General features: G+C 43.0%; 1 protein-coding gene across 1 annotated transcript; it reads left to right on the forward strand.

The window, feature by feature from the left end:
- The first annotated feature begins 22,467 nt into the window (after window positions 1–22,467).
- LOC141112902 (vomeronasal type-2 receptor 26-like) lies at window positions 22,468–40,723 on the forward strand. The gene is made up of 4 exons (XM_073606006.1): window positions 22,468–22,561; window positions 23,198–23,634; window positions 36,669–36,792; window positions 39,819–40,723. The coding sequence occupies exons 1-4, from the start codon at window positions 22,468–22,470 to the stop codon at window positions 40,721–40,723; spliced, it is 1,560 nt and encodes a 519-aa protein (XP_073462107.1).
- The last annotated feature ends 31,366 nt before the right edge of the window (window positions 40,724–72,089 follow it).

Consider the following 72,089-nt stretch of genomic DNA (forward strand, 5'->3'; position numbering starts at 1 on the left):
TCCCCCACCACATCTCCCACATATTGGAAAGAGACATCTCCATAGTGTGATTCCGTTTTAAATCACATTTATTTTTACATAAAAGTGGAAATGTACTCACATGGATTCAAATGCATATAAGCCTTTTAACACAGGAAGCCGGGACGATTCACGCTCAATTGCCTGAAACCGGAAATGATGCAAAGAAGCTAGATGCTCCGCCCTATGCGTTTCCTCATCAAGACGTCATCTTGCTACACCATCTGGTTTAAATAGCATGTGGTGATCCCTGATTATTGGTCATGTGGCCGCGGCCATTTTTGGTTAGTCCATCTATAAATTAATACAGGTGCCATCTATTATGTTATTATCCTTCCTGTTATATTAACTTTTTTTGCATGAAAATAGTGTTTTGATATATATGAGTATCACTAAGGCACGGTTTTGAAGAGCACCTGTCACTTTAGCATTTTTTTTTTATTACAACACACTCATTCACTCTTGCATATGTGTATTGATAGCACTTGCACACACTAGTATTTGCACTAGGCATTTGACACTTTAAACTCTGATATTTATTATTTTTAATGGGCGTATAATATAGAGATACACAAAATGTCACACAGGGGCATACATTATTGTACCCTAGAACAGCGCCACACCTACCTTTTTTCTTATTTAACACTTACATCCCACTTAGGTGGTTGTACCAGTAGGGGCAGCATTTCTTTTCCCAACCCATTCATTGCCATAAGCACAGGGCTTATTAAATTTGTTCTTCTCCTCGGTTTTCACAAAGGAATCGGGGGCTTCAGTAACCCAAACTGCAGTGTTTATGCTCATGACACATCACAGGAAGCACCCTCATGGCTAACAGAGGACAGAATTAGAGAAGTCACCAGAACCAGATGGCTTGCATCCGAGGGTCCTTAGGGAACTCAGTCAAGTAATTGCCAGACCATTGTTCCTAATTTTTACTGACAGTCTACTAATGGGAATGGTACCACCTGATTGGAGAAAAGTCAATGTAGCACCAATATTTAAAAAAGGGCCAAAATAAATCCCTGGGAAATACAGACCAGTTAGCCTAACATCAATAGTATGCAAGCTCCTGGAGGGGATGATAAGGGACCATATATATGTAGATTATAAGATTTTAGTAAAGAAAATGGTATCATTAGCAGTAATCAGCATGGATTCATGAAGAATCGTTCTTGCCAAACCAATCTATTAACGTTCTATGAGGAGTAAGGATGAGCCGAACACCCCCCGGTTCAATTCACACCAGAACTTGCGAGCAGGCAAAACATTCAGACGAACATACGAAACACCGTTAAAGTCTATGGGACACGAAAAATAAAAAGTGCTAATTTTAATGGCTTATTATGCAAGTTATTGCCATAAAAAGTGGGGACCCGGGTCCTGCCCCAGGGAATATGTATTAAAGCAAAAAAAATTTAAAAAACTGCAGTTTTTTTGGGAGCAGTGATTTTAATAATGCTTAAAGTGAAACAATAACAATGAAATATTACTTTAAATATTGTGCCTGGGGGTGTCTATAGTATGCCTGTAAAGTGTCGCATTTTTCCCATGTTTAGAACAGTACTGCAGCAAAATGACATTTCTAAAGGAAAAAAAGTAATTTAAAACTGCTCGCGGCTGTAATGAATTGTCGGGTCTCGGCAATATAGATAAAACTCATTGAAAAAAATGGCATGGGTCCCCCCCTAGTTCATTACCAAGCCCTTTGGGTCTGGTATGAATATTGAGGGGAACCCCAAACCAAAATGTTTAAAAAAATTGCGTGGGGGTCCCCCTAAAATCCATACCAGGCCCTTAATATTAAGGGGAACCCTGCAACAATTTTTTTTAAAAAAATGGCGTAGGGGTCCCCCTATAATCCATACCAGACCCAGGGTCTGGTATGGATTTTAAGGGGAACCCTGCGCCAAAATAAAAAAAGGCATAGGGGTCCCCCCAAAATCCATGCCAGACCCTTATCCGAGCATGCAACCAGGCAGGAAAAGAGGGGGGATGAGAGAGCGCCCCACCCTCCTAAACCATACCAGGCCACATGCCCTCAACATGGGGGGGTGCTTTGGAGTAGCCCCCCAAAGCACCTTGTCACCATGTTGATGGGGACAAGGGCCTCATCCCCACAACCCTTGCCCGGTGGTTGTGGGAGTCTGCGGGTGGGGGGCTTATCGGAATCTGGAAGCCCCCTTTAGCAAGGGACCCTCAGATCCCGGCCCCCCTATGTGACTTGGTAATGGATACATTGTCAAAGTGTCAAAAATAGTAAAAATTACAAGAGACACCCTGGGACAAGTCCTTTATTAAAAATAAAAAAATAAAATGTCCCACAATGTAAATCCATCTCACGCCGCCTGACGAACCGAAGAAAAGGAAAAAAAAATAGTGTCCTCTATCCTCCATAAGTAGTGTCCTTTGCCCCTTTCACTTCTTCCCTCCCCCACAGTAATGTACTCTGCCCCTCACATACAGTAGTGTCCTCAGTCGCCCCCACACAGTAGTGTCCTCTGCCCCCCTATTGAAGTGTCCTCTTCCTCCTTTACATCACCACCCCCAAAGCAGTGTCCTCTGGCCCCCATAGCAGTTTCCTCTGCCCTCCCCCCAGCCACAGTAGTGTCCATTCCCCCCCTCACATCATCGCCTGACACAAACACACAGCAGTGTGTGGGTAGCACTCTCCTACCTTATAAAGGATGTACAGCAGGGGGGGGAGAGTGGGAGGCAGCACAGTACTGGACAGAGGGAGAGAGCGAGCTTCTGGAATTACCACTGCCTATTATCAAGCTGGTGGCCAGTTGCTAGGACCATCCAGTGTCCTAGCAACCAATCACCTGCTATATGTAACCTCCGGCAGCTCCTGCCATTTTCTTTTGTAAATGTGAATGCTAAAAAAAAATCACTGCTGCTGGCTGTATTGATTAAAGAAATAAAATTACATTGGTATATGATCCCCAAGGCAGTATTTTCTCCATGTTTTTTTGACACCCCTTGCAAATTAGCCCAAAATAATTTGACAGATTTGGCTTCCATTGATTTCAGAGCAGTTCAGGGTTTGTATCTCAACTTCTTCACAGTTTGATGAACCCTCTGCTGAACTGAAGTCAGGGCTGTTCGGTTGATAGCTCTTGCCTTTGCTTTGATTTAAATCGCTGCTTACCACCAAAAAAGGTTTTGCTTTGGTCCATGTCCTCTCAGGGCAATGCCCAGCCCCCCATATCATTTGTTTAACCATCCATTGCCTATTAACCGAACAGTGGCCATTATTGTTTTCTAACATTTGTTTCCCATTGAGTTCGGAGGGGTTCAGAACTGGCACCTGAACTTTAGTAATGTTCCCCAAACTGAATGGGGGTACCTTAATTTCATTACTAGTAGTGAGAAGGGGTTTCGTTAATTTGAAAGTCCCCCAGGGCAATGCCCAGACCCCCCCATGCCAATTGTTTGACCATCCATTGCCTATTAGCCAAAAATTGGCCATTTACTGTTTTTATTAACATTTGTTTCCCATTGAGTTCGGATAACACTGGTTTAGGAACAACTAATTTTAATGTCTGCTGATAACAGTTAAAAAAAAAGACTCATCTACAAATGTTTGTCTTTTATTTTCTTCTCTTTCTTCTATTCAAAGATAAAGTCTGACATTAACAGAAAATAAAATGGTTATATGTAACCATATTGCAGCTGCACAGCACTCTATATAAGAGGATGCAGTTTTATTCCATAGACATGATCTGTAGCCTTGTGTATTCCCAGATAATGTTATACCGGGTTATAGTGACCTCCCTTCATCTCCTTGCTGTTGTATTGTGTAGATTTATACTGACGTTTCATACACAGATTGGAGAATTGTGTGTGCTCCTTCTATATGTGACACCTTGTACCACTGACACTGAAAACCCAAGATCGGCATCAACCTACATAACAGAGGCAGCCGCTGTATATGAAGACTATGAGTATTATCAGGATGGAGACGTTATAATCGGAGGGGTCTTCACTGTCAATAGTCTTTTAAGAGGAGTATACTATGACTCTCCAACTATACCCAGAATTTTTTTTATAATGTGGTGTTTGAAGTGAGTATCCTGCCTCATATGTAAAAAAGAATCTCAAAAAAAATGTGTGACGATGCAGGAGAAGAATTAGGAAACAGGGACAGATCTTTCTACCCCATAAATCCCTGAGCAAGGACCTCCATGGCAGGATCACCAGGCTTTATTTTAATTAAAGCTGCAGATCTACAAAGACTCAAAATGACTTTTGACATTAATATAAAGCTTCTATGAGATTTTAGTGATTGGGATCACGTCTATTTTTAATATAATTTTTAACATCAGGTTATCAGGTTACGTCTGATTGCTTTCCTGTGTGTGAAGTCTAACACTGCATTGCTCTAGTTTCAGCTCTTTCATTGTATCCTCAGCATTGATCCCGGCTTTGTCTGCTTTGTCTTTGATCTCACAGCGTGCGGGATTTCCAGTTACGGCAAACACCGCACCGGCAGCAGACAAGTGTCACCACAAACATACGCAGACTCCTTTCCTAAGTAGGGGTTTTGGTTTGCAGAAGGTCGGAATTTCATTAGATCTTAAGTCTTTCTGTCAAACAGTGCACCCAATGCCGAGGATACAATGTAAGAACTGAAACTAGAGCAATGCACTGTTATGCCCTGTACACACAGTCGGATTTTCCGATGGAAAAAGTGCGATCGGATTGTGTTGTCGGAAATTCCGATCGTGTGTGGGCTCCATCTGACTTTTTTCGTCGGGATTTCTGACACACAAAGTTTGAGAGCAGGATATAAAATTTTCCGACAACAAAATCCGATCGTTTAAATTCCGATGGTGTGTACACAACTCCGATGCACAAAGTGCCACGCATGCTCAGAATAAATTAAGAGACGAAAGCTATCGGCTACTGCCCCGTTTATAGTCCCGACGTAAGTGTTTTACGTCACCGCGTTCAGAGCGATCAGATTTTCCGACAACTTTGTGCGACCGTGTGTATGCAAGACAAGTTTGAGCCAACATCCGTCGGAAAAAATCCAATGGATCTTGTTGCCGGAATGTCCGATCAATGTTCGATCATGTGTACAGGGCATTAGACTTCACATACAGGAAAGCAATCAGACGTAACCTGATATTAGAATAGACGTGATCCCAATCACTAAAATCTCATAGAAGCTTTAACATGTTAATGTCAAAAGTCATTTTCAATCTCTATAAATCTGTAGCTTTCATTAACCACTTAAGGACCGCCCCATGTACATTTACTGCGGCAGGGCAGACCAAAGCGCAAAATAACGTACCTGTACATGATTCCTGTATATAAAGTGACTGGTGCTGCGCTGCTACAAATAGAATAAATACATAAACATTAAAATCTTGCTGCAACAAACAGTGATGATTAGGGATGAGCCGAACACCCCCCTGTTCACTTTGCACCAGAACATGCGAACAGGCAAAAAATTTGTTCGAACACGTGAACACCGTTAAAGTCTATGGGACACGAACATGAATAATCAAAAGTGCTAATTTTAAAGGCTTATATGCAAGTTATTGTCATAAAAAGTGTTTGGGGACCTGGGTCCTGCCCCAGGGGACATGGATCAATGCAAAAAAAAGTTTTAAAAACGGCCATTTTTTCAGGAGCAGTGATTTTAATAATGCTCAAAGTGAAACAATAAAAGTGTAATATTCCTTTAAATTTCGTACCTGGGGGGTGTCTATAGTATGCCTTTAAAGGGGCACATGTTTCCCTTGTTTAGAACAGTCTGACAGCAAAAAACTACTCGCGGCTATTAATGAATTGCCGGTCCGACAATCCAAATAAAAGTTCATTGATAAAAAACGGCATGGGAATTCCCCAAAGGGAACCTCGAACCAAAATTTAAAAAAAAAATGACGTGGGGGTCCCCCTAAATTCCATACCAGGCCCTTCAGGTCTGGTATGGATATTAAGGGGAACCCCTGCCAAAAATTTTTTTAAAAATGGCGTGGAGTCCCCCTCAAAATCTATACCAGACCCTTCAGGACTGAAGGGCATGTGGCCTGGTACGGTTCAGGAGGGGGGGCACTCTCTCGTCCCCCCTCTTTTCCTGTGGCCTGCCAGGTTGCGTGCTCAGATAAGGGTCTGGTATGGATTTTTGGGGAGACCCCACGCCATTTTTTTTATTAAAGTTTGGCCGGGGTTCCCCTTAATATCCATACCAGACCTGAAGGGCCTGGTATGGAATTTAGGGGGACCCCCACGTCATTTTTTTAAATTTTATTTTGGTTCAGGGTTCCCCTGTGGGGAATTCCCATGCCGTTTTTATCAATGAACTTTTATGTGTATTGTTGGACCAGCAATTCATTAATAGCTGCAGCCTGCGAGTAGTTTTAAATGACTTTTTTTTTCCTTTGAAATGTCATTTTGCTGTCAGACTGTTCTAAACACAGGAAACATGCGCCCCTTTACAGGCATACTATAGACACCCCCCAGGTACGAAATTTAAAGGAATATTACACTTTTATTGTTTCACTTTAAGCATTATTAAAATCAGTGCTCCCGAAAAAACGTCCGTTTTTAAAAAAAAATTTGCATTGATCCATGTCCCCTGGGGCAGGACCCAAGTCTCCAAACACTTTTTAAAGGGTGTTCCGCGGCTTTCGAATTTGCCGCGAACACTCCAAATTGTTCGGCGAACTGGCGAACAGCCGATGTTCGAGTCGAACATGAGTTCGACTCGAACTCGAAGCTCATCCTTAGTGATGATCAGTGAAATAAAAAAAACTTAAAATCTTCAGTAATAGAAGTGATATCTTATAAAGGTGAAAAGGCTCTTGCACAAAATACAAATATTGAGGTGACATAAAGGTGGGTGTCTTTTCTTTCTTGTGCAGTGACACCTAGGTGCAAGATGGCCTCTTACTTTACAGCTGTAAAGTAACAGCGTGTAGAAAACAATAGATGTCCTGGACGATCTTGTTACAAGCTTTTATGGATAGATACCAATGGTTTCCTCTAGGTGGCCTTTAATTGAAAATTCCTGCAGAGATAGAGTGTAAAGATGTACTTCTTAAATTGAGTGTGTGTTTTGGGTACCCCTCCCAGGTTCACCCATGAAGATATGTGGAAGAAAAAGGGGGTTCCAAATAGTGTGATAAGGTAAAAACAAAATGTACTTTATTCAGCTTCGAGCTGGGGTACTCACATGACCAAAGCAAGTTAAAAGCATGTAAACTACGAGCCGCGAGCTTGTGCACAAAAAACGTCACTTCCGGTAAGCCTGTCTGTCCCAAAGCGTAGCGTCACGCCCACGTGACTTCATCAGGGTAACAACGTGATCCCTGTTGTGATTGTACAAAATATTTTACAGCGCACACATACAAGAATGACATTTCCTGCAGGGCTAGTTAAAAACACCTGAACATATTTAAAAAATACGGGGGTTTGGTCACACTATATGGTCATATAGTGCTAAGCCCACTTACTGCGACAAAGTACCCCAAATTAGTGGGTCCTACACTAGTAATAGAATGGAAGATCCTTTGCCTCAACCATGGGAGCTGAACTCCTCTATGTGGGAGAACTGAAGGGGATACATCCTAAACACTGGTGGCCACTAATAAGAGGTAATGAGGAGGGGGAGGGGTGCTCCAGCCCAAAAAACCTGGTCAGGGCCTATTACAATATACAAGAACATATTTGGGGGGCACACCATACAATGCGTTTAAATTCAAGATGGTGCTGCTATAAGACCTACAAACAGTACAAAATATTTTACAGCGCACACATACAAGAATGACATTTCCTGCAGGGCTAGGCTTTGTCGCAGTAAGTGAGCTTAGCACTATATGACCATATAGTGTGACCAAACCCCCGTATTTTTTGAATATGTTCAGGTGTTTTTAACTAGCCCTGCAGGAAATGTAATTCTTGTATGTGTGCGCTGTAAAATATTTTGTACTGTTTGTAGGTCTTATAGAAGCACCATCTTGAATTTAAACGCATTGTATGGTGTGCCCCCCAAATATGTTCTTGTATATTGTAATAGGCCCTGACCAGGTTTTTTGGGCTGGAGCACCCCTCCCCCTCCTCATTACCTCTTATTAGTGGCCACCAGTGTTTAGGATGTATTCCCTTCAGTTCTCCCACATAGAGGAGTTCAGCTCCCATGGTTGAGGCAAAGGATCTTCCATTCTATTACTAGTGTAGGACCCACTAATTCGGGGTACTTTGTCGCAGTAAGTGGGCTTAGCACTATATGACCATATAGTGTGACCAAACCCCTATTGTGATTGGACACAGCGGGAGCCAATCAGCGGGTCCGGTGGCCACAATGCCCGCTGTCCACCCGCGATCATTCGTAGGAGAGGCAGAACAGTGGTCTGCCTATGTAAACAAGGCAGACCATCGTTCTCTCAGACAGGAAGAGAGAGATCTTGCGTCTCTGCTGATCAGGAACACAGATTTCTTTCTTCCTCCAGTCAGTCCATCCCCCACACAGTTATAAAGCACCCCCTAGGAGCACACTTAACCCGTTGATCACCTCTGATGTTAACCCCTTCCCTGCCAGTGTCATTTATACAGTAACAATGCAGTCTTTATTTTAGCACTGATCACTATATTAGTGTCAATGGTCCACAAAAAGTGTAAATTAGTGTTAGAGCTGCACGATTACTCATTAAAAAATCGTGATCTCGATTCAACCCCGCTCACGATCTCTATGGAGAAATTCCCAATTCTTTCATGTAACAAGTGTAGAGAGTTCTCTGCTCACTCAGCTGTCAAAAGATAAAACCCGGGCAGCCTGCCAAGTATTTCACAACATTGTCCACTTTAGTAGATTAACTATAAACATTGTAGCTTTTCGTTGTTGGATCAAAGGGATGAACTTCTGTGTGTAGATGAGCTCATTTTAGCCAGAATCGTGCAGCTCTACTTCTAGTGTCAGATTTGTCCGCCGCAATGTCGCAGTTCCACTAAAAATGGCTAGTCACCACCATTACTAGTAAAAACAAAAAAAATCTAAAGTCCATAAATCTATCTCAAAGTTTGTAGACGCTATAACTTTTGCACAAACCAATCAATATTTTTGCAATCTTTTTTGCCAAAAATATGTAGCAGAATACGTATTGGCCTAAATTGATGAAGAAATTTGATTTTTTTTTTTATTTATTGAAAATGTTTTATAGCAGAAAGTAAAAAATATATATATTTTTTTCAAAATTGTCTTTTTTTTTGATTATAGCTCAAAAAATAAAAACTGCAGAGGTGACCAAACACCACCAAAAGAAAGCTCTATTTGTGGGGAAAAAAGGACATCAATTTTATTTGGGTACAGCACGACCACGCAATAGCCAGTTAAAGCAAAGCAGTGCCGTATCACAAAAAATGGGCTGGACAGGAAGGGGGGTAAACCTTCCTGAGCTGAAGTGGTTAAAATAAAGCCTGGAGGTCCTTGCTCAGGGTGTTATGGGGTGGTAAGCTTTGTCCCCGTCCCTAATTCTTCTCCTGCATTGTCTTCCCTGTTACAGAATTCAGTGAAGAAGTGGCTTTGATAAGCTATGAATTGTCTTTACCATTACATGAATGAATGTGACTATGACTAGCTATACCGTGACCTGAATAAATGAGAACCTTCACAGACCTATTACCCATAGGATTTAAACTCGTGGTGCAAGCGTATATGGTAAATATCTCCTAAACTGTGCAGGTTTAGGAGATTTTTACAGTACCTACGGGTAAGCCTTCTTATAGGCTTACCTGTAGGTACAAGTGGTTTAACAGGGTTTACAACCACTTTAACCACAATAACAAATTATACAAAGATAAAGGTGGGCAGCTCAAAACTAAATGGCAGCCTACTACTCTATCTGTGTAGGTAATGATGTTGGGTATACAGGAGTGGGTGCATGGAAACAAGGAGAAAAAATCACAGTGCAAATACACCATAGTGTAGTAAGTAATAAAAGCATATACATTTATGAAACAATAAAACTGCACTCACAAAGATGACAAAGTACAGGTGGGTATTGTGAGCAATGGTGGAACATCAAAGTCTCACAAGGAAAGTCTCTCCAACTTTGGCCACAGGCATGGGACAGCCTGGATGGTGGGCACCGATCCCATTGTGGAATCCCCTGGGCACGGGACCTGAAAGAGCCACCACGGACACAAGGAACTCCCTCATCTGACGTCACATTCTGGGCATGCGCAATAGAAATGCGTTTTGAGGCATGCTCACCTCTTCCTCAGCCTACTACTTTCACTTTTAATGTGCAAAGCAAGGATGAAATGTACTAGAAGTCAAGAAGCACAGGTTGGAGTTTTACTACAAGGATTAATATACTGTAGAGGATACCGCAGAGTAAAATTGGGCAGTAGAAGAACAGTTTGAGTTAGGGATAGTAGGCCTAACTGGCATATGTCTAACTTTTATTTTGTCTATTGGAACAGGGGGTGCAATGAATGTGAGTGATATAGTGTGAGATGGTAAAAGTGTACACTACTTTTACACAGTTGTTCTTTCAAATGATGTAGCGGTGTGCTGCAAACAAAAGACATCTTCAAGAAAAGATGGTAAGCAACATGTGAATGCTTTGCTTTGACTACCCAAACTTAAATATAGGCCCCATCAATATAAAACTAAACTAAACTGTACTCTAAAATGAAGGTCCTTTCTCAACATAAAATAAAAACCAATATACCCCCAAAATAACTGAAAACCCCAAATCATACTTTTTTTTGTTTTGCAGTCCTCAGCCACACTTTTATAAGGATCTGTTGACTTTTTTTTTTGCCATTGAAGAAATTAACAATAACCCTACAATGTTACCAAATATTACTCTTGGATATCACGTATATGACTCCTGTCGGGAGAGCAGAAAGGCGATAAAAAACACATTGCAGATTTTATCTGGACCAGGAAAGATGGTCCCAAATTACTCTTGCAGAGAACGTAAAAAAATACTGGGCTTCATTGGAGACCAGAGCTCTGAAACCACCACATCTATAGCACAGATATTGGCTTTATATCATTATGTACAGGTCAGTAAAGCATTTTTTCTTTTAGAATTTAGGTTGACTCCATTAAAACAGTTTATTGTGAGAAGGTCTAAATTTCATTTTCAAATGTTCAGATCTGATCATATAGCAATGGCCTTACCAGCCAGAACCATTGTAAATGGTCTTCAATATCATCTACATATAATATTTTAACAATTCTACACTGGCAATTTGATAACGATTAACACTTATAGCTATATGACCGGAGTAATTATTACCTGTTCCAGATGCCATGGCACCATAGGGTTTGGATTATGTAATTAGAACACAAACACGTCCCATCATGTTCTGGGACAATCAGCATCTGCATTGACACCCTCCATGGTGTTTGATTCTGGGTGATTAAGTGACCCATGTGGAAATAAATGATGGGGCTTCATTCTGTCATTCATTATAACAGAGGAAGCTACTTGGATAAATGTCAAAACATCTTTAGTGTTATAGAACAAGTCCAGCTCAATGTGATCAATTAATACTATGTAAGTGTAGCAAGGTCCCAGGCCTCCTTCAGTCTAATGAGAACCTCCAGGGCCAGAGATAGCTGACATCCTTCTGTATATGGTGGGTTGCATGGCATAGTGGGTGTAATGCAAGGTAGATTGATTGGGCATCAGACACTTCTTGAATTCAAAAGAGATTTTATTTCTCTTAACAGAACTTTGGGAGAGAATAATTGGCAGACTCTGAGACTTTAACAGGAGAACAGCCATTCAGGGAAAGGTATCCAGCAAGACACCACATCTGCATGTATAGGAATGCTGTCTCCCATGGCAACAGTCTTTAACAGTTCCTAACACAAAGTGTAACAGTTTCTTCGCTTCCACTACAATCACTTCTTGTAGTTCTTCAGCCCTCTGAACTCCCAGTCTCTCGCTAGACCAGGTGATTCACTGTCACTAAATCCCTTGAGCTCCTCCAATCTTCAGGGTACATAGCAAAGGAAGTTTGGGACTTTAAATGAAGCAGTGGGAAGGGTAAGGGTAAAAAAGTATTTAATTCGTAACATAGTAGTCAATGAAAAAGGTTTCATATAATATGCACACATATAGATAGCACAAAAAATAGGCATGGTAGATACAGAGTACAATCAAGAAACACATATCATAATGGGTACATGATAGTGGGGTAGTTGCATATAAAGCAATAGTATAGCCTACAAGTGCCAAAGGTGGCATGCCGGATAACTATGTCTGTGATCACATGATATGCAGGTATGTCAGGAGATAACTGATATGAATGTGGCATCGGATGTAACTCATAGCTCGACGCGTTTTGTGAATACCTTCACTCGTCAGGAGCAGATGCGACAATTGCCTGTAGAATATATATATATATAGATATGGTAAACCACACTCAATGTAGAGGAGAATAAAATAAGTAGGCTTTTACTCAAAGTGATTGGCCAAGCACACTTACCAAGTCGGGCAGCTGATAAAGCGTGCAATAAACGTCACAAGGTGAGCCAGAGAATACAGACCTCTCCACAGGGGCTGAGGTGGCATGTATACAGGATTGCAGCATAGGATAGTGTGAGAGAATACATGAGTGTAAGGATGATATCCATGTATACACAGTGGTGGTAGGTGGCTCATCAAACAGGAGTATCTGGGAATGAATATTAAATATAGTATGTAATACGAACAGCAGTAGATTATTTTGAAGTAATTAATAGACAATAAACCCAGTATGGATACATGAAGTGATGGTGTGGGGAAAGGTTAACTGGATGACAAATGTGCATGTTGCTAAAAAAGGATATTAATAGTGTTGGTGAAAAAAAGGCTGTAATTGATAAAAGAGAGATGTGGGAAGTAGCAGGAGACATAACAACCAAAATGAAGAGATATAATGAAATAAAAGAGTGATACCAATAAACCAAGGGGCCCTTACCCAATTGCTGCATCCATGTCATACCAGCGGATCAAAAAATGGTACGCGGAAAAACCCCAAAAGGATACCAGCCGTGTAGACAGCCTGCTCCAAGTGGGGAATATAGAGTACACGTCACCAGTGCCACGTGCGTGCACATCAGGGGGGACGGCATCCGCACCTGAGCTCATTAATTGCTCAGCGATTGGCGCCAGACCTCCCTGACAGGGAGCATGTAGATGGATACTCAGTACATCAGTGTGGTGGCATCGTGACTGATGTCACATGCACAACGCAAGGAGAGTGGCGCCGATGCGCTGAGGGGCGTCCCCCCCAAACTTCCCGAACACTCAAAGGTGTAAGGGGAGGAAGGGGGGACCCACAGAGCGCATCGCAGCCCCCATAGAGAGGGAAAACTCCCCAGCACCACCATGAAGCCCAATAAACCACAGAGGCATATCACACTGGCGAACGATAAGTGTGCAATAAACAAAGTTGTTGGTAATCATGTGAGAACACAAGACCGGTGCCCGAAATGCCATCTAATAATGATATTTGTAAAAATAGTGAATGCATATATGATTAAACACAGTATTTAGATTATCCTAGATGTACAGATCCCGGTGGGGTATACAGACATCTTAAGAGCAATCCTCACACGTGGATGGCAGGGGAACACTGTCAATCCAATTTCCGACTGCTTCCATCCCTGTATATAATTTATAATGTGGGGGATTTGGGACTTTAAATGAGGCACGGTTAAGTGCCTCCATCCCTATTTCAGATACATAGCAAAGGAAATTTGGGACTTTAAATGAAGCAGTGGGAATGTGGAGGTAAGGGTTAAAAACTATTTAATTCGTAACATAGTAGTCATTGAAAAAGGTTTCATATAATATGCACACATATAGATAGCACAAAAAATAGGCATGGTAGATACAGAGTACAATCAAGAAACACATATCATAATGGGTACATGATAGTGGGGTAGTTGCGTATAAAGCAATGGTATAGCCTACAAGTGCCAAAGGTGGCATGCCCGATAACTATGTCTGTGATCACATGATATGCAGGTATATCAGGAGATAACTGATATGAATGTGGCATCGGATGTAACTCATAGCTTGACGCGTTTCGTGAATACCTTCACTCGTCAGGAGAAGATGCGACAATTGCCTGTAGAATATATATATATATATATATATATATATAGATAGATAGATAGATAGATAGATAGATAGATAGATAGATAGATAGATAGATAGATAGATAGATATGGTAAACCACACTCAATGATGTAGAGGAGAATAAAAGGTGAGCCGTCCAATCTTCAGGGTGGTATCTTCCTCAAGCATCACCCCCGCCTCGCTGCTGGGTCCCTAGCTTGGCACTCAAGATATTTCTCAAGCTTCACCCCACTGGCCTGCTCGCACCCCTAGCTTGACACACAAAGCTGGCTTCAGCTACTCACTGTGGTCCCTGGTAACAAGGTGGTTGGTCCCTTAGTGGCAACTGCTTTCCCTTCTACCTCCGACCATGACAGGTTCTCCGGCCAGCACAACCGTCACTTCTGATTGGACTGCAAGCCACAATCCCAACCCTGCACTGTTCTCTTGCTTCTGGATAGGCCCTCAGACAGCCTAGCAGCTAGATGTGCCCGGGATAGGCCCAAACTCTGATCTAGCAGCCTGGGAAATACAACACACGTCCACCCAGACAGCCGTAAACAGGAATGAATTCTAGACAGCCGCACTCATAAATTAGCCTTGTTTATTAAAGCGGGGGTCCACCTAAACCGCCCCAAAAAAAAATATTAAAAGCCAGCAGCTACAAATACTGCAGCTGCTGACTTTTAATACGTGGCCACTTACCTGTCCCAGGGTCCAGCGATGTCAGCAGGGGATGCCGAGAACCCGCTCGGTTCTCGAGCTAGATACCAGACCCTTCCGAAAAGCGGAAGTTCCATTTTTGTGTGGAACTCCGCTTTAAGAAGATGCACATCAATTACAGGATAACAGCAGACAGGAACAGAGCTGACGTTTCGCACTACGTTAGTGCTTACTCATAGCTGACAAACACATCACAGGAAATCGAATATATGCTGTTGCTGGGAGTTAAACACACGTGGCTAAATGATTAGATTGGAACTCAAGCTCTTTAGTGAGCACAGGTGTAAAAGAGAAAAAAAAAATCATTAATTAGCTATCATGGGCAGCAACACTGAGTGAAAATTAACAATCCAATTTCACATGATCGATTGTGATTGTAAAGTGGAGGACATGGATGTGTGAAAAAAAATATACATAAAAGAAAACACCAATGAGGTGTTGTAAAAATGTGTAAATATATGAAACATGTATGGATAAAATAGATATATGTGTGTATATATATATATATATATATATATATATATATATATATATATAAATAGTGAGAGAATAGTGAAAAAGGATAATGAAACAAGAAATGTGAAATAAATAAGACTTGTATTGGTGCTGAAAAAGAATGTGAAAAATAAAAAAATATAAAATGAAAAGCATAAATAATATACATATCGAATGTATGATAAAGAGCGCATGTGTATAAAAATGAGTATAAATGTGTAATATAAAAGAAAAAAACTATTAATATCTAATAAATGTATATATATATATATATATATATATATATATATATATAAGTGCTGTGAGTAAATATTAAATTATTAAACACTTATTGAAAATTATTGAGTATGATAAGGTAAAATAAGAAAGTGATAAAATGTAAAAATAACAAAAAGTGGCGTAATATTACAATAAAAAGACCAATGAATGAATCGCACGGTGTGGACGTGAAGATGCAATATAGGAAGTGATGGGATAAATTAATATGTGTGTATAAGTGAATCCAACATGTGGATATAACCATTACTGATTGTTCACAGAAAATAAAAACTAGCAATATAACCGTCCATGTACGTACAAAGCAAACTTTATACCAACACATTTATAATAAATGTAAAATTTAGCTATAAGTCATATAAACATATTAATGAGAGACTACATAAGACATTACGCTTTAAAAATATATAAACGCATATATCAAGGTTAAAACTTAACATAGATAAACACCTAAGAAAAGAAACTCCCGGGCAGTAGTACAGGGTTAAAAACCACTCTACCCAGACAGCCGCCCAGGTGGCACAGAACACCGGACTCCACCCAAATATATAGGTTCTCCCAGCAGGCCAAGGGATTCAAGAAAACCCCTGCCCAATAGCTGGGATACCCCATACACCCATAATCTGACCTTGCATTGCCCTTCTCATATCTAATACCACCAAGTACCCGGCTACCTAGCGGCAAAAGAGAGAAGTGCAGCAATTACAGACTTAAAGTGAAATGAATTGCTCCTTAACAATTAGCCATGGCAGACAAGGCAGCTATACCTGGCAGGTAAATTTAGGAGTAGGGATGAGCTTCGAGTTCGACTCGAACATTGGCTGTTCGCAAGTTCGCCGAACAGCGAACAATTTGGGGTGTTCGCGGCAAATTCGAATGCCGCGGAACACCCTTTAAAAGTCTATGGGAGAAATCAAAAGTGCTAATTTTAAAGGCTAATATGCAAGTTATTGTCATAAAAAGTGTTTGGGGACCTGGGTCCTGCCCCAGGGGACATGGATCAATGCAGAAAAAGTTTTAAAAACGGCCGTTTTTTCAGGAGCAGTGATTTTAATAATGCTTAAAGTCAATCAATAAAAGTGTAATATCCCTTTAAATTTCGTAGCTGGGGGGTGTCTATAGTATGCCTGTAAAGGGGCGCATGTTTCCTGTGTTTAGAACAGTCTGACAGCAAAATGACATTTTGAAGGAAAAAACGCATTTAAAACTACCCGCGGCTATTGCATTGCCGACAATACACTTAGAAGTTCATTGATAAAAACGGCATGGGAATTCCCCAAAGGGGAACCCCGAACCAAAATTAAAAAAAAAAAATGACGTGGGAGTCCCCCTAAATTCTATACCAGGCCCTTCAGGTCTGATATGGATATTAAGGGGAACCCCGGCCAAAATTAAAAAAAAAAAATGACGTGGGGTTCCCCCTAAATTCCATACCAGACCCTTCAGGTCTGGTATGGATTTTAAGGGGAACCCCACGCCAAAAAAAAAAAAAAAAAACGGCGTGGGGTCCCCCCAAAAATCCATACCAGACCCTTATCCGAGCACGCAACCTGGCAGGCCGGAGGAAAAGAGGGGGGGACGAGAGTGCGGCCCCCCCTCCCTCCTGAACCGTACCAGGCCACATGCCCTCAACATTGGGAGGGTGCTTTGGGGTAGCCCCCCAAAACACCTTGTCCCCATGTTGATGAGGACAAGGGCCTCATCCCCACAACCCTGGCCGGTGGTTGTGGGGGTCTGCGGGCGGGGGGCTTATCGGAATCTGGAAGCCCCCTTTAACAAGGTGACCCCCAGATCCCGGCCCCCCCCGTGTGAAATGGTAAAGGGGTATGTAAGTACCCCTACCATTTCACGAAAAAAGTGTCAAAAATGTTAAAAATGACAAGAGACAGTTTTTGACAATTCCTTTATTTAAATGCTTCTTCTTTCTTCTATCTTCCTTCATCTTCTGGTTCTTCTGGTTCTTCTGGCTCTTCTGGTTCTTCCTCCGGTGTTCTCGTCCAGCATCTCCTCCGCGGCGTCTTCTATCTTCTTCTCCTCGGGCCGCTCCGCACCCATGGCATGGGGGGGAGGCTCCCGCTCTTCTCTTCTTCTTTTCTTCTCTTCTTCTCTTCTTCATTTTCTTCTCCGGGCCGCTCCGCAATCCATGCTGGCATGGAGGGAGGCTCCCGCTGTGTGACGGCGCTCCTCGTCTGACAGTTCTTAAATAACGGGGGCGGGGCCACTCGGTGACCCCGCCCCCCTCTGACGCACGGGACATGACGGGACTTCCCTGTGGCATTCCCCGTGACGTCACAGGGAAGTCCCGTCAAGTCACCGTGCGTCAGAGTGGGGCGGGGTCACCGGGTGGCCCCGCCCCCCCGTTATTTAAGAACTGTCAGACGAGGAGCGCTGTCACACAGCGGGAGCCTCCCTCCATGCCAGCATGGATTGCGGAGCGGCCCGGAGAAGAAAATGAAGAAGAGAAGAAGAGAAGAAAAGAAGAAGAGAAGAGCGGGAGCCTCCCCCCCATGCCATGGGTGTGGAGCGGCCCGAGGAGAAGAAGATAGAAGACGCCGCGGAGGAGATGCTGGACGAGAACGCCGGAGGAAGAACCAGAAGAGCCAGAAGAGCCAGAAGAACCAGAAGATGAAGGAAGATAGAAGAAAGAAGAAGCATTTTAATAAAGGAATTGTCAAAAACTGTCTCTTGTCATTTTTAACATTTTTGACAGTTTTTTAGTGAAATAGTAGGGGTACTTTTGTACCCCCTTACCATTTCACACAGGGGGGGGCCGGGATCTGGGGGTCCCCTTGTTAAAGGGGGCTTCCAGATTCCGATAAGCCCCCTGCCCGCAGACCCCCACAATCACCGGCCAGGGTTGTGGGGATGAGGCCCTTGTCCTCATCAACATGGGGACAAGGTGTTTTGGGGGGCTACCCCGAAGCACCCTCCCAATGTTGAGGGCATGTGGCCTGGTACGGTTCAGGAGGGAGGGGGGGCCGCACTCTCGTCCCCCCCTCTTTTCCTGCGGCCTGCCAGGTTGCGTGCTCGGATAAGGGTCTGGTATGGATTTTTGGGGGGACCCCACGCCGTTTTTTTTTTTTTTTTTTGCGCGGGGTTCCCCTTAAAATCCATACCAGACCTGAAGGGTCTGGTATGGAATTTAGGGGGAACCCCACGTCATTTTTTTTGTAAAATTTTGGCCGGGGTTCCCCTTAATATCCATACCAGACCTGAAGGGCCTGGTATGGAATTTAGGAGGACTCCCACGTCATTTTTTTTTTTAATTTTGGTTCGGGGTTCCCCTTTGGGGAATTCCCATGCCGTTTTTATCAATGAACTTCTATGTGTATTGTCGGCAATGCAATAGCCGCGGGTAGTTTTAAATGAGTTTTTTCCTTCAAAATGTCATTTTGCTGTCAGACTGTTCTAAACACAGGAAACATGCGCCCCTTTACAGGCATACTATAGACACCCCCCAGGTACAAAATTTAAAGGGATATTACACTTTTATTGTTTGACTTTAAGCATTATTAAAATCACTGCTCCTGAAAAAACGGCCGTTTTTAAAACTTTTTTTTGCATTGATCCATGTCCCCTGGGGCAGGACCCAGGTCCCCAAACACTTTTTATGACAATAACTTGCATATAAGCCTTTAAAATTAGCACTTTTGTTTAATCATGTTCGTGTCCCATAGACTTTAACGGTGTTCGTGTGTTCGAACAAACTTTTTTCCTGTTCGCATGTTCTGGTGCGAACCGAACAGGGGGGTGTTCGGCTCATCCCTATTTAGGAGCAACCCTGCCTAAACACCAGGGTGCTACATAAGTGGTCCATAAAGGGAACTTGGAGATGAGTTATTAAATTTTAGGGTCATCACAGAGCACAAGGGGGCATTCTTTATGTCTTGAGGAAAAGAGATTTCATCTCCAAATATGGAAAGACTTATTCATAGTAAGAGCTGTGAAAATGTGGAATAGACTCCACCAAGAGCCGGTTCTGGCCAACTCAGTAGATTGCTTTAAAAAAAAAAAAAAAAGCAGTGATTATTTCCTAAATGTACATAATTTAACTGAATACTAATTTATAGTTGATCCAGGGAGTATCTAATTGCCTCTTGGGGGATCAGGAAGGATTTTTTACCCTGCTGGAGCAAATTGTATCATGCTTTATTTAGTTTTTTTACCTTCCTCAACTGTGGGTACAGAATAGTGTATATATGGAGGTTTTCTATTTGTGTGTGTGTGTGTTTTTTTTTTTTTTTTCGGTTGGTTAACCTGGACTTGTGTCTTTTTTCAACCAGATTAACTATGTAACTGTGTACTACTTACAAAAAATAATGAATTTTATTTTTACCTTTTTTATTTATTGTTAAACAAAAAAAATACAAAATATATATATTAGCTTACTTTTGGGTTATTTATTTTTTATGGTTTTATCACATCATCTGTAATCATGATAAGTAGAAAAAGTGAAATTGGAAAACAGACTTTAAGGTCTGCCACTATAATCCCAATGGGGAAAAAAGGGGGTACTCAAAAGTATAAATAAAGTATCAACATTTATTCAATATCTTCATAAAAACATGTCACAAAGACAAGTGCATAGATATGTCACTATACATATACATTCTCCGATCTTTAACAGATATTGCTAAACAAGGAAACCTGTACGAGTGGCATCAAAAGTATTGAGTGTATTCCTTCACAATAGTCTTCTATCTGAAGGCCAACCGACAGGATCACAATGCCAGAACCAATAGATCACTACGTGTTTTGCCCAAAGCATCCTCAGGGGATCCTATTGGTACATGACCAAAATATGGGAAGCACGAGGCATCCAAGCCACCGTAAAGGAGAAGAGGGGAAGGGAGAGAGAAAATCTTACTTGACCGGCTCCAAGGGGAGTATAGAGAGGCACTAAACAGCCAAATGAAGGGCCTCTTTCATGAATAGCAGCTTTTAAATGCACTTTTGAGTAGTGATATGAGATAGGTTACAGATGGTGAGCCAAAAGGCTTCCATCCCTTTAACAAGCCGGATAGGGTATGTGGTATAATAAGTCCAATTTAGGTATTTCAAATGATCAAAGTAGTGTATATGCCCTACCTGACAGCGCCTGTGGTTCCCTGGGTGCCGGTCCTTGTTGACAAACAAAACTCCCCACCACGGGGTAAATTAGACTTATTATACCACATACATAGATTAGGGCACCAGACGCATGGATAGGGGGGCGGCGCCCCTGCACCCCTAATGGATGGGCCGCCACTGGCCCAGATCCTCTTCTTCTCTGGTCCCAGCTTCTGGCCCTCCCTCCTGCTGAGTGCCCTGTAAGTGGGCACAATGATTTATGTCAAATGCCGTATATATATCATGTAATAGTATTTTAAAAATAATAATGAGCCAAGCTGTTTTTTTTTCTTTGTAAATGTACTTTTTGAATTAGGACATCCTACAGCAAGAATAAAAAAAACCCCAAGACATAAGTGTAGAGATTACCCCCCCAAATGCATAACAGATCTTTTGAGTCTGATTAGAATCTTAACACCTTAACACATCTTAATGTACCTAGTGCTCTAATCCCGACGCGTATCATCACGTCATGTGACTTTATCAGGGGACGTGTCGATACGCGTCGGGATTGGAGCATTAGGTACATTCACATCTGACTGAAGGAGACGAGCTCGCGCTCATGGTTGGCTGTATTTCGTATCATTACAAATGTGAGTTTGTTTTTTTGCTTTGTTATCACAATAAATTGTTTTAAATACGGGATTATGCTTTGGGCGTTTCTCTTTCCATATTTTAAAACCATCCATTGAGTCTCTATCGGAAACGTGTTGGTGCAAGAGCAGACCCAGGATCATACACAGGGGCTTAGGAACTCGGCGTTCGTGGATTGTTGTCTATGCTCCTTATTTTAAAAGTGAGTGCATCACTTTAGGATCTGCTTTTATCCCATCCCCTTCATTTATCTTACGGAATTATGTTATTAATTTCTTTCTCCATATGCTGGAAACCTGCTACAGAGATCATCCAAGCAATAAAACACAGCCAGGAGGGAATCATCATACTTTGCATCTGTGATTAACCCATGCTGTATACCTTACGGCAGTAAGGTGAGATGCTTGCAGACACACAGGTGTCATCACTGAAGATTGGCGTTTTTTCAGCATTTTGTGCTATCTTGGTGGTGGGATTCATTGATTACAGTCACGCAGACTTTTTGTTGAGCCTTCACCCATCACTGTTTTATTTATATATGGACTTTTATTTCACTGGATCACGTTTATTTGTTTTACTTGACATTTTATCCACTTGATTAAGCTAATTGATTTGTCACGTTTATATCAGGATTATATCACGTTTATTTATATGATTTTTGTTTGATATCATTTTCACAACACTTTCTCTTTACATATAAGCAGTACCACCCTCATTCCTTTTGCCTCTCCCACACACTCTCTTTCACACAGCGCAAACACCACCATTTATTCAGTTTGGGTACAGTGTTCCATGACCGCACAATGGCCATTCAAAGCGCGATAGCGCTGAAAGCTGAAGATTGTCCTGGGCAGGAAGGGGGTAAAAATGCAAAATACAATTTTGAAAAGGGTGTGAGGTCCCTCAGGAATTCCTTGGTTTTGAAGTGAAGTCCATGCAAAAAAAAAAAAAAAATGCATGAGGTCCCTCTAAAAATCCACTCCAGACCCTTAACCTGAGCATACAGCCTGACTGGCCAAGAATGGTGGGGACAAGAGTCACATGCCCTCAACATGTGTATTGAGCTTTGCCAGGTAGGACCCCTCAGCAAAGCACTTTGTCTTTCTATTGATAAGGACAAGGGCCCCATCCCCACATTCACTGTCCAGGTTAAAGTAATTTCCCAAATTTAACCATGTGGCCATATAAAGGTAATGATATCACCCGCTCCATTACCCGCCCATTTGCCTACTTGGCCGTGGACTGTACAATAATGGGTTATGTCAGTGGTTGGTAAGGAAACAGTGGGTGCAAACAGCTGCTGGTTCCTTAGCAACCACTGAACGTCCATCCACGCTGAACACCCTAAGTGTTTGGCTTTTGCGTGAACATCTGAATTAGCGTTCAGACCAAACACTAAGCTCATCCCTAATTAGAACTGATCACTGATTACAAAAAGGCTTCTGCTGAAAACCAGAAAGTAATTTTTGGCCAGCCAGGTCCACCATGTTTTTATATATCATGCAGCTTTGTAGCATTGTCAATTCATGTTTTATAGATCAGTTATGGTGCAACCAGTCCATCACTGAAAGAAAAGAGGGTTTTCCCAACCTTGTTCCGGATGCTTCGAAATGATTTTGTAATTTATTCTAACTTGGCTCAAATGCTGAAGTACTTTGGGTGGACCTGGATAGGAATTATTAGATCTAATGATGACAGCGGGACAGAAGAGTATATGGTTTTGAGGGAAGTCATGAATCTCTATAAAATTTGCATTTTTTTTACATTACAATTTTGTGGCCGGGCATCCTTGCTTAGAAATTTAGATGAACAAGCACATTCTATTAAAAAAGGATCTGTCAATGTCATTGTAATCTGTGGGGCGTTGTTTGATTTTGACACTGACTTTGTACATTTTATAAGAGGTTATGTAGAAGACGGAACGATCATCCTTAGTCCTGTCTGGGTGGCAAACATTGTCCTCATTGGTAAATACCCAGAAATATTTAATTGTAGTTTGTCCTTTGGGGCCAAGTCCACAAGTATTGCAGAATTTCAGAATTTTGTTGATGAATTCCAACCTCATAAAAAGCCAGACGACAAATTACTTGAAGATCTGTCGATGACTGAATTTGGTTGTTCTTCTGTAGATAAACGCAAAAATCTGCTCTTTGAAAATATTTATAAAAGGTCACTTCATGAGTGCAATGGCACAGAACATATTACTGATATCCAACACTTCTTCCATGGCGGTAATGCCCACCAAGTGTATCTCGCGGTTTACTCTATGGCCATCGCCCTACATGATATGCTTGGATTCATGAAGACATCTGGAAGTCATTTATCTGACTTTAATCACCAGGTGAGTGCAGCCTACATAGAATAAAGCATATCCGAATCACTTTTTCCCTTTTATTTTATCTTTGTAACCCAGCAAATAACCCACACTACTTGTCCCTGGGTGGCTTCACTAAGTTCTCCACTGTATCTATGGAGGAATTCATGCTTGCCAGCCAGGCTGGACTTGAAACATGTCTGCCCATTTTTTGGGAGTGATGGGATTAGCAGTTTACATAAGAAAGATAACATTGTTTCGCTCCCAGCTCAGTTCATGGGAAATGACAACAACATCACATTTCTGGCAAGATCAACAGGTGTTTTTTTTTTTGTTATTGCTGAAAATGAAAACAAATGCAGCCACCACATCCAAGGACTGGTAAACTGCAATACATTTCATTTATTGATATATTATAATGTCCTTAACCATGCATGTTACGTAATGTGCAATTCGGTAAATTTATTTAATTGTTTTCGGTTCATTTATTTGTTACCCCCCTTCCTGCCCAGGCCAATTTTCAGCTTTCTGCACTGTCGCTGTTTAAATGACAATTGCGGGGTAATGCTACACTGTACCCAAACAGAATTTTTATTATTTTTTCCCACAAATAGAGCTTTCTTTTGATGGTATTTGATCACCTCTGCTATTTTCATTTTTTGCTAAACAAATAAAAAAAGACCAAAAATTTTGAAAAAAATAAAAGTTTTGCTTTTGTTTCTGTTATAAAATTCTGTAAATAAGTATGTTTTCTCCTTCACTGATGGGCACTGATAAGGTGGCACTGATAAGGTGGCATCAATGAGGGGGCACCAATGAGCGGGCACTGACGGGCACTGACGATGGGCACTGGTAGGTGGCACTGATGGGTGGCACTGATTGGTGGCACTGATGGGCATTGATAGGTGGCACTAATAGGCACTCATGGGTGGCACTGGTGGGCACTAATGGGTACTGATAGGTGACACTGATGGACACTGAAAGGCTGCAAAGATGGGTACTTATGGGTGGCACTGATAGGCAGCACTGCTGGGCACTGATGGGCATTGATACGTGGCACTAATGGGCACTGATGGGCACTGATACGCAGCATTGATATGCGGCGCTGATAGGCATCTCTGGTGGCACTAGAAGTGGTAGGCATTGTGAGTGGGCACTGATTGGCAGCTGCCTGGACATTGATTGGCAGCTGCCTTGGCACAGATTTGTATTTCCCTGGTGGTCTAGGGGGGGCATACCAGGTGGGCCAGTGTGGATGGCCATCCTGGTGGTCCTAGGTGGCATGATGGTGGTCCTGGACAGCATGATGGTGGTCCTGGGTGGGATCTGAGGGGGGCTGCACTGATAAACAATCAGCACAGACCCCCCTGTCAGTAGAGCAGCCGATCGGCTCTCCTCTACTCACGTCTGTCAGACGCAAGTGAGGAAAAGGCGATCAATGGCTCTTCCTGTTTACATCGTGATCAGCCGTGATTGGACACGTCATGGTAAAGAGCCTCCGACAGAGGCTCTTTACCGAGATCGGTGTGGCGGTGTGTCAGACTGACACACCGCACTACTGATCGCCACTATGCTCGCCCCCACGGGTGCGCAGCGGCTGTTATCCTGCAGGACATCATAAGACGCCCAGTCAGGATATTGAAACCAATTTGCCGCCGTCATTTTGCTATATGGAGGGCGGCAAGTGGTTAATATTCTATTCTTATCTAGTCTATTTAAATTCAAATTTATTCTATTAAAAATTTGAATTTTGGCAGGTGGTTATATTCTTTCTATTTTTATTCAATTCTATTCTAGTTTATTGTTTTTCTATTCTCTTTTTTTAATTCTAGTATTCATATTTCGAAAGATGGTTATATTCTTTCTATTATTCTATGCTATTCTATTGAAGTCTATTCTATTTTCTTATTCTATTCTTTTCTATTCCATTCTAGTCTGTTCTTTTCCATTCTATTCTAATCCATTCACATTTATTAAATTCAAAATTACAATTTTGAAAGTCAGTGCCATTTACATAAGAAATATTGTTTTTGCTTCTAGCTCATTTCATGGGAAATGACAACGACATCACATTTCTGGCAAGATCAAAAGTTTTTTTTGTTATTGTTGAAAATGAAAACTAATGCAGCCACCACATCCAAGGACTGGTAAACTGCAATACATTTCATTTATTGATATATTGTAATGTCCTTAACCATGCATGTTAACTAGGCCCAGAAGAATTTGCCCCCTTAATGACCAGGCCATTTTTTCGCAATACGGCACTGCATTGTTTTAACTGACAATTGCGCGGTCGTGCGACGTTGTACCCAAACAAAACTTATGTCCTTTTTTTCCTTCAAATAGAGCTTTCTTTTGGTGGTATTTGATCACCTCTGTGGTTTGTATTTTTTGCGCTATAAACAAACAAAGACCGACAATTTAAACAAAAAAACAAATGCATTCATCAGTTTAGGCCGATAATTCTTCTACATATTTTTGGTAAAAAAAATCGCAATAGGCGTATATTGATTGGTTTGCGCAAGTTTTAGCGTCTACAAACTATGGGATAGATTTAGGGACTTTTATTTATTTTTTATTGGTTTACTGGTAATGGCGGCGGTCGGAGAGTTTTAGTGGGACTGCGACAAATCTGACCCCAAATGACACTTTTTGGAGACCATTATTACATTATCAGTGCCATAAAAATTCACTTATCAGTGTAAAAATGACACTAGCAGGGAAGGAGTTAACACTAGGGGGCAATCAAGGGGTTAAATTTGTTCCCTGGGTGTGTTCTAACTGTAGGGGAGGATCGGCTGGCAGGGACATGACAGAGATGACTGTTCCCGATGATTGGGAACAGTAGATTTCTGACATGTCCCCTGTCATGTCCCCTGACCCCAGCGGACATCAAGTCCGCCCGACCGGTGGGCACGCTCCCGCAGCATGCAGCGAGCACGAGCATGTGCCGCCCACAACTGCGCCTGCGCAATCCGCCGTACAGCTACGGCGATTCGTGCAGGAGAGCCGACCTGCCACCGTATAGTGACGGCGGCTGGTCAGCAAGTGGTTAAGTAATGTGCAAGTGTAACTAGATGTGTGCAGAACATCTAGTCTTTTCTATTCAAATTTATTCAATTAAAAATTCTAATTTTGGAAGTCGGTTATATTCTTTCTATTTTGTTGTTTTTCTATCCTATTCTTTTTACATTTTATTCCTTTATTTTTTAGTATATTGCATTATTTTGTTATATTTTCTTCTCTATTATGTTCTGTTTTACTGTATTCTATTCTTTTCTATGTTATTCCTTTATTTTCTATTCTATTTTATTCTATTCTTGTTTTCAAATTCAATTTCAAATTCATTTTTAGATTGGATTCAATCTGAATTTGAATTTTGGTTGAATTTCATTTAATTATTTTGGATTAATTTAAATTCGTTACTATTGTAATTTGGAGATTCAGATACATCTGAATTTTCAAATAACAAAAACTTTTTCATAATTTCGATTCGGAACTAAATGAATTGCGCATGCCTAGGTATAACACTTCCAGGTATTGATCACAATATCCCCCCTGACAATGTCATACCAGACCAACTTTAGCACGCTACCTGAGTGTCCAGGGAAGGGAGGGGCAGTGAGCTTGCAGCCTCCACTCCCTCTTGAGCCATACCGAATCGCATGCTATCAACATTGCATGGGTACCTTCCCCTGGAAGTGCACCCAGTCCCCATGTTATTGGGAGAAAAGGCAAGAAAGATGTGAGGTTCTGCGGAGGAGACTTATCAAAATCTGGAAGCCCCTTTAGGATAGAGGGAATTTAAAATTTTTGGACCCCATATGTGAGTGAGGAGTGCATAGTACCCCTTGTTTATCCTTCACAAAAAAAGTAAAATGGTAAATAAACACAGAGAAAATGTGAAAAATCCCGAATTAAAAAAACAAAAACAAAAAGCATCATCCCTCAATGTAAATTCAACGCCATTTATACCATCCAGCTTTGTAGACCCAACATTGATCACAAATGATACCCTGATGACCCACCAATAATCCTTCCGCTTCTCTTGTTGCATATGACAGCTCCTAGGCCAGCCGCTGAATGTCAATCAATTGGAAGGGTATCCCGAGTGATGTCATTGACCAAATAGGGTCATGACCATGCTTGGACACTTGGCCAGTTGGTTGACATTCAGCAGCTGGCCAGGGAGCTGTCATTTGTGATTGGAGTATCAACAGCAGAGGATCATTTATTGTCTGTCAGGTCATCAGGGATGATGTATCTACATTGTTGGGCAATGTGTTTAATGTTGGATTTACATCAGGGGCAATTGTATTTTTTTGTGTGATTTATTTATTAACCCCTTACCAGCAGCCCACAGTACATTTACGGCGGGCGGCTGACATGGACAGCCTGGATCACATACATGTACATGAACCAGCCCTTTTCTGGGTTAGGGGCATGCAGCATGCTACTTCCCTGGACACAGCAGGTTGTGGATCCCAGTCCCGGAATCACTATGCGATCAGCTGATCACAATGCCAACAAAGCTATTGTGCATAACTTTCATTCTTAACAGCTGTGTTTCCTGCAAAGTGATGCTGTGATTGGCCCACAGCTATCATATTGTACCTGGGCCAATCACAGCACCCTGTACCATGTGATTAGCTGCAGCCAATCACAGATCCCTAGTAATCACAGCTGTCATGAATGTAACCCATTCATAACAGTTGAAAATATTACTGTTACTATGATCACCATTGTAACAGTAATCAAAGTGTAAAAAAAATGCTTGATCACCTCCCCAGAGTAGTACAGTGTTATTATGGTGACACTGAACTACTCTGATGAGAGTATGTAAAAAAAAAGGAAAAAAACAAGAAAAAATGTTAAATAAAAGGTTTTAAAATAACTGAATACAAAATTATTTACTTTTTTTTAACATACTGTCACCAGTCAGTATTCCTAATCACAGCTACACAGTGGTGTAGCTACAGGGGTTGCAGGGGTCACAATGACGACCGTGACTCTGCTCTGGGGGGCCGTGCAACTGGCAGAGAGAGGCTGTCAGACAAAACTCCCCATCATGTATCGGCATTGGGAGCTCCGTCAGACAGTGAAGACACTGCGAAGTGAAAGCAAATGAGGAAGAAGTGTCTTCCCGTGTGCTGTGTTCTCTGCCTTCCCCTACAGCACAGTACCCGGCTGTATGATTGAAGGTACTGTACTGCTGATTTTTTGAAAGGCTGTACAGTATATATACACTATATCACCAAAAGTATTGGGACACCTGCTTTTACACGCACATGAACTTTAATGGCATCCCAGTCTTTGTCCATAGGCTTCAATATTGAGTTGGCCCACCCTTTGGAACTAAAGCAGCTTCAGCTCTTCTGGGAAGGCTGTCCACAAGGTTTAGGAGTGTGTCTATGGAAATATTTGACCATTCTTCTAGAAGTGCATTTGTGAGGTCAGGCACTGATGTTGGACAAGAAGGCCTGGATCGCAGTCTCTAGTCTAATTCATCCCAAAGGCGTTCTATCAGGTTGAGGTCAGGACTCTGTGCAGGCCAGTCAAGTTCCTCAACCCCAAACTCGCTCATCCATGTCTTTATGGACCTTGCTTTGTGCACTGGCCCAAATCATTTGGTGGAGGGGGGTTATGGTGTGGGGTTGTTTTTCAGGTGTTGGTCTTGGCCCCTTAGTTCCAGGGAAGTGAACTCTTAAGGTGTCAGCATACCAAGACATTTTGGACAATTTCATGTTCCCAACTTTGTGGTTACAGTTTCGGGATGGTCCCTACCTGTTCCAACATGACTGCGCACCAGTGTACAAAGCAAGGTCCATAAAGACATGGATGAGCAAGTTTGGGGTGGAGGAATGTGACTGGCCTGCACAGAGTACTGACCTCAACCCGGTAGCATACATTTGGGATGAATTGGAGTGGAGACTGCGAGCCAGATCAGTGCCTGACCTCACAAATGCGCTTCTGAAGAATGATCAAACATTCCCATAGACACACTTCTAAACCTTGTGGACAAACTTCCCAGAAGAGTTAAAGCTGCTGTTATAGTGGCTAAAGGTCATCCAACTCAATATTGAAACCCTATTGGCCCCAGACATGGCTTACCGCTATGCCATCAATGTTTGGGAATTTTTTTTGTAATGTTTACATACCTTAGACACCCTGAAGCACTGCACTTCCGTATTACCTTGCTGCAGCGAGGTAAGTCATATCCTCCCACCCGTTTGGTATTGATGACACATATATCCCAGTAGCCATCGGTCAGTTGGCATCTTCTGCACCTTGTCGAGTGCACCTCGCTTTCTTCACACTGTGCAGGTGAAGTGATCAGGAAGTGAATGCTGGGTAGCCAGCTGCACTGCATCCCGGGATAAAGTCCGACCGGGCTTCAGATGCACACACTGATGATGAATGCCTACAGAATCGAGAGGAGACAGCGAGTCATATTGCATTTACAAGGAACACAAACAATTGCATATGCAGCTTATGCCAATTTGAATGGCAGAAGCTGCGACTATCATCGGTTGCTTAAAATAGTATACATTGTCCAGTGGAAGAATATCATGAGGAACTCTACCAAATCTATTGCTGTTCACAAAAAATTGGAATGTTAGGTTGGGTGGATTTTAGAGTAGCTTGGCAACCTTCATACATACTGTAAGGGGGCACTAGAGGTATGAACAGCATAGTTAGTGACCTCATGGAAGAAGTCCAGCCCTCCAGAAACACGAGGTCCATGGCTCAACAAGGGTCCATTAAACTGCATTATAGTTTCAATCAAATTTTGTCCTCCTGCAGAAGTTGCACCGATATATACAAGCTTCATACTACTTTTCCGAAAACACTTCACATCAATACTTTAATGAAGATGGTGAATTTGTTACACAATATGTTATCCAAAACCATTTATTAGTCAACAAAACTATTCTCGCTAATGATGTTGGATTATTTGAGCAATCTATTTCCAGAGAGCAGAGCATTTTTATCAATGCAAGTTTAATAAAATGGAAGAATGACCCAAAAGAGGTAAGATTGAGAAGGACCTGTATTGTGTAAGATGCCTGTGGTCTCCTTGAAGATGTTTTCCCTATCATAGGCCTATCCCGGCTTTGTCAGGTCTCTGTAAAGATGCCCATATTGGTAGAGGAGCATCATTTTACTTCATAATGTCAGAGTTACCTCCTCGATGAATGTTGGGAAATATATAGAAAGAAGTAGTAGATGTGGAGGAAGAAAAGATCCACAGAATAGACAAAGAAGAAGCAGGGGGATCCCTGCACTGCACCTCAGGTACAGCTTTCTTTCTAGCAAGGAGAACAGTGATCACCACAGTAGTGACATCACCAAATCTCACTACGAATCATCTAGTGAGACCATCAGTCAGAGGCAGAAAGAAAAAACAGGAAACACAAGGCTCCTTTTGCGGGTGTTATGAAGGTGCAATTAAAGTTTCTAGATGCTTTTTAACCACTTCAGCCCCAGAAGGATTTACCCCCTTCCTGACGGGGCCATTTTTGCGATACGGCACTGCGTCATTTTATTTGACAATTGCGCGGTCATGCAACGCTGTACCCAAATAAAATTTATGTCCTTTTTTCCCCACAAATAGAGCTTTCTTTTGGAGGTATTTGATCACCTCTGCGGTTTTTATTTTTTGCTCTTTAAAGAAAAAAGAGCGACAATTTTGAAAAAAAGAATATTTTTTACTTTTTGCTATAATAAATATCCCCCAATTTTTTTTAAAATACAAATTTTTTCCTCAGTTTAGGCTGATATGTAATCTTATACGTATTTTTGATAAAAAAAAATCACAATAAGCATATATTGATTGGTTTTCTCAAAAGTTATAGCATCTACAAAATAGGGAATAGATTTGTGGCATTTTTATTATTTTTTTTTTTTTACTAGTAATGGCGGCGATCTGCAATTTTTATAGGGACTGCAACATTGTGGCGGACACATCGGACACTTTTGACACTTTTTTGGGACCACAGAGCTATAAATAGCCACTGATTACTGTAGGGAAGGGGGGGCGATCAAGGGGTTGTGTTCCCTCAGTGTGTTCTAACTGTGGGGGGATGGGACTGCCTGGGGGAGGAGACTGATCGGTGTTCCTATATACTAGTAACACACGATCTGTCTTCTCTCCCCTGTCAGAACGTGGATTTGTGTGTTTACACACACAGATCCTCATTCTGGTTCTGTCAGGAGCGATCATGTTTGCCTGGCGGACAACGCAGCATCTGGGCACGCACATCAGCTCCTCAGTACCTCGGTGGGCACGCCCCCTATTCCCCTTTAAAGTGCCTGCCGTACAGCTACGGCGATTCACGCAGGGGAGTCAATCTGCCACTATCAAATGACGGCGGGCGGTCGGCAAGTGGTTAAAGATACAAAATCTTCACTTTCTGAGTTCAGGTCCACTTTAACCACCTTAATGCTGGACACTTTTACCCCTTCCCACCCAGACCAATTTTCAGCTTTCCGTGCTCTCACACTTTGAATGACAATTACTCAGTCATGTTACATTGTACCCAAATGAAACTGATATAATTTTTTTTTTCACTCAAACAGACACTTCTTTTGGTGGTATTTATTCACCACTATATTTTTTATTTGATTTAAGCAAAAAAACAAAACAAAAAAAAAACATTTTCTTGAGGCACGAAAATGTCAGGATAGTATAAATACCCCTCAAATTACCCCGTTTGGAAAGAAGGCAGTCTAAGGTATTTAGTAGGAGGCATGTCAAGTTTTTTGAAGCTTCAATTTTTTTCCACAATTGTTTGGAAAATGAAGACATTTTTCCACAAAATTATCATGTTGCCAAGTTATTTCTCAAACATGGCATTCCAAAAATTCCAAAAAATGAAAATCCAAAAATAACCGAAAATTTAAAAAATCAAAAACTCTAAAATTCAAAATAGTAACTAACTAATAATAATAACTATTACTAACTATTAAATTATAGGTATTGCAATTTTATTTAAAATTTGGCTGTTAGTGAACGTAACAAATACAAATTTATTCAAAGTTACGAATTATCCGAAATAAGGAATGCCGCATCTAAACAAATGGAACACAACAAATTAATAATATAAAATAAGGATAAGATTTTTTTTTATTATTATCATTATTATTTATTATTATTAATTCATTATGTTCCATTCGTTTAGATGCGGCATTAGTTATTTCGGATAATTCGTAACTTTGGATACATTTTTATTTGTTACGTTCCCTAACAGCCAAATTTTAAAGGAAATTCCAATACCTATAATTTAATAGTCAGTTGTTATTAGTTAGTTATTCATTTTTGAATTTTTGAATTTCTAATTTTTGAATTTCAATCATAACAAATGACCTAAACCCCCCGTCAAAAAAAAAACAAACAAATGAAGTAAAATGGAGAATGAATTACCATAATTATTCGGCAGTGCACATAAATTAAGGAGCAATGTGCTGCAGACGTTAACATTAAAAAGATTAAAGTGTATCTCAACAGGGTGAAAATGTGTTTTTACAGTTATGCTGAACAGAAGTTGATTGGGCCTTTACTACGCAGCCTTAAATATCTAAAATCTATTTTTTTTATTATTTACAAAAAGCATGGAATGACTAAAGCTTTTCGCAGGTATTTTTTGCCCTCTGTGTCCCATTTAAGGGATTTGTATTTCAATGTAATAAAGATTCATTTTTATGTAAAGGATTTATTAAATACAACCAAAAGAAAGCTCTCTCTGCCTAAAAAAAAAATGATATACAATTAATTTGGGCACAATGTGGCATGGCTATGGAAATTTTTAGTTAAGTTATCCCGAAAAGATGACCTGGTAATAAAGGGGTATATACAGGCTTGTACTAAAGTTGTTAAATAAAGGGATTATATTGTTATTTAACCACTTAAGGACCGAGCCTCATTTTGAGATTTGGTGTTTACAAGTTAAAATATTTTTTTTTGCTAGAAAATTACTTCGAACCCCAAACAGTATATATATTTTTTCTAACACCCTAGAGAATAAAATGGCGGTTCTTGCAAAACTTTCTGTCACACTGTATTTGCGCAGCGGTCTTACAATCGCACTTTTTTTTAGAAAAAATACACTTTTTTTAATTAAAAAATAAGACAACAGTAAAGTTAGCCCATTTTTTTATACTGTGAAAGATAATATCATGCCAAGTAAATTGATATCCAACATGTCATGCTTCAAAATTGTGCCCGCTCGTGGAATGGCGACAAACTTTTACCCTTAAAAATCTCCATAGGCGATGTTTAAATAATTCTACAGGTTGCATGTTTTGAGTTACAGAGGAGGTTTAGGGTGATAATTATTGCTCTTGCTCTAACAATCGCGATGATACCTCACATATGTGGTTTGAACACCATTTTCATATGCGGGCGCTGCTCACGTATGCGTTCGTTTCTGAGCGTGAGCTCGGCGGGATGGAGCGTGTTAAAAATATTTTTTTTTTCCTTATTTATTTTACTTTTTATTTTTACACTTAAAAAAAATTGTATCACTTTTATTCCTATTGCAAGGAATGTAAACATTCCTTTTAAAAGAAAAAAGCATGACAGGACCTCTTAAATGTGAGATCTGGGGTCAAAAAGTTATCAGATCTATTTACACTAAAATACAATTAAAAAATAAATAAATAAAAATGTTGTTTGAAAAAAAAATGTTCCTTTAGGAGCTATGGGCGGAAGCGATGTTTGGACGTCGCTTCCGCCCTGCAATGGTATGGAGCCGAACAGTTAGCTACATACCACAGACCGAGAAGGATCCAATCGCCACCACTGCTACTGACAGCTCCGGTAAGCGGCGGAGGGCACGGTAAACAGCAGAGGGCACCAGAGCGTGGCGTGAGGGGGGCCTCTCCCGCCACCGATAAAAGTGATCTTGCGTCAAATCCACCACAGAGACCACTTTTATCTTAAAGATGACCGCTCGCCTAAGAAGAGGATACCGAGGTTATGGTAGCTATCTGCTGCCATAGCAATGATATCCCTTTTCAAACAGCCGATGTATAACGATGGCGGGCAGTCGGCAAGTGGTTAAACCACTTCCGGACCACCCACAGTCACTATACATCGCTACTTTGACATTATATACCTTGTTATTCACGATAGGTGGTCCGCTATAAGATAAAAGTGGTCTCTCCAGCGGATTCACCAGGAGATTACTTTTATGGGCGGCGGGAAAGGTGCCCCTCACTCTCGCCGTGTCCTGGGCATCCCCGCAGCTTTCCAGAGCCATTGGAAGAGGCAGAGATGATCCAATGTTTTTGCCTGATGGGCCGGAAGTCGAGGGAGGGCATGATGGCCACCACTCAACTCTATATACTTGGAGGACCGGAGCGACATCAAACATCACTTTATCAGGAACCATGAATCAGACTGAGACAGAAGTATAGTTAAATCACACTTGTTTAATAATAATAATAAAAAGGTAAACAGAGTAAGTGTGGTCAAAAAAAGCCAGAGTTCAGTAACTGGATCAGGTAGTCAGCCAAGCAAATGCCAGAGAGCCAGAGATAAACTTAGTAGTACAGCCAGCAGGATCAGTAGCCAGAAGGGACGTCAGCCGAGCAAGTCTTCAACAGGAACGCAGGAGAAAATCTCTGTGATGTTGACAAAGGTGAAGGCAGAGATCAAGTGAGGTGATGTTGACAAAGGTGAAGGCAGAGATCAAGTGAGCTGATGTTGACAAAGGCGAAGGCAGAGATCAAGTGAGCTGGATGACTTTAAGTAGGCAGGACTGACAAGCAGAATCAACAACAGCTGGGTAACTGTGGCGAGAGATGGGAGTTGGCAATTAGCCGACAGCTGAGCGGCCAGCTCAGAGAAGGAAGGGCTGAGCCCAGCCCTAACACACTTCCACCCAACGGCTTTGAAGGGACAATTTTTTTAAATTGAAAAAAAAAATTCTTTTTTTTATTGTTTTTAAGTGTGAGATCTGAGGTTCTATTACAAGGGATGTTTACATTCCTTGTAATAGGAATAGAAGTGATCAAATTTTTTTTTTAAAAGGAAAGTGTAAAAATAAAAAATAGGGAAAATAAAAAGGAAAATAAATTAGAAAAAAGTGCCGCTGTCTCTCCGTGCTCACACGCAGAAGCAAACGCATACGAAAGTCGCATTCACATATGTAAACGGTGTTCAAACCACATGTGACGGGAGTCATTTTGGGTGTGGTTGTATCCCATTGTTCTGTTGTGTCTGTCTGCCTTGGGAGAAAAGTATATTATAGCATGGATGTCTATGTGGGGGGAATTCCTGAGAAGTATGAATATATCTGACCTGTGTGTCTATTGTTATTGGACAGTTTACCCCGCCCTCAATCCAAGGGAGGGGGGAGTGTCCCTGAGTTGTATAACTGTTGTTAAATGTGTTTGAATAAAGAGTCTGATGTTTTTCACCCTACACTGTGTTGCAGCTGGTGACTGGGTGGGCTAAAGGGTCTTGGATAGTGCTGGTTTTGGGCAAAGGAAGCATTTACAATGGACATAGTCCTATTGAGGTCAGGGGTTCGTCACACCACACATCTGAAGTATCGCCATGATCATTACAGTGAGTGCAATAATTCTAGCCCTAGACCTACTCTGTAAGTCAAAACTGGTAACCTGTAGAAATTTTTAAACGTTGCCTATGGAGATTTTTAAGTGCCAAAGTTTGTCACCATTCTGGACACAATTTTGAAGCTTGACATGTTGGGTATCAATTTACTCGGCATAACATTATCTTTCACAATATAGAAAAAAATTGGGCTAACTTTACTGTTGCCTTTTTTTTTATTCAAAAATTTGTATTTTTTCCAAAACAATTATGTTTGTAAGACCGCTGCGCAAATACGGTGTGACATAAAGTATTGCAACAATCTCCATTTTATTCTCTAGGGTGTCTGAAAAAAATATATAATGTTTGGGGGTTCTAAGTAAGTTTCTAGCAAAAAAAAAGATTTTAACTTGTCAACAACAAGTGTGAAAAATAGGCTTGGTCCTTAAGTGGCTAAAAGTATTTCCTGAAAGTTGTTTAACAAAATATTCTCTTTGTCTAGATCCCGAGATCGCAGTGTTCTGAGGACTGTTTACCTGGAAACAGAGAAGTGCCGAGCTCAGATGTACATGAATGCTGTCATGGTTGTGTCCCGTGCTCAGAAGGAGAGATGTCCAATAAAACAGGTGGATTTTACTACTACTTTCTAAGCAATGCAAGAAAACTCATAGCACCCCTCACATTTTTTATAAATATTTTATTCTATCTGTTGGTGGTAAAAGCAATGGAAGGAAACCCATAGCACCCCTCACATTTTTGTAAATATTTTATTGTATCTTTTCATGTGACAACACTGAAGAAATGACACTTTGCTACAATGTAAAGTAGTGAGTGTACAGCTTGTATAACAGTGTAAATTTGCTGTCCCCTCAAAATAACTCAACACACAGCCATTAATGTCTAAACTGCTGGCAACAAAAGTGAGTACACCCCTAAGTGAAAATGTCCAAATTGGGCCCAATTAGCCATTTTCCCTCCCCAGTGTCCTGTGACTCGTTAGTGTTACAAGGTCCCACCAGGTGTGAATGAGGAGCAGGTGTGTTAAAGCTGGATTCCAGCCAGGACATTTTTTTTTAAAAGTCAGCAGCTACAAACACTGTAGCTGCTGACTTTCAACAAGTACACTTACCTTTCCTGGGTGCCTGCAATGTTGGCCGCCCGAGGCTGACCTGTCCCTCAGCTCTCGGGTCCTGGCACCGCTATCCTAACTAAGTGAAACAGGCAGTGGAGCCTTGCGGCTTCACTGCCAGTTTCCTACTGCACGCGCACGAGCGGTGCAGCACTCTGTGAATGGCCACGTGGTTTTCTGGGAACACACACAGTTCCCAGAAAGCAACGAGGCTGCTCACCGAGGAGCAGGACACGATGCGGAATAGGAAGAGGCAGATTAGGAAGACTGCATAGCAACAAGGGTTCAGGTAAGTTTAAAAAAGTTTTATTTTTCAAATGTTTTTTTTTAATAACTATTTAATTTTCATGCTATTTTTTATTTTAGGGTGGCCCTCCACTTTAAATTTGGTGTTATTGCTCTCACTCTCTCATACTGGTCACTGGAAGTTCAAAATGGCACCTCAAGAACTCTCTGCGGATCTGAAAAAAAGACTTGTTGCTCTACATAAAGATGGCCTAGGCTATAAGAAGATTGCCAAGACCCTCAAACTGAGCTGTAGCATGGTGGCCAAGACCTTACAGCGGTTTAACAGGACAGGTTCCTCTCAGAACAGGTCTCACCATGGTCGACCAAAGTAGTTGAGTGCACCTGCTCAGCGTCTTTTTCAGAGGTTGTCTTTGGGAAATAGATGTATGAGTGCTGCCAGCATTGCTGCAGTGGTTGAAGGGGTGGGGAATCAGCCAGTCAGTGCTCAGACCATACACCACACACTGCATCAAATTGGTCTGCATGGCTGTCGTCCCAGAAGGAAGCCTCTCCTAAAGATGCTGCACTAGAAAGCCCGCAAACAGTTTGCTGAAGACAAGCAGACTAAGTACATGGATTACTGGAACCATGTCCTATGGTCTGATGAGACCAAGATAAACTTATTTGGTTCAGATGGTGTCAAATGTGTGTGTGGCGGCAACAAGGTGAGGAGTACAAAGACAAGTGTGTCTTGCCTACAGTTAAGCATGGTGGTGAGAGTGTCATGGTCTGGGGCTGCATGAGATCTGCCGGGACTGGGGAGCTACAGTTCATTGAGGGAACCATGAATGCCAACATGTACTGTGACCTACTGAAGCAGAGCATGATCCCCTCCGTTCAGAGACTGGGCCGCAGGGCAGTATTCCAACATGATAACGACCCAAAACACACCTCCAAGATGACCACTACCTTCCTAAAGAAGCTGAGGGTAAAGGTGATGGACTGGTCAAGCATGTCTCCAGACCTAAACCCTATTGATCATCTGTGGGACATCCTCAAATGCAAGGTGGAGGAGCGTAAGGTCTCTAACATCCACCAGCTCTGTGATGTCGTCATGGAGGAGGGGAAGAGGACTCCAGTGGCAACCTGTGAAGCTCTGGTGACCTCCATGTCCAAGAGGGTTAGGGCAGTGCTGGAAAATAATGATGGCCACACAAAATAGTGACACTTTGGGCCCAGTTTGGACATTTTCACTTAGGGGTGTACTCACTTTTGTTGCCAGTGGTTTAGACATTAATGGCTATGTTGCATTATTTTGAGGGGACAGCAAATTTACACTGTTATACAAGCTGTACACTCACTACTTTACATTGTAGCAAAATGTAATTTCTTCAGTGTTGTCACATAAAAAGATAGAATAAAATATTTACAAAAGTGTGAGGGGTGTACTCACTTTTGTGAGATCCAGTACAGTAAACAATAACATTGGCTAGGTACACAGCTAGCCCCATGATTGTCCTAGATATTTAACCCCTTCCCAGCCAGTGTCATTAGTACACTGACCGTGCATATTTTTTTATCACTGATCACTGTATTGGTGTTACTGGTTCCCGCAAAGTGTCAAAAGTATCAGTTAGTGTCCGATTGCTCACCACAATTTCACAGTCCAGATATATGTCGCTGATCATTACTAGTATAAAAAAGAATAAATAAATAAAAATTCCCTAAATATATACCGTAGTTTGTAGATGATACAAAGTTTTCGTAAACCAATCACTATACGCTTATTGGGAATTTTTTTTTTTTTTTAATCAAAAACATGTAGCAGAATACATATTGGCCTAAATTTACGAAGAAATTATATTTTTACATTTTTTTTAATTGGATATGTTTTAAAGCAGAAAGTAAAACAAATTGTTTTCTTTTTTTAGTCAAAATTGTCGGTATTTTTTGTTTATAGCGAAAAAAATGAAAACGCAGAGGTGATCAAATACCACCAAAAGAAAGATCTATTTGTGGGAAACAAAGGACATAAATTTCATTTGGATGCAGCGTTGCATGACCGCGCAACTATCAGTTAAAATAAAACAGTGCCATATCGCAAAAAATGACCTGGTCATGAAGGGTGGTAAATCTTACAGAGGCCAATTGGTTAATATATATTACGTTGGCTTTTTCCATATGAAAACATTATGTGGACTTCTATAGTTTTTGTCCAAAATACTTTTTATTCTGTGTAAATTAAAAACTAAAATCAAACATGTTCTAAAATTCCACAATTGTTTTATTTTTCAGGAAGTGACAACTGCATGAGGTGTCTGGACCACGAATGGCCAAATGAGAACAAAACTGAATGTGATCCCAAGCTGATAGAGTTTTTGTCTTATACTGATAATCTATCTTTATTTTTCATGATTATTTCTTTATTCCTTTGCATTTTAACTTTTTTGACAATGACTGTATTTATTTCATATGGAGATACCCCCATTGTCAGAGCCAATAACAAGAGCCTCAGCTTTGTCCTCCTGGTCTCCATCATGTTGGGTTTCCTCTGTGTGTTCTTGTTCCTGGGTCATCCCATGGATACAACCTGCTGGCTACGCCAAACATCTTTTGGATTTCTTTTTACCATAGCGGTCTCCTCTGTGTTGGGCAAGACTGTGATGGTTTGGCTTGCTTTCAAAGCCACCAAACCGGGCAGTGTGTGGAAAAAATGGGTTGGAGTAAAGCTGCCCAATTCTGTTGTCTTCATCTGCTCATCATTGCAAGTTTTAATCTGCATTGCATGGTTGTCGGTCTCTCCCCCGTTCCAGGAGTTGGACAAAAGATCATATCAAACAAAGATCATCGTTCAGTGTAATGAAGGGTCAGTTATCGGGTTCTACTCTGTCCTGGGTTATATGGGGATCCTGGCTGCCTTCAGTTTTATTACAGCGTTTATAGCAAGGACATTACCGGACAGTTTTAATGAAGCCAAATACATCACCTTCAGCATGCTGGTGTTCTGCAGTGTCTGGATTGCCATGATCCCAGCCTATCTGAGCACCAAAGGGAAATATATGGTGGCTGTGGAGATTTTTGCCATCCTGACCTCAAATGCTGGACTGCTAGTTTGTATCTTTTTTCCAAAATGTTACAAAATTCTTTGTCAGCCCAACTTAAATTCAAGGAAGCTTTTGCTTGACAACAGATGCAAATAACTTTTTTAGGCTGAGTTCACACTATTACGAATTGGTTTTGGGCTTCCCTGCATCCAATTCGCATGTCAAGAGATTGTGACCGGCTCTCTAGGGAGCAGCTCCGGTGTGAATTGCACAGGATTCCTGTGTGTCTTCTGGTCCGTTTCAGGTCCGAATTCAACCAAAAATTGGATCTGAAGCTGTGAACAAGGACGCATCAAACCCCTGATGGGAGCCGCTCTGTTCGGCAGTGTGAGCCCAGCTTTACAGTGATATTAAAGAGTTGTGCCTTCATATTAAACTTAATGTGGGGCTTCCAGGAGAATCGAATGTCTGCTTTACTGATGGTCCTCCACCTACCCTAATCACATTTTAGCTAAAACCATTTGCATTGGCAGCTGGGGTTTTTTTTGGGGTGGAGGCGGTAGACAACCACTGTCAGTCAGATCACCTGCACCCCCGGGGGGGATCTTGCGGTCAGGTGGTTATCCAGCCCCACACTTACCCCATCTAGGTTGCGGAGGGCTGCGCTCCTATGGGCGATAGGCAGCGGGCGGTAGGTGGCGGCTTCTATTGCATCCCCTCCTCCTCTGCATCATGGTGGCTTCCGCCGTGTGTCTCCTCCCTCCTCCTCCTAGGCGTCCAATAGGATCACCTGTCCTTTCAGCCAATCAAGTGACGGCTCTCAGGGCTCTCTTCCTGATTGGCCGGGAGGAGGATCAGTGTGACAATAGTGAATATTAATTCGCTATCATCACAAAACTGGGTGGGCTCGGGCTCAGTGCTTTGTGCCCCAAGCCCACCCTTTTTTTGGAGCTTATTAGAGGCTCTGGCTCTAATCACGTGCTTCAAAACCCCCCTTCCCATTGGAATCCATGCGTCCGGCACCCTGCATGTAGATTAGGGTCCAGGTGCATGGATGGGGGGGTGGCACCCATGCACCCCTAATGTGCGGGCTGCCACTGACCACTTGTCAAAAACAAATTGCCTTTTTCTAGCAAATAAGTACCGGTATTTTGGGTCTGTCAGTAAAGTTGACCTTTTTTTTTTTTTTCATGGAAGCTTGACTTTAAGGATTGAACACAATGAATGATGCGCCAAGTAGAGTATTTTCCTTTTGCAATGTTGCACCACAGGCATGTATACCATTTGTAGTGTTTCTTTTAACTTTTTAAGTTAATAAACTTGTTTACAGTTAAAAAACGTGAAACGGATATCTTCACTGATTTTCTTGTTCAATATTTGTATTGAAGGATTTGCATACAAAGTTGGGAAATTTGCAACATGGAGGAAAAATAATTCTTGCCACTATGCAGGGAGGACCAGTAGGCAAGAATTACACCTTTTAACAGATATCCGCACATTGACTATTAAAATAGAGAAAACATTTTAGAAAATATTTGAATCAAAACATTATTCCCATATTCTATGCAATGCATCAGCAGAATCATGTGGGTGAAACAAGATGCCTTCCCTGGAAAGGCCCAGGGTTAGTAGTATAACCATGAAAAATTGGGAGATTGGAGGGAGGCAAGAAACACAATGAAGAGTAAAGAAGTAGTAGATAGATTCAATCAAAAAAACAATGGTAGTTGAAGCGCTATGGCTGATGAGAGGACACCTCTATTGGGGGGGTATGGCATGTATATCACAATAGAAATAGGTAAAAAATTGCGCCATACAAATCAAATTTAATTAAAGTCAATATGTGTACCAAAAAAATTATACATGTGAAAAATAGTCCAGATTAACGTGACAAAGCGAATAGTTCCATATCCGTGTCCATTACCAAATAGCCCAATGAATCCCCCACCAACTATGGAAAGGCTTACCAGCTCCAATGGACCCCTTGTCACAGGGGGTCAATGAACGCCTGCGGCTTAAACCCAGCCAGGGCCTTTCTCCACACTTTGGTATCATTCCACACTCCGGATGGTATCTCACTCACAGCAATACACAATAAGCTGACATCTAAAAGTCTTAAGTTTAGTGTGTCGGTCAGCACACATCTAAACAAACCAGATCGTTGGGACATGAGAAGAGAGATGGTGACGTCAGCACATCGCTTCGCCCACAACCAGACAGATCAATCCAGATACAGGGTGGGGGGAGGAAGGAAAGTCCATATATTTTAAAAGTCCGTATGTCCCGGGGGTGCATGGCTCCGCCCCCCTATACATACGCCCGGCCCCCTTATCTTCATGCAGTGCCCCGGACGCATGGATTCCAGGGGGGTTTGAAGCATGTGATTAGAGCCAGAGGCTCTAATGGGCTTCAAAAAATGGTGGGCTCGGGGCGCTCCGAGCCCACGCAGTTGTATGCCAATAGCAAATGAATATTCACTATTATCACACTGATTCTCCTCCTGGCCAACCAGGAAGTGGGTCGTGAGACCCGTTTCCCAATTCGCTGAAAGGAGAAGCCATCCTATTGGTCTATAAGGAGGAAGGGGGGAGGAGGAGAGAGGAGACGCACCAGACCGTCAGAGCCAGGACATGGAGGAGACTGAGGGGGGAAGCCTCCACCTGTCAGCACAGGGTGAATGGGCTGGTGATGGGGGGGTGTGGGTATGGTGCACAGTGGGGGCTGGAGCGACAGGGGGGTCCGGTGCGTCTGCTGGCAAACCTACCGATGGAGCACCAGCCACCACTGACAGGGATCCTTGTGCATACACTGGAAAGGCAGCCCGCTGAAGGGCAGAAGAAACTCTGTAGGTACTGAGACACAAGGAGAAAGGAGCAGCACCAATCTCAGTGTAGCAATATTAAAAAACAAGTTTATTTAAAAGTAATGCACTTATTAGACACTGGTAATTCTAGGCACACTGTAACTGTCAGCCAAGTAATAGCAGAGATACGGGGTGGCAGCAAAAGGGCGCGGTGTTATCGTACCTGGCGACGCCAGTGGTTTCCGGTGTCCCAGGCTGGATGGAGGAGATGCAGGAGAAAGCCATCAGCAGGAAGTCTCTGTGTGAGGAGTCCGTGCACGCGTTCGGAGCATGCATGCTCCTTCATCAGGCAGTGCCATTGGACATCTTTGTTGATATATAAAAAAAAATATATAAATATGTCATATTTGACATCTTAAATAGAGGTGGGCAGGCATGCAGGCCAATGGGGGAGGGCAGCCGCCGCCCTTCTCTGCGCTAGACACACCGCTGGCAAGCGAGCAGGCAGGATACATATACGAGTGCCATATGGTATATAGGAAAATGTCATGGGTGGATCACAGTGTATACAGAGGTTAAAATTAATAAAACATGATTGGAACTAGTAAAATAAAGACAATTAAACAATTACACAATTAAACTAAAGGTATGTGGGGAAAATATATATAGAAAACACTGCATGTGGAGATACTTACTGGGGAACGATTCTATATGAGGGATATTATTATTTCTTAAGACCATAAGGGTCCTGTAGAAAAATATATAAAAAAGGGGAGATTTTAATTATTACAATTATTGGTCATGCCTAATAGGGATGGGCCGAACACCCCCCCTGTTCGGTTCGCACCAGAACACCGCGAACAGGCAAAAAGTTCTAGTGAACATGCAAACCCCACTAAAGTCTATGGGACACGAACATGAATAATCTAAAGTCCTCATTTTAAAGGCTTATAGGCAAGTTATTGGCATAATAAAGTGTATGGGGACCCGGGTACTGCCCTGGGGGACATGTATCAATGCAAAAAATATTTTTTTAAAACAATCTTTTGTTTTAAAAGGAGCAGTGATTTTATTGATGCTTAAAGTAAAACAATAAAAATGAAAAAATTCCTTTAAATATTGTTCGTTTAAAAATTAAATTAGAGGGGGAAGAAGTATAGGGATTATGGCTGTGCCAAGAGAAACAGAATACAATACTTGAGAGTAAAAAATTGTATTTATTTAACAAAAATCAATAAAATTAGACATGAAAATCACATAGACAAGGTGTGCGGAAAATTCTAAAATCAATTCTGTAGCAAAAAATATTTCACATGACTTGGCCTGATGATTGTGACGGCCAGTTCAGTGAGTGGGTATTCAAATGTCCGACATGTTTCGCCAGTATTGGCTTCTTCAAGGACAGTTGTTTGATACCTAAAGCGCTACAGAGCTTTCTATGAAGAGAAATATAACAATCAATGAATGTTTTAGAACAATTGATACACTAAAGTACAAAAAGATATATATATCCATATGTTTGCGAGCTGTCCGGGCAGACTACCCCCCACCACCCAAAGTGGCCCCTAAGAGCCCACCCACACCACAGGGTGCCAAATACCCCCACCCAGGCTATCCAAGGATGGTAAGATACCTGCAATTCACCAGGGATGGATGCTACACGCCTCCGGAGCAAGGCCTCAAAAACAGAGATCACAGTAAATGGCTGCAGGGGACAATAAGAGGGACCTGATGGAGAATATGCCTAAAGAAATATATATACAAACAAACTATGTACATATAGCGGGGCCGGAGGACCACACATCAATTTAAAATGAGAAATTTAATATTGGACTAACATAGTCTCTAATTTTACTTACAAGTAAGCTATTCAAATTAGGAGACAGGACACCGGAAAACAGCCATTATTGGGAGTGGTTCATTATAGGATGAAAGATGTAGAAGGTGTCACTGGAAAATGGTAGAAAAAGGGGGAAGGGGGGGGAAGATATTTATATGCCAGGTAATGCTATCCAAAAATGCAGGTCTGAAAACGCTAATTGCGATTCAGCTGTAACCAATGACAAATCTAAGTATAAACGGATTTACACTCACCTGTCCTCATCAACATGGGGACAAGGTGTTTTGGGGGGCTACCCCAAAGCACCCTCCCAATGTTGAGGGCATGTGGCCTGGTACGGTTCAGGGGGGGCGCTCTCTTGTCCCCCCTCTTTTCCTGCGGCCTGCCAGGTTGCGTGCTCGGATAAGGGTCTGGTATGGATTTTTGGGTGGGCCCCACACCATTTTTTTTAAATTGTGGTGTGGGGTTCCCCTTAAAATCCATACCAGACCTGAGGGGCCTGGTATAGATTTTGAGGGGGACCCCACGCCATTTTTTTAAAAATTTTGGTCGGGGTTCCCCTTAATATCCATACCAGACCTGAAAGGCCTGGTATGGAATTTAGTGGGACCCCTACGTCATTTTTTTAAAAAAATTTGGTTCGGGGTTCCCCTGTGGGGAACTCCCATGCCGTTTTTATCAATGAACTTTATGTGTATTGTCAGACCGGCAATTCATTAATAGCCGCGAGTAGTTTTAAATTACTTTTTTCCTTTGAAATGTAATTTTGCTGTCAGACTGTTCTAAACACGGGAAACATGCTCCCCTTTACAGGCATACTATAGACACCGCCCAGGTACGAAATTTAAAGGAATATTACACTTTTATTGTTTCACTTTAAGCATTATTAAAATCACTGCTCCCGAAAAAACTGACGTTTTTAAAACTTTTTTTTGCATTGATCCATGTCCCCTGGGGCAGGACCCAGGTCCCCAAACACTTTTTATGACAATAACTTGCATATAAGCCTTTAAAATTAGCACTTTTGATTATTCATGTTTGTGTCCCATAGACTTTAATGGCGTTCGCGTGTTCGAACAAATTTTTTCCCTGTTCGCATGTTCTGTTGCGAACCGAACAGGGGGGTGTTCGGCTCATCCCTACTACAGACCCCCAAGAGGCATGTGTACTCAACAAAATGGATACAAGGTTTTTTGCTAGGAGGGTTCCCCCTGGAAGAGTATCCCTGTCATGCTGAGGGCATGTGGCCTGGTATGGTTCAGGAGGGAGAGGCATACGCTCATACTCCCCTTTTCCTGCTCTACCAGGCTTCATGATTTTGGTGGGGAACCTAATAAAGGATCCTCAGACCCTTACAACCATCATGCCAAGGTTGTGGAGAAGGCAAGGTATCCCTGTCATGTTGAGTATCAAGTTTGAGTGCAAGACAGCGCTGGACTGGTGCCGCTCAAGGCTAATGGCGGCAAGTTACTGTGTGGAGGGTAGAGGAGGAATTGCTTCCAATGGGTTGTATCCCAATTGAAGGTGGGGTCTAGGGCTGCTACCTTTCTGATAATGACAATGGAGGCATTACCTTAGCATGGTTTACACTTGGGTGATTGAAAAGGAGTGCCTGATGTCCAAAAAAAGTCTCACTTGATGAATTTTATAGTTGTTTATTGAAGATAAAAGTAAACAAGTAGAGTCAATGTGTTTTTTGGGGGAATTGCCTCCCTCTTCCTCAGGGCTGTATTTTTTGGAGAAGGGGAAGGGTAAGACTTTGAGAAGATTATATTCGATCAGCGGCTCTGCAGTATGCCGGTGTTGTGGAGAAGAGACAGCCTCAACTCACCAATGTGGGGACAAGGTGCTTTGTCAGGAGGTTTCCCCCATGTTTAGGGCATATGGCCTGGTATGTTTCAGGTGGGGGGGCGCCCACTCATCACCTGGACTTCATGCATTTTTTTTGTGAGGTGACCTCCTTAAAATCCACAACAGACTCAAAGGGTCATTTTTTTAATTGTTGCTGTGAGTTGTCCAGGTATGCAACCTTATAGAAGTTGAGATCTACCTGGACAACATGGAGGAAATCAAAGGTCCCTGGGCGGGTGGTCCCCATCAAAAGAAAAGCCCCCAATAAATGGCGGCATGAAAAACACATAGTGTGTCACAACAGTATCCTCTGGCCTGCTCACCTCACTCCCCCCAATAGTATTCTTCAGTTCACTTCCCATAACCTCCCACAGTAGTATCTTCTGCCTCCCTTAAGATCACCCCCCTACAGTAGTGTCCTCTGCCCCCTATAGCCCTGCCCTGGTTCACATTACTCCCCCACTTTAGTGTCCTCTGCCCCTTCACATCACTCCCCACTTAAGTGTAGTGTCCTCTGTGAATCCCGTAGCAGTGTCCTCAGCCCCAGTTCACATCACTTCTTCACTGTAGTGTCTTCTGCCCCCATAGCATTGGTCTCTTCACATTCCTTCTTCACATTCCCCACCCACTCAAGTGTAATGTTCTCTGCCCCCTATAGCAGTGTCCTATGCTCTGGTTCACTCCCCTACTTTAGTGCCCTCTGCCCCTTCACACCACCCCCACTCAAGTGTAGTGTCCTCTGCCCTGGTTCACATCACTCCCCCACTTTAGTGTCTTCTGCCTGCCCATAGCATTGGCCTCTTCCCCCATTCACATCACCCCCCCACAGTAGTTTCCTCTGCCCCTCCCATAGCAGTGTCCTCAGCCCCGGTTCACATCACATCACTCCCCCACTGTAGTGTCCTCTGCCCCCCACCATTGCATCGGCCTCTGCCCTCTTCACATCACCTCCCACTCAAGTGTAGTGTCCTCTGTTCCCCTATAGCAGTGTCCTCTGCCCTGGTTCACATCACTCCCCCACTTTAGTGTCCTCTGCCCCCCATAGCATTGGCCTCTGCCCTATTCACATCACCCCCATCTCAAGTGTAGTGTCCTCTGCCCTGGTTCATATCACTCCCCCACTGTAGTGCACTCTGCCCCCCGATAGCATTGGCCACTGCCCTCTTCGTATCACCCCCCACTAAAGTGTAGTGTCCTCTGACCCCCCTAGCATTGGCCTCTGTCCCCGTTCATATCACCCCCCCAGTAGAGTCTTCTGAACCCCCCATAGCAGTGTCCTCTTCCCCGGTTCACATTACTCCCCCACTGTAGTGTCCTCTGCCTCATATACCATTGGCCTCTGCCCTCTTCACATCACCCCCCACTCAAGTGTAGTGTCCTCTGCCCTGTTCACATCACCCCCCACAGTGTCCTCTGACCCCCATAGCAGTGTCCTCTGCCCCGTTCGCATCACTCCCCCACCGTAGTGTCCTCTCCCCTGCCCCATAGCAATGTGCTTCTTCACATCTCCCCCCACTCCTGTGTAGTGTCCTATCGCCCCCATAGTAGTGTCCCCTGTCCCCTCCCCCGCAGTTGTGTCCTGTGCCCCCCGAAAGCAGTATTCTTTGGCCCCTATAGCTGTTTTCTCCCCCTCCCCCCACAGTAGTGTCCTCTATCCTCCATAAGTAGTGTCCTTTGCCCCTTTCACTTCTTCCCTCACCCACAGTAATGTACTCTGCCCCCACATACAGTAGTGTCCTCAGTCCCCCGCCACACATTAGTGTCTTCTTCCTCCTTTACATCACCACCCCAAAGCAGTTTCCTCTGGCCCCCAGAGCAGTTTCCTTTCCCCCCCAGCCACAGTAATGTCCTTTCCCCCCCTCACATCACCCCCCCACACAAACACACAGCAGTGTGTGGGTAGCACTCTCCTACTTTATAAAGGATGTGCAGCAGAGTGGAGAGCGGGAGTCAGCACAGTACTGGACAGAGGGTGAGATGGAGAGTGCGAGCGAGCTGCTGGAATTACCACTGCATATTATCAAGCTGGTGGTTGGTTGCTAGGACCATCCGGCGTCCTAGCAACCAATCACCTGCTATATGTAACCTCCAGCAGCTCCTGCCCAATTTCTTTTGTAAATGTGAATGCTAAAAAAAAAAAAAATCACTGCTCCTGGTTGTATTGATTAAAGCAAAAAAAAATACTTTGGTATATGATCCCCAAGGCAGTACTTTCTCCATGTTATTTTTTGACACCCCTTGCAAATTAGCCCAAAATAATTTGATAGATTTGGCTTCCATTGATTTCAGTGTAGTTCAGGGTTTGTATCTCAACTTCTTCAGAGTTTGATGAACCCTCTGCTGAACTGAAGCCAGGGCTGTTCGGCTGATAGCTCTTGCCTTTGCTTTGATTTAAATCGCTGCTTCCCACCAAAAAAGGTTTTGCTTTGGTCCATGTCCCCCCAGGGCAATGCCTGCCCCCCCATATCATTTGTTTGACCATCCATTGCATATTAAACGAAAATTGTACATTACTGTTTTCTAACATTTGTTTCCCAATAAGTTAGGAGGGGTTCAGAACCGGCACCTGAACTTCAATAACGTTCCCCAAACTGAATGGAGGTACCTTAATTTCATTACTAGTAGTGAGAAGGGGTTCCGTTAATTCAAAAGACCCCAGGGCAATGCCCAGACCCCCCCATGCCAATTGTTTGACCATCCATTGCCTATTAACTGAAAATTGGCAATTTACTGTTTTTTAACATTTGTTTTTTTAACATTTGTTTCCCATTGAGTTTGGAGGAGTTCAGAACCGGCATCTGAACTTTAATAATGTTCCCCAAACTGAACGGGTGGTGCCTTCATTTCATCACTAGTAGTGAGGAGGGGTTCCATTAATTGGAATGTCCCCCAGGGCAATGCCCAGACCAATTGTTTGACCATCCATTGCCTATTAACCAAAAATTGCCCATTTACTGTTTTTATTAACATTTGCTTCCCATTGAGTTTGGATAACACTGGTTTAGGAACAACTCATTTTAATGTCTCCTGATAATATTTAAAAAAAAAGATTCACCTATAAATGTTTGTCTTTTATTTTCTTCTCTTTCTTCTATTCAAAGATAAAGTCTGACATTAACAGAAAACAAAATAGTTATATGTAACCGTATTGCAGCTGCACAGCACTCTATATAAGAGGATGCAGTTTTATTCCATAGACATGATCTGCCGCCTTGTGTATTCCAAGACAATGTTATACCAGGTTATAGAGACCTCCCTTCATCTCCTTGCTGTTGTATTGTGTAGATTTATACTGACATCTCATACACAGATTGGAGAATTGTGTGTGCTCCTTCTGTATGTGACACCTTGTTCTCTTGACTCCGAAAACCCAAGACTGGCATCAACCTACATAACAGAGGCAGCCGCCGTATATGAAGACTATGAGTATTATCAGGATGGAGACGTTATAATCGGAGGGGTCTTCACTGTCAATAGTCTTTTAAGAGGAGTACACTACGACTCTCCAACTATACCCAAAATGTTTTTTATAATGTGGTGTTTGAAGTGAGTATCCTGCCTCATATGTAAAAGAGAACCTATCTCAAAAAAGTTAAAATGTGTGACAATGCAGGAGAAGAATTAGGAGACAGGAACTCTCTCCACCCCATAACACCCTGAGCAAGGACCTTCATGGCAGGATCACCAGACTTTATTTTAATGATAGATGCAGATCTACAAAGACTGAAAATGACTTTTGACAAATAACTTCTATGAGATTTTAATGATTGGGATCACGTCTATTTTTAATATCAGGTTACGTCTGATTGTTTTCCTGTGTGTGAAGTCTCTATGAAGTCTAACACTGCATTGCTCTAGTTTCAGCTCCTACATTGTATCCTCAGCATTGATCTCGGCTTTGTCTGCTTTGTCTCTGATCTCACAGTGTGCAGGATTCCCGGGTACGGAGAAGACCGCGCCGTCAGCAGACCGGTGTCGTCACAAACATACGCAGACACCTTTCCTAAGTAGGGGTTTTAGGTTGCAGAAGGTCGGAATTTAATTTAGATTGTAAGCCTTTCTGTCAAACAGTGCACCCAATAACAAAGTTGGGACACAGGAATCCCGCAAACTGTGACAAAGCAGACGAAGCCGGGATCAATGCTGAGGATACAATGTAAGAGCTGAAACTAGAGCAATGCAGTGTTAGACTTCACACACAGGAAAACAATCAGACGTAACCTGATATTAAAGTAGACGTGATCCCAATCACTAAAATCTCATAGAAGCTTTAACATGTTAATGTCAAAAGTCATTTTCAATCTCTATAAATCTGTAGCTTTCATTAACCACTCAAGGACCACCCTATGTACATTTACTGTGGCAGGGCAGACCAAAGTGCAAAATAACGTACCTGTATATAAAGTGACTGGTGCTGCGCTGCTACTAATAGAATAAATACATAAACATTAAAATCTTGCTGGAACAAATAGTGATGATCAGTGAAATAAAAAAAAATTAAAATCTTCAGTAATAGTAGTGAGATCTTATCAGGTGAAAGGTCTCTTGTGCAAAATACAAATATTGAGGTGACATAAAGGTGGGTGTCTTTTCTTTCTTGTGCCGTGACACCTAGGTGCAAGGTGGCCTATTACCTTACGGCTGTAAGGTAACAGCGTGTAGAAAACAATAGATGTCCTGGACGATCTTGTTACAAGCTTTTATGGATAGATACCAGTGGTTTCCTCTAGGTGGCGTTTAATTGAAAATTCCTGCAGAGATAGGGTGTAAAGGTGTACTTCTTAAATGGAGTGTGTGTTTTGGGAACCCCTCCCAGGTTCACCCATGAAGATATGTGGAAGAAAAAGGGGGTTCCAAATAGTGTGAGAAGGTAAAAACAAAATGTACTTTATTCAGCTTCGAGCTGGGGTACTCACATGACCAAAGCAAGTTAAAAGCATGTAAACTATGAGTGGCGAGCTTGTGCACAAAAAACTTCACTTCCGTTGTGCGTGTCTGTCCCAACGCGTATCGTAACGCCCACGTGACTTCATCAGGGCAAGAACGTGATCCCTGTTGTGATTGGACACAGCGGGATAAAATCAGCGGGTACAGTGGCCATGATGCCCCTATGTAAACAAGGCAGAGCATCGCTCTGTCAGACAGGAAGAGAGAGATCTTGCGTTCCTGCTAATCAGGAACACAGATTGCTTCCTCCAGTCAGTCCACCCCCACACAGTTAGAAAGCACCCCTTAGGAGCACACTTAACCCGTTGATTGCCCCTGATGTTAACCCCTTCCCTGCCAGTGTCATTTATACAGTGACAGTGCATATTTTTTTAGCACTGATCACTATATTAGTGTCACTGGTCCCCAAAAAGTGTCACTAAGTGTTAGAGCTGCACGATTAATCATTAAAAAAAATCATGATCTCGATTCATCCCCCCTCACGATCTCTATGGAGGCATTTCGGATTCTTTCATGTAACAGGTGTAGAGAGTTCACTGCTTACTCAGCTGTCAAAAGAAAAACCTGGGCAGCCTGCCAAGTTTTTCACAACATTGTCCAGGCTAGTAGATTAACTATAAACATTGTAGCTTTTCATTGTTAGATCAAAGGGATGAACTTCTGTGTGTAGAGGTTGGTTTAACCCCTTAAAAACCTTTTTCTGACACTTGCTTGTCTGTTACAAAGTTAAAATCAGTATTTGTTGCTAGAAAATTACTTGGAACCCCCAAACATTATATATATATATTTTTTTAGCCACGACCCTAGGGAATAAAATGGTGATTGTTGCAATATTTTATGTCGCACTTTATTTACCCAGTGGTCTTTCAAATGCAATTTTTTGGGAAAAATACACTTCAATTAATTGAAAAAACTGGACAGTAAAGTTAGCCCAATTTTTTTGTGTAATGTGAAAGATGATGTTCTGCCGTGAGAATCGTGAGAGCATCGTGATCTTTATGCTAAGCAAAAAAACATGATTCTCATTTTAGCCAGAATGGTGCAGCTCTACTTAGTGTCAGATTTGTTGGCCGCAATATCGCATTCCCGCTAAAAATGGCTGGTCGCGGCCATTACTAGTAAAGACAGTAAAAAAATCAAAAGTCCATAAATATATCCCAAAGTTTGTAGACTCGAAAACTTTTGCACAATCCAATCAATATTTTTGCAATCTTTTTTACCAAAAATATGTAGCAGAATACATATTGACCTAAATTTATGAAGAAATTCGATTTTTTTACATTTTTTTGGAAATGTTTTATAGTAGAAAGTAAAAAATATTGTTTTTTTTTCAAAATTGTTGTTTTTTTTTATTATAGCACAAAAAATAACTGCATCTAGTAGTGTAGTAAGTTATAAAAGCATATACATTTATTAAACAATAAAACTGTACTCACAAAGATGACAAAGTACAGGTGGGTATTGTAAATTATGGTGGAACATCAAAATCTCACAAGGAAAGTCTCTCCAGCTTTGGCCACAGGCATGGGACAGCCTAGAAGGTGGGCACCAATCTCATTGTGGAATCCCCTGGGTAATGCACGGGACCTGAAAGAGTTATAACGGACACAAGGAACTCCCTCATCTGAGGTCACATTCTGGGCATGCGCAGTAGAAATGCATTTTGAGGCATGCTCACATCTTTCTCAGCCTACTATCACTTAAGTGTGCAAAGCAAGGATAAAATTGACTAAAGTCAAGGAGCACAGGTTGGGGTTTTACTACAAGGATCAATACATTGTAGAGGATATCGCAGAGTAAAATTGGGCAGTAGAAGAACAGCTTGAGTTAGGGATAATAGGCCTAACTGGTATATGCCTAACTTTTATTTTCTCTATTGGGACAGAGGGTGCAATGAATGTGAGTGATAAAGTGTGGCATGGTAAAAGTGTACACTACTTTTACACTTTCAAATGATGTAGCGGTGTGCTGCGAACAAAATACATCTTCAAGAAAAGATGGTAAGTAACATGTGAATGCTTTGCTTTGACCACCCAAACTTAAATAAAGCCCCTATCAACATAAAAAAAGTGTACTCTAAAATGAAGGTCCTTCTCAACAAAAAATAAAAACCAATATACCCCCAAAATAACTGAAAACCCCAGATCATACTTTTTTTTGTTTTGCAGTCCTCAGCCACACTTTTATAAGGATCTGTTGACTTTCTTTTTTGCCATTGATGAAATTAACAATAACCCTACAATGTTACCAAATATTACTCTTGGATATCACGTATATGACTCCTGTCGGGAGAGCAGAAAGGCGATAAAAAACACATTGCAGATTTTATCTGGACCAGGAAAGATGGTCCCAAATTACTCTTGCAGAGAACATAAAAAAATACTGGGCTTCATTGGAGACCAGAGCTCTGCAACCACCACATCTATAGCACAGATATTGGCTTTATATCGTTATGTACAGGTCAGTAAAACCCTTTTTTCTTTTAGAATTTAAGTTGACTCCATTAAAACAGTTTATTGTGAGAAGGTCTAAATTTAATTTTCAAATGTTCAGATCTGATCATATAGCAATGGCCTTACCAGCCAGGACTATTGTTAATGGTCTTCAATACCATCTATTACCTACATATAATATCATTTTAACAATTCTACACTGGTAATTTGATAATGATTAACACTTATAGCTATATGACCCAAGTAATTATTACCTGTTCCAGATGCCATGGCACCGTGGGGTTTGGATTATGTAATTAGAACACAAACACATCCCATCATGTTCTGGGACAATCAGCATCTGCATTGACACCCTCCATGGTGTTTGATTCTGGGTAATTAAGTGACCCATGTGGAAATAAATGATCGGGCTTCATTCTGTCACTCATTAGAACAGAGGAAGCTACTTGGATAAGTGTCAAAACATCTTTAGTGTTATAGAACAAGTCCAGCTCAATGTGATCAATAGGGATGAGCCAAACACCCCCCCCGGTTCAGTTCACACCAAAACTTGCGAATGGACCGAAACTTCGCACGAACGTTAGAACCCCATTGAAGTCTATGGGACTCAAACGTTCGAAATCAAACGTGCTAATTTTAAAGGCTAATTTTCATGGTATTGTCCTAAAAAGGGTTTGGGGACCCGGGTCCTGCCCCAGAAAACATGCATCAATGCAAAAGAAGTTTTAAAAACTGCAGTTTTTTCGGGAGCAGTGATTTTAATGATGCTTAAAGTGAAAAAAAAAAGTGAAATATTCCTTTAAATATCGTACCTGGTGGGTGTCTATAGTATCCCTGTAAAGTGGCGCGTGTTTCCCGTGCTTAGAACAGTCCCTGCACAAAATGACATTTTTAAAGGAATAAAAGTCATTTAAAACTGCTTACGGCTTTAATGTAATGTCGGGTCCTGGCAATATGGATGAAAATCAGTGAGACAAACGGCATGGGTACCCCCATCCGTCCATTACCTGGCCCTTTGGGTCTTGTATGGATATTAAGGGGAACCCCGCACCCAAATTAAAAAAGGAAAGGCGTGGGGCCCCAGCCCCTCTGAACAGCAGTATACAGGCGGTGCAAATAAGACAGGGACTGTAGGTTTGTTGTTAAGTAGAATCTGTTTGTAATTTTGAACTGGTACATTTTTAACGTGTTTAGCTCCAGCCAAAAAATCTATTTTAAGCTTTTTGGAAAACATAGGGAAGGGTTATCACCCCTGTGACATTTGTTTTACTGTTTCTGCTCCTCTTCAGAAGATTTCACCTCACTTTCTGTCCCAATGACAAATGTTTTTTGAAAATCTGGGGTTTTTAGTGAAACAAGGATTGGTGATAAAGCATCAGTGGAAAGGAGAAACGTTTTTCCCATATTAACTCTTACAGGAGAGAATTTCCCTTCCTAGAGGTAGATTTTATCTCACTTCCTGTTGTCTCCTTCCGTTTGCAAGTAGGAGTCGTTTGTAAATTGGATGTTTGAAAGTAGGGTCCTGCCCTATATACTCGGCAGAAATTTGGGCCTTAGGTGTTGTTGTGGCCACAACACTGTAAGCCCTCACAGGGCCCTGCTGTGAAATATTAGATCAAGAATTGTAATTACATGCCCCTGTTGAACAGGGTCAGAAAAATTGGGCCTTTGGTGATGGTGGTGCTGGTGCCACAACACTGTAAGTCCTCACAGTTACTCTTGGTGGGCGTTGGAACGGGCCCTGCTGTGAAATATTAGATCAAGAACTGTAATTACATGCACCTGTTGAACAGGGGCAGAAAAATTGGGCCTTTGGTGGTGGCGTTTTATGGTGCTGGTGCCACAACACTGTAATGCCCCGTACTCACGGTTGGATTTTCTGACGGAAAATGTGTGATAGGACCTTGTTGTTGGAAAGTCCGACCATGTGTAGGCTCCATCACACATTTTCCATCGGATTTTCCGACACACAAAGTTTGAGAGCAGGATATAAAATTTTCCGACAACAAAATCCGTTGTCGGAAATTCCAATCGTGTGTACACAAATCCGACGGACAAAGTGCCACGCATGCTCAGAATAAATAAAGAGATGAAAGCTATTGGCCACTGCCCCGTTTATAGTCCCGACGTACGTGTTTTACGTCACCGCGTTCAGAATGATCGGATTTTCTGACAACTTTGTGTGACCGTGTGTATGCAAGACAAGTTTGAGCTAACATCCGTCGGAAAAAATCATAGGATTTTGTTGTTGGAATGTCCGAACAAAGTCTGAACGCGTGTACGGGGCATAAGTCCTCACAGTTACTCTTGGTGAGCGCAGAAACGGGCCCTGCTGTGATATATTAGATCAAGAATTGTAATTACATGTCCCTGTTGAACAGGGGCAGAAAAATTGGGCCTTAGGCACTGGTGCCACAACACTGCAACCCCTCACAGATACTCTAGTTAGAGCGCAGGAATGAGCCCTCCTGCAAAATATTGCATCAAAAATTGTAATGACATGCCCCTGTTGAACAGGGGCTGAAAAATTGGGCCTTAGGCACTGGTGCTGGTGCCACAACACTGCAACCCCTCACAGATACTCTAGTTGGAGTGCAGGAATAAGCCCTGCTGCAAAGTATTGCATCAAAAATTGTAAATACACACCCCTGTTAAACAGGGGCAGAAAAATTGGGCCACTGGTGGCAGCGCCCAGAACCAAAAATTTTCTTACAAGCTATCAACATGATCATTGAGGAGGAAGAGGATAGTCACTCAGTATAACAGGATAGTCACTCAGCATCAGCATAGGGAGTCTTGAAGGAATCTAACATTTCAAAAAAAAATTCGGTTACATCAGCATCAGATGCTTGGTATCTGGTGGTGATCCAAGACTGATTCATTTTTATGAAGTTCAGCCGATCGACCGAGTCGGTGGACAGGCACACCCTGTGATCGGTTACAAAGCCTCCAGCAGCACTGAATGTGCATTTCGAAAGAACACTGGATGCAGGACAGGCCAGTAGCTCAATTGCATACTGTGCAAGCTCTTGCCAGTGATCCATCCTCAAGACCGAGTAACCCAGAGGATTTTCGGTGGGAAAGGTGTCCAAGTCTGATCTTGCCCCTAGGTATTCCTGCACCATGTAAAACAGATGCTGGCGATGGTTGCTGGAACCAATCATACCTTGGGGCTGCGGACTAAAAAATTGTCTGAACGCATCGGTCAGACGGCCACCTTCTTCTCCACCGCTCCTTCTTTGACTGACCGAAGCCTCAGCAACACATTGTCCAGGAACAGGAGTTTATAACCTCCCAGTCTCTGGGAACACATGGCAGAGACCTTTCTGCAAGGCCTCCCAAAGATGTTTCATCCTCTGCTCCCTCTGCGACGGCAAGATAAGGTCCGCAACCTTACCCTTGTAACGTGGATCAAGAAGGGTTGCCAGCCAGTAACAATCCCTCTCCTTGATACCACGAATACGAGGATCCTTCCGCAGGCTTTGCAGGATCAGGGAGGCCATGCAGCGTAGATTTGCTGAGGCATTTGGTCCGGAGTCCTCTGTGTCACTAAGGACAACATGATCTGCAGCCACCTCCTCCCAGCCACGTACAAGTCCATGTGTTTCTTGGGACTGTAAATGATCCCTTAAAGACTGCTGCTGATGCTGAGTGCCAGGCTCCACCTCCATGCTGACACAATCCTCCTCCTCTTCCTGTGTGATCGGCGGGCACGCAGGAACACTGTCTGGATAAAGGGGCCTTGAGAGCTAAAAAAGTCCTCCTCTTCCTGCCTCTGTTCTGCCTCAAGTGCCCTGTTCATTATTCCACGCAGCGTGTGCTCCAACAGGTGGACAAGGGGCACAGTGTCACTGATGCAGGCACTGTCACTGCTCACCATCCTCGTGGCCTCCTCAAATGGTGACAGGACAGTCCCTGCATCCCTGATCATGGCCCACTGGCATGGGGAAAAAAAACAAGCTCCCCTGACCCTGTCCTGGTGCCATATTTGCACAGGTACTCATTGATGGCCCTCTGCTGCATGTGCAGCCGCTGCAGCATGGCCAACATTGAGTTCCACCTGGTGGGCATGTCACAGATTAAGCGGTTCTTGGGCAGGTTAAATTCCTTTTGGAGGTCAGCCAGCGGAGCACTGGCATTAAATGACCGTCAGAAATGCACACAGACTTTCCTGGCCTGCCTCAAGACATCCTGTAAGCCCGGGTACCTGCCCAAGAACCGCTGCACCACCAGGTTAAGGACGTGAGCCAAACAGAGCACATGGGTCAGTTGTCCCTGTCGGAGGGCGGAGAGCAGGTTGGTGCCATTGTCGCATATTAGAGCAAGAATTGTAATTACATGTCCCTGTTGAACAGGGGCAGAAAAATTGGGCCTTAGGCACTGGTGCCACAACACTGCAACCCCTCACAGAAACTCTAGTTGGAGCGCAGGAATGAGCCCTCCTGCAAAATATTGCATCAAAAATGGTAATTACATGCCCCTGTTGAACAGGGGCTGAAAAATTGGGCCTTAGGCACTGGTGCTGGTGCCACAACACTGCAACCCCTCACAGATACTCTAGTTGGAGTGCAGGAATAAGCCCTGCTGCAAAGTATTGCATCAAAAATTGTAAATACACGCCCCTGTTAAACAGGGGCAGAAAAATTGGGTCACTGGTGGCAGCGCCCAGAACCAAAAATATTCTTACAAGCTATCAGCATGATCATTGAGGAGGAAGAGGATAGTCACTCAGTATAACAGGATAGTCACTCAGCATCAGCATAGGGAGTCTTGAAGGAATCTAACATTTCAAAAAAAAATTTGGTTACATCAGCATCAGGTGCTTGGTATCTGGTGGTGATCCAAGACTGATTCATTTTTATGAAGTTCAGCCGATCGACCGAGTCGGTGGGCAGGCGCACCCTGTGATCGGTTACAAAGCATCCAGCAGCACTGAATTTGCATTCCGAAAGAACGCTGGATGCAGGACAGGCCAGTAGCTCAATTGCATACTGTGCAAGCTCTGGCCAGTGATCCATCCTCAAGACCCAGTAACCCAGAGGATTTTCGGTGGGAAAGGTGTTCAAGTCAGATCTTGCCCCAAGGTATTCCTGCACCATGTAAAACAGACGCTGGTGATGGTTGCTGGAACCAATCATACCTTGGGGCTGCAGACTAAAAAATTGTCTGAACACATCGGTCAGACGGCCACCTTCTCCACCGCTCCTTCTTTGACTGACCGAAGCCTCAGCAACACATTGTCCAGGAACAGGAGTTTATAACCTCCCAGTCTCTGGAAACACATTGCAGAGACCTTTCTGCAAGGCCTCCCAAAGATGTTTCATCCTCTGCTCCCTCTGCAATGGCAAGATAAGGTCCGCAACCTTACCCTTGTAACGTGGATCAAGGAGGGTTGCCAGCCAGTAACGATCCCTCTCCTCGATACCACAAATACGAGGATCCTTCCGCAGGCTTTGCAGGATCAGAGAGGCAATGCAGCGTAGATTTGCTGAGGCATTTGGTCCAGGGTCCTCTGGGTCACTAAGGACAACATGATCCGCAGCCACCTCCTCCCAGCCACGTACAAGTCCATGGGTTTTTTGGGACTGTAAATGATCCCTTAAAGACTGCTGCTGATGCTGAGTGCCAGGCTCCACCTCCATGCTGACACAATCCTCCTCCTCCTCCTCCTCCTTTTCCTGTGTGATCGGCAGGCACGCAGGAACACTGTCTGGATAAAGGGGGCCTTGAGAGCTAAAAAAGTCCTCCTCTTCCTGCCTCTGTTCTGCCTCAAGTGCCCTGTCCATTATTCCACGCAGCGTGTGCTCCAATAGGTCGACAAGGGGGACAGTGTCACTGATGCAGGCACTGTCACTGCTCACCATCCTCTCGGCCTCCTCAAATAGTGACAGGACTGTGCATGCATCCCTGATCATGGCCCACTGGCATGGGGAAAAGAAAACAAGCTCCCCTGACCCTGTCCTGGTGCCATAGTTGCACAGGTACTCATTGATGGCCCTCTGCTGCATGTGCAGCCGCTGCAGCATGGCCAACGTTGAGTTCCACCTGGTGGGCATGTCACAGATTAGGCGGTTCTTGGGCAGGTTAAATTCCTTTTGGAGGTCAGCCAATGGAGCACTGGCATTATATGACCGTCAGAAATGCACACAGACTTTCCTGGCCTGCCTCAGGACATCCTGTAAGCCCGGGTACCTGCCCAAGAACCGCTGCACCACCAGGTTAAGGACGTGAGCCAAACAGAGCACATGGGTCAGTTGTCCCCGTCGGAGGGAGAAGAGGAGGTTGGTGCCATTGTCGCAAACCACCATTCCTGCCTTAAACCGGATGTGGCGTCAACCACCTCTGAACCTGCCCCTGCAGAGCTGACAGAATCTCTGCCCCAGTGTTGCTCCTGTCCCCCAAGCACACCAGCTCAAGCACCGCATGGCATCTTTTGGCCTGAGTACTTGCGTAGCCCCTTGAATGCCTACGGAGCACCGCTGGTTCAGAGGACAAAGCACCGGAAGAGGCCATGGAGGAAGAAGAAGAGGAGGGGGTGGAGGAGAGAGGTGTGTCAGAATCACCAGTAGTAGCATTTTGGAGGCGTGGTGGCGGAACAACCTCCAACACTACTGCACCTTGTCCTGCATCCTTCCCAGCTGCCAACAGAGTCACCCAATACTTACCGCTGACCGCCCTGTCCAGCGAGGCCAAAACATTGCCTTCCACATGCCGATAGAGAGCCGGAATCACCTTCCATGAGAAAAAGTGGGGTTTGGGAACCTGCCACTGAGGAACCGCACATTCCACAAACTCACAGAAGGGGGCAGAGTCTACCAACTGAAAAGGTAGCAGTTGAAGTGCTAGCAATTTTGCCAAGCTAGCATTCAACCACTGGGCATGTGGATGGCTGGGGGCGAACATCTTTCTGCGGTGCAGCAGCTGGGGCAGGGAAATTTGCCTGGTACAATCTGACGTCGGTGTACCGATAGCAGATTGCCCGCAAGTACTTGGCTGTGACACACCTAATTCTACACCTTCATTCCTCTCAGTGCAGGTCTCAGAGAGGACTGAAGGAATAGTGGGGTTGGAGATCCCAGCTGATGAGGAGCAAGGAGAGGTCCTCTTTGTTCTTTGGTGTGGGTCTTTTAGGTACGCTTGCCAACGAACTGCATGGCAGGTCAACATATGTCTGGTCAAGCATGTGGTGCCCAAGCGGGATACGCGAGATACGCTTGAGACATATGTTGCAAATAGCAGAGGTGTGATCTAAAGCACTTGTCTCAAAAAAGGCCCACACCAAAGAACTTTTGGAATAACGCGCAGAGACAGCAGCGCCCTGCACATGCGGAGCTCTGCGGTGTGATGCAGTCAGTGTGCTGCCCTTGAACTGGCCCCTGGAGGGCATCCTGGCTCGTTGGTGATGTGCCTCCTCCTCCTCTTTCCTATCAGGCACCCACGTGGTGTCAGTGACATCATCACCCCCTCCCTCCTCATCACTGGAGCAAACCTGGCAGTATGCTGCAGCAGGGAGAACATGACTGCCAGATTGCTGTCCTTCTTGGGCACCCCCTCGGTCTGGGCTCACATTACTGCCTTCCTCTAGCTGAGTACCATCATCGGAGCCTTCAAAATTCTGGGCATCCTCCTGGAGCATGTACCCAACACTGTGGTCAAACAGTTTGGGGGACTCCTCAGGAGGACATGGTGGGGCTAGGGAAGGAGTGACTGATGCCATTGAGCCGAGGGAAGAGGCCGCGTTGGCAGCTGCTTTGCCAGAAAAAGTACCATGAGCCTGGGTGAGTAAAGATGAGGAGGATGAGGATGGCTTGGTCATCCACTCGACCAAGTCTTCCACATGTTGCGGCTCAACATGGCGAGCTGCCGAAAAAAAGGCCAAGCGTGTCCCATGACCACGTGCTGATGAGGATGCACCGTGTCCACAACCAGCACTGTTGCCTCTAGACACAGAGCCTGCTTGCCCTCTTTTATTGGCTTGTGACTGTCTGCCTCTCCTTGTTGGCCTTCCAGACATACTATTGGCCTGCAGTGAGATGTAGCTGCACAAAACTGGGATGTATATATATACCGATTATACTGCAGCTAGCAGAATCAATTGCCTGCCTGTAGTATATGTAGTATATGTTAGGATGTTATTCATTGATTTTAGCTCTGCATTTAACACAGTAGTCCCTGACAAATTAGTGAAAAAGTTAAAAGCTTTGGGCCTATGTCCATTGCTGCGCTCATGGATTATGGATTTTCTAACAAACAGGCCACAAATGGTGAGAATAGGAGATCAGACGTCTAACACTATTATTTTGAATACAGGGGTACCACAGGGATGTGTGTTAAGTCCGGCCTTGTTTACATTGTTCACTCACGACTGTACTCCCATACATGCGTCTAACACTATAGTGAAGTTTGCTGATGACACCACTTTAGTAGGACTCATACAAGATAATGATGAGACAGCTTATAGGCAGGAAATTCAACATTTGGTTGAGTGGTGTAGAGAAAATGACTTAATACTCAATACGGCAAAAACTAAAGAAATAATAGTGGATTATAGGAGATCAAGAAAGATCAATCATTGCCCGGTTCATACAGGTGGTGAGGAGGTGGAAAGGGTGGACACTATTAAATTTTTGGGAGTACATATTACAAGGGAGTTGTCATGGTCTCAAAATACTTTTTTTCTAGTGAAAAAAGCGCAGCAGAGACTGTTTTTCCTTCGGAGACTGAAGCAGGCTGGATTGCCCTTAAGGCTTCTGGTCAATTTCTATCATTGTACCATTGAGAGTATTCTTCTCCACTGCTCTGTAGTGTGGTATGCCAGCTGCAGGGCGGAGGATAAGAAGTGCTTGTCTCGTGTGGTGAAAACAGCACAGCGGATCATAGGAACAGATCTACCAAACTTGGACACAGCATATGCCAGCCGATTAAAAAAGCGGGCAAAAGCTATTAGTATTGATCCAACCCACCCAGGTTACAATGTGTTTGTCCCATTGCCATCAGGGAAAAGATATAGAACACTTAAAACGCACACTAATCGCTTAAAGCATAGTTTTTTTCCTAGGGCCGTATTGTCCATAATCCCATCAGGTACAGTGTTTTAGGAATTTTATGTAGAATTTTAACATTCTTTTATTTATTTATTTTTAAATAACATTTTATATCTTGATATATTTAAATAGATATGTGGGCATGTGCTAGGAGTATGTATGTGTGGTTTTCTTGAGAAATGTTTTATTGCTGCTGTAAAAGGTATCCGAAAAAAATTTTGTTGTATGTATACAATGACAATAAAGTATATCTATCTATGTATTATTAGTATGAGAACACCTGAACTTGTCCTCAGGTAGCTATACTGTAGGTGCAACTGTGCAGGGTTACACAGTACACTAACTGGAAATACTTCAAGAGCCTGCCTGTGCTATTAATAGGATCAGAAGAAGCACACAAGCACCTGGCTTCAGGTAGCTATACTGTAGGTGCAACTGTGCAGGGTTACACAGTACACTAACTGGAAATACTTCAAGAGCCTGCCTGTGCTATTAATAGGATCAGAAGAAGCACACAAGCACCTGTCTTCAGGTAGCTATACTGTAGGTGCAACTGTGCAGGGTTACACAGTACACTAACTGGAAATACTTCAAGAGCCTGCCTGTGCTATTAATAGGATCAGAAGAAGCACACAAGCACCTGGCTTCCGGTAGCTATACTGTAGGTGCATCTGTGCTGAGTTACACAGTACACTAACTGGAAATACTTCAAGAGCCTGCCTGTGCTATTAATAGGACCGGATGAAGCACACAAGCACCTGGCTCCAGGTAGCTATACTGTAGGTGCAACTGTGCAGGGTTACACAGTACACTAACTGGAAATACTTCAAGAGCCTGCCTGTGCTATTAATAGGATCAGAAGAAGCACACAAGCACCTGGCTTCAGGTAGCTATACTGTAGGTGCAACTGTGCAGGGTTACACAGTACATTAACTGGAAATACTTCAAGAGCCTGCCTGTGCTATTAATAGGATCAGAAGAAGCACACAAGCACCTGGCTTCAGGTAGCTATACTGTAGGTGCAACTGTGCAGGGTTACACAGTACATTAACTGGAAATACTTCAAGAGCCTGCCTGTACTATTCATAGGATCAGAAGAAGCACACAAGGTCACGGACATCCTGGAGAGAGGTTGAGGATGCTGACGTAACACATCAGAGAGTGGGGAGGGGCCGGACGACGGCGCTGGTGTGTGGGAGCGGTATGGCGGTATGGTCGGACCGAGCAGCGAGGACGTAGTGCAGGGTGAGAGCCTGCAGAGTGTTTGACAGAGGAAGCCCCGGGACAGGCCACCTCACTCTGAGTCACTTCAGAGCTACTGCAGCCGCTGGGAGAAGCTGGAGGCTAACGATCCCTCCGTGTGGGAAGCTTGTCCCTGTGTAGCTCTCTCTCCTTGTGAGATTCCCCCCCTGCATCCCTTCTCACTCCCTATAAGCCATCTGATATCGGCCAAAGAAAAGACAAGTGAAGATAAGAGGAACGGAGGAAGAGGGGGTAAACAGCCTATGCCTTAGGTCAGTGGTGTCCAAACTATGGCCCTCCAGTTGTTAAGGAACTACAACTCCCATCATGCCTAGTCATGTCTGTGAATGTCAGAGTTTTACAATGCCTCATGGGAAGTGTAGTTCCGCAACAGCTGGAGGGCCGTAGTTTGGACACCCCTGCCTTAGGTGAACCTGGACGCCCTGACACGGAGTAATTATCAGCTGAGCACAGCAGCCTGCAGATAACAAGTTTTCTTCCTAGAACAGCATGGAAGGTACGGAGATAAGATAATGACTCATCTCAAGGTATGAAAAGTAACCCTCTCTTACCTCAAAGAACTGCAGTATTATGCTTTTGAAAGTTATTAAGTCTATTTAAAGCTATTTAAAGACTCCACAAGAGACTGCCTCAGATAAATGATCCCCACTGACTGGTACATTGGTATGGCACACTGAAATGTATTATTTTTTTTCCCTGAGTGTTTATCTGCCTCTCTACCTGTGGTAGGCAAGTTAAAAGAGACTGGGATGGACATTGTGATGGAAACTCACTAATCATTCCTAAATATTACACTCGCTAGCGTTCTTTGATAGATCCTTGAAAAAGATCATACTATCACAACAGCGGTGCCCCCCGGTTAATAGGGGGCCTAGGGGGAAAACCTGCCACTCGAGCCCCCCTGGTTAAAACGCAAGTCGCAGTGCTGGGTAAAAAAAGAGGTGGGGGTATAAGATAAAGGAGGTAATATGAGAGGTCGATCACAAAAAGCAGCTGAACCCAAGACCCTAAGAGAAAGCCTAAACTCTAGCACAATACAGAAATATCTTAAAGACGTTAGCACAAAGAGCCCAGGACTGGATAAGAAACAAACAGGGACAAAAGAGAAAAAGAAAGAACAGGCAAAACAAAAGGGGGAAATGGGGGAGAATATCAGGGATGACCCAGAACAGCTCAGAGTGCTTGAACGCAGTATGATGGAGGAGCAGAGAAATTTGGCGTTAATGCCCACCAAGCCAGAAATGCTTGAAATGTTTTCCAAGTTAGAAAACTCTATAAAGTCAGAGATACTGAATGTATGTACTGACATGGGCCACCTGCTGCAAAGAGTCGAGGAGGCAGAAGAAGCATCAGGAATTCAGGCTAAAGAAATATTAGATTTAAAGTCGCAGATAAAGAAGATGCAGAGCGATTATTGCACCCTGTTATACAAAGTTGAAGAGCAGGAAAATCAGAGTCATCGCCAAAATCTGCGGATTAGATCTTTACCTGAACAAATGAATGAAGATCTGACGATCAAGATGAAAAAAATCTTTAACCCAATCCTAGGTAGAAGGGAGGAAGGGGTACTAAAGATCAACAGAGTGCATAGAATCAGAAAGCCCCTAAATTTGAGGAAGGAGGTACCTAGAGATGTATTCATTAAATTCCACTCAAATGAAGAAAAAGAAAAGATATGGAGGGGTCTTCGGGGGTTTTGAGAATACAGAATTACAAATTTTTTCGGATCTATCAGCAGGGACTCTGGCGTGGAGAAGACAGTTAAGACCGTTGCTTGATCAATTAAGAAAGTCCAACATAAAGTACAGTTGGGGATTTCCCTCTTCCCTAGGAGTTATGAAAGAAGGAAGATCGATTAGACTGAGGCCCCTGGAAAACCTACAGGACTTCTGTGAAAAGTTGGGCATTCCAGTTCCGGACATCCCTAGCTAAAGAAAATAGGGACTCATATTTTTTTAGACTACAGAGGAGAATGTTTCGGACTGGGGGGTTTATTGGTATAGGGCTTGTATCTCTCTCAGTTCTTAAGTAATAATCATTCTGGCTTGGGGAGGTGGGGGGGACCGGGGGGGTGGGGGTGACTAACACTGGTAAAATGTGATGCAGGTGTGGGGGGTTACGGGGTAGGACGATGTATGGTTCAGAATGCCCACCCTGCTTGTTGCGGGGTGGGGGGGCACTGGTTGCCGCTGGTAGAGCCGCACCTGGGGTATGGAAGCGCGTGGCACGGGATCAGCTGAGATCCACGTTGTCGGGCGCAGAGCGGGACTTGGCCGGGAGGGTGGGAGGGGACTGGGGGGGCTGTTAGGGGGATGGGGGAGGGCTTGGGGAGGGGGAGGGTGGGTAGGTATCCTGCTGGGATGTGAACAAATTTCCTTAGTAAAGTTGGTGGTGGTAGGTAGACAAAACCCCCCAATAGATCGAAAAAAATTATGGAGTTAAATTTTTTTTCTTATAATGTGAAGGGCCTGAATTCCCCGGTGAAGAGGCACAAAGTGTTAAAAGAGTTGCATCATTATAGAGCGAATGTGGTATTCCTCCAGGAGACTCACCTTGCCCTCGATACAAATATTAGGTTATACTCCTCTGCTCTACCGGTCTGGTATTATAGTGATTCTCCCAAAAGGAAAGCTAAGGGGGTTGCAATTGGATTCTGAAGGTCAGTTAATTTCACCCTGATTAACAGATTAGCGGACCCGGAGGGACATTTTCTGTTTCTGAACGGTAAGCTGGGTGGTAAAGTAATTCTAGCTAATGTGTATTGCCCGAACAAAAACCAGACTGTATTCTTGAAGCAGATGTTGGACAATTTGATGGAGTTCAAAACAGGGGAGGTAGTTCTGGCAAGAGACTTTAATTTTTGTCTTAATCCTGTTCTGGATAGTACGTCCCGGGCACAGGGGACAAGCGGTGTTCAACTAAAGAAAATTGGACGTAAGCTGCACCAATGCCACATTATGGATGTGTGGAGAGTGCAACATGAAAAGGTAAATGACTACACCTTCTTCTCCCCTGTGCACGGGACGTACTCAAGATTAGACTACATCATGACTGATCATAGTTTATTGGATTTGGTGGAGGAAACCAGAATAGGGATTACCACGCTTTTGGACCATGCGCCGATTTCACTGAGAATCAGGCTACAGGGGCCCCATCGACAACCATTCTCATGGAAATTAAACGAAAGGTTACTAAAAGATGATAAAACGGCAGAATTAGTACAGAAAGAGATCACATTTTTTTTTAGGCTAATGAAAGGGGCGAAATAGCTTCCTCTATACTGTGGGAGGCCTTTAAGGCATATATCAGAGGGATCCTTATATCCATTGGGGCAAGGGAAAAAAAGAGAGATCAAAAAGAAGGGAACAACTTATAGAGGAAATACATTTACTGGAACAAGAACATAAAAAACATAAGGGACACCATCGGGAAAGCTTCCACCAGCTGACCATCGAAAGGGAGGAGTTAAGGGACTGTCTGGAACAGGATTCGAGGAGGACATTAAATGAAATAACAAGAGACAGATATTTTTGGGGAAACAAGTCAAGTAAGCACCTTGCAAGGTTATTAAAAAGTAAGAGAGACCCGAACTTCATTGAGAGAATCCAAAATAAAAAGGGTGAGAGAGTATTTACAACTAAAGGTATAGCAGAAGAGTTCAGGAAATATTATGAGGCACTCTATACAGTAGGTCAAAAGGGACACCCAGAGCAGACAAAGGGTAGGAGGGTCGAGGAATTCCTGAGTGAAGCAGGGCTGACAAGTCTGTCGGAAGGAGACAGAACAGACATGGATAGACCCATAACTGAAGCAGAAATTTACTCCGCATTAAAAGATTCTCCAGCAGGAAAGAGCCCGGGCCCAGATGGGTTTACTACCTTTTTTTAAATAAATATAAAGAAACCTTGGTGCCAAAGCTCTGCCATTTCTGGAATGATCTAGGTACCAAAAGTGCGATGGGGGAGGATTCCTTGTCCGCAACTATTACCCTGATACTAAAAGAGGGAAAAAATAATATGTTGTGCTCCAGCTATAGGCCTATTGCCCTCCTAAACGCGGATACCAAATTATATGCTAAGGTCTTGGCGGGCAGGCTGAAGGACAAAATGACGACTCTGGTACACCCAGACCAAGTGGGGTTTGTCCCGGGTAGAGAGGGGAGGGACAATGGAGTTCGCTCGCTGCTCCTCCTCGAGTCTACCAAGTCTGGTGGGTCCCCAGCTCTATTCCTGTCAATGGATGCTGAAAAAGCGTTCGACAGGGTAGACTGGGGACTCATGATTAAAACATTGGAATATTTGGGAGTTGGCCCAAGATTTATTGCTTGGGTCAGAATGTTTTATAATCACCCGCCAACATCCGTTAAGGTTAACGGGGTCCTCTCAAGGCATTTAAGATGGAGAACAGAACTAGACAAGGGTATACAATGTCTCCCCTATTATTAATCTTAACCTTGGAACCCCTGCTGGCGACTATCCGAAAAAACCCAGACTGTAGTGGGATAAGGATAGGAACCGAGGAACATAAACTAGCGGTTTATGCCGATGATGTCCTTTTCTATATTACGAATCCCCGGATATCGATTCCAAACTTGCTGCAGATTTTAAAAAGATATGGTGACATCTCAAATTTTAAGGTAAATCTCAGCAAGTCTGAAATCTTAAATATTAACATAGACAAATAGGAAGAAGAAAAACTTTCAGGGGAATTTCACTTCCCCTGGAGAAGGGAAATAAAATACTTACGAGTTAAACTATCCAACTCCCTGAAGAAATTGTATTTAATTAACTATATACCCTTATTGAATTTAATTAAGCAAGAAATACAAAAAATGTCCACGCGCCCACTCTCCCTGATTGGCCGTGTAAATACAATAAAAATGGTGTTAGCCCCGAAAATCCTCTATAAATTTCAGATGCTTCCAATTTCCCTACACCAGCCATATTTGAGAGCCTTGCGAGGCCTAATTGTAAGGTTTGTCTGGGGTAATAAAAAGCCACGAATAGAATATAAGGTTCTGACTAGGGATGAGCCGAATACCCCCCGGTTCGGTTCGCACCAGAACCTGCGAACGGACCGAAAATTCGCACAAACGTTAGAACCCCATTGACGTCTATGGGACTCGAACGTTCGAAATCAAAAATGCTCATTTTAAAGGCTAATTTGCATGGTATTGTCCTAAAGAGGGTTTGGGCACCCGGGTCCTACCCCAGGGGACATGTATCAATGCAAAAAAAACTTTTAAAAACGGCCGTTTTTTCGGGAGCAGTGATTTTAATGATGCTTAAAGTAAAAAAAAAAAAAAAGTGAAATATTCCTTTAAATATCGTACCTGTGCTGTGTCTATAGTATGCCTGTAAAGTGGCGCATGTTTCCCGTGTTTAGAAAAGTCCCTGCACAAAATGTCATTTTTAAAGGAAAACATTTCATTTAAAACTGCTTGCGGGTTTAATGTAATGTCGGGTCCTGGCAATATGGATGAAAATCAGTGAGACAAACGGCATGGGTACCCCCCAGTCCATTACCAAGCCCTTTGGGTCTTGTATGGATATTAAGGGGAACCCGGCACCCAAATTAAAATAAGGAAAGGTGTGGGGCCACCAGGCCCTATATACTCTAAACAGCAGTATACAGGCGGTGCAAACAAGACAGGGACTGTAGGTTTGTTGTTAAGTAGAATCTGTTTGTAATTTTGAACGGGTACATTTTTAACGTGTTTAGCTCCAGCCAAAAAATCTTTTTTAAGCTTTTTGGAAAACATAGGGAAGGGTTATCACCCCTGTCACATTTTTTTTGCTGTCTTTCCTCCTCTTCAGAAGATTTCACCTCACTTTTTGTCCCAATGACAAATGTTTTTTGAAAATTTGGGTTTTTTTTGTGGAACAAGGATTGGAAAACATCAGTGGAAAGGAGCAATGTTTTTCCCATATTAACTCTTACAGGAGAGAATTTCCCTTCCTAGGGGTAGATTTCATCTCACTTCCTGTTGTCTCCTTCCGTTTGCAAGTAGGAGTCGATTGTAAGTTAGATGTTTGAAAGTAGGGGCCTGCCCTATATACTCAGCAGAAATTTGGGCCTTAGGTGTTGTTGTGGCCACAACACTGTAAGCCCTCACAGGGCCCTTCTGTGAAATATTAGATCAACAATTGTAATTACATGCCCCTGTTGAACAGGGGCTGAAAAATTAGGCCTTAGGCACTGGTGTTGGTGCCACAACACTGCAACCCCTCACAGACACTCTAGTTGGAACGCAGGAACGAGCCCTGCTGCAAAGTATTGCATCAAAAATTGTAATTACACGCCCCTGTTAAACAGGGGCAGAAAAATTGGGCCTTAGGCACTGGTGCCACAACACTGCAACCCCTCACAGATACTCTAGTTAGAATGCTGAAATGAGCTCTGCTGCAAAGTATTGCATCAAAAATTGTAATTACATGCCCCTGTTAAACAAGGGCTGAAAAATTGGGCCTTAGGCACTGGTGCTGGTGCCACAACACTGCAACCCCTCACAGATACTCTAGCTGTAACGCAGAAACGAGCCCTGCTGCAAAGTATTGCATCAAAAATTGCAATTACACGCCCCTGTTAAACAGGGGCTGAAAAATTGTGCCTTAGGCACTGGTGGTGGCGCCCAGAACCAAAAATGTTCTTACAAGCTATCAGCGTGATGATTGAGGAGGAAGAGGATAATTACTCAGGGATAGTCACTCAGCATCAGCATAGGCAGTCTTTGAAGGGATCTGAGATTAAAAAAAAAATTATTCGGTTACATCAGCATCAGGTGCTTGGTAGCTGGTGGTGATCCAAGACTGATTCATTTTTATAAAGGTCAGTCGATCGACCGAGTCGGTGGACAGACGCACCCTGTGATCGATTACAAAGCCTCCAGCAACACTGAATGTGCGTTCCGAAAGAACGCTGGATGCAGGAAAGGCCAGTAGCTCAATTGCATACTGTGCAAGCTCTGGCCAGTGATCCATCCCCAAGACCCAGTAACCCAGAGGATTTTCGGTGGGAAAGGTGTCCAAGTCAGATCTTGCCCCTAGGTATTCCTGCACCATGTAAAACAGACGCTGGCGATGGTTGCTGGAACCAATCATACCTTGGGGCTGCGGACCAAAAAATTGTCTGAACGCATCGGTCAGACGGCCACCTTCTCCACTGCTCCTTCTTTGACTAAAAGAAAGCCTCAGCAACCTTTGTCAAGAAACAGGAGTTTGTAACCTCCCAGTCTCTGGGAACGCGTTGCACAGACCTTTCTGCAAGGCCTCCCGAAGATGTTTCATCCTCTGCTCCCTCTGCGATGGCAAGATAAGGTCCG

Source organism: Aquarana catesbeiana, linkage group LG11 (assembly GCF_042186555.1).
Source record: "Aquarana catesbeiana isolate 2022-GZ linkage group LG11, ASM4218655v1, whole genome shotgun sequence".
Classification (NCBI taxonomy): domain Eukaryota; kingdom Metazoa; phylum Chordata; class Amphibia; order Anura; family Ranidae; genus Aquarana; species Aquarana catesbeiana.

Excerpts from the sequence above, each read along its gene's own strand:
- LOC141112902 (XM_073606006.1), top strand. The coding sequence starts at position 22,468 with ATGTGGCCATATAAAGGTAATGATATCACCCGCTCCATTACCCGCCCA. Across the intron at positions 23,635-36,668 it reads TATCTGACTTTAATCACCAG|ATCCCGAGATCGCAGTGTTC; the intron begins GTGAGTGCAGCC and ends CTCTTTGTCTAG. Across the intron at positions 36,793-39,818 it reads AGAGATGTCCAATAAAACAG|GAAGTGACAACTGCATGAGG; the intron begins GTGGATTTTACT and ends TTTATTTTTCAG.